Consider the following 72,089-nt stretch of genomic DNA (forward strand, 5'->3'; position numbering starts at 1 on the left):
GAATCTCTGGTGCCAATCAGATACAGGGAAATCTCTGTCACTGCCCTGAAAAATAAAAACATCAAACAGGGCCGCTGCTCAGGAGGAATATTGATCTGGTATAAAGAAGAGCTCCACCAGTACATCAAACCAGTGAAGAGAGGAGGCAGCCACATATGGATCAGAATCAGCAGCTCCATCCTCACCTCTCAGTCCGATGTCTACCTCTGCACCACCTATATACCACCGCCAGAGTCCCCCAACTTCAATTCAGACAGCTTTGAGATCTTACAAGAAGAAGCCACCCATTATCAGGTCTTGGGCAAAGTTCTCATCTTTGGAGACCTCAATGCAAGAACAGGGAGAGAAAAAGACTTTCTGACCACAGATGGAAACATCTACATATTTGGGGCAGAGAATGACAGTCACGACTCAGAACACTCAGAGAGAAACAGCTATGACAGTACAGTCAACAAAAGTGGCAAAAAGCTTCTGAACTTATGTAAAAGTTTAGGTCCTTTTTTTTCTTAATGGACGTACAAAGGGAGACTCACTGGGAAGATATACATTAAACTCCCATGTAGGAAGGAGTGTAGTAGACTACGCCATTACAGATACGGACCCGGCAAATATTAGCGCATTCATAGTCACCACACAAACGCACCTGTCAGACCACAGCCAACTCCTCCTGTACATGAAATCTACAGAGAAACCATCCACACAAAAGCCACAGTAGAGCAGCCTCTACAACTGACTTCCATCCTATAAATGGTCCAAGACATCAGAAATAAAATATAAAGAGGCTCCCAACAGACCCGAAATACAGGAGATGCTCCACAACTTCTACAGCTACAAGTACAAGTCAAACCCAGAAGGAGTGAACCAAGCTGCAAAAGATCTCAACAAAATATTCTACACCATGGCCAAATTGTTCGACCTCAAACAAGTCAACTACAAGAGGCCAAAAGAAAAGCAGATCAATGGTTGGTTTGACAAAAAGTGTAAAGCCGTTAGAAAGACCCTGAGAACAGCCTCAAACAATAAACACAGAGACCCCAACAACCCAGACCTGAGGGAAGCAAATGACACCATACAAAGGCAGTACAAAACAATTCTCAGGAGGAAGAAGCAGAGCTACATCTCTACCAAACTTAGCCAACTCCAAGATGCCCTCCAAGACAACTCCTTCTGGGAAATATGGAACCACATGGACATGAAGAGCAAGAAAAAGAATGACACCCATATCCAAAATGGCAACATCTGGCTCCAGTACTTCAGAGACCTCTACAAAGACATCCCAAAAGAAGGACTAAGGGGTGCTTCACACACAGCGAGCTCGCTGCCGAGATCGCTGCTGAGTCACGCTTTTTGTGACGCAGCAGTGACCTCATTAGCGATCTCGCTGTGTGTGACACTGAGCAGCGATCTGGCCCCTGCTGCGAGATCGCTGCTCGTTACACACAGCCCTGGTTCGTTTTCTTCAAAGGCGCTCTCCCGCTGTGACACACAGATCGCTGTGTGTGACAGCGAGAGAGCGACAAATGAAGCGAGCAGGGAGCAGGAGCCGGCGTCTGGCAGCTGCGGAGGCTGGTAATTAAGATAAACATCGGGTAACCAAGGTGGTTACCCGATATTTACCTTAATTACCAGCCTCCGCAGCTCTCACGCTGCCTGTGCTGCCGGCTCCGGCTCTCTGCACATGTAGCTGCTGTACACATCGGGTTAATTAACCCGATGTGTACTGTAGCTAGGAGAGCAAGGAGCCAGCGCTCAGTGTGCGCGGCTCCCTGCTCCCTGCACACACAGCTAAGCGGTGTGCGCTGGTAACTAATTTAAACATCGGGTAACCATACCCGATGTTTACCTTAGTTACCAGTGTCCTCAGCTTCCAGACGCCGGCTCCGTGCAAGCGCAGCGTCGCTTGCACGTCGCTGCTGGCTGGGGGCTGTTCACTGGTCGCTGGTGAGATCTGCCTGTTTGACAGCTCACCAGCGACCATGTAGCGATGCAGCAGCGATCCTGACCAGGTCAGATCGCTGGCCGGATCGATGCTGCATCGCTAAAGTGTGAAGGTACCCTAAGCCAAGAGCAGGAAAACATAACATCAAAACTAAAGGCAATGGAGGAGAAAATCAAAAATCTCCAAAACCCACTGGACACACCAATTACATTACAGGAAGTTGCAGAGAAAATCACTTCCATAAAGTGTAAAAAATCTCTGCAGTGTGAGTGTGAACAGTAGAAGAACAGCCTATTTCCAGCAGAGCCGAGGAGTCAGACAGAGTTGCAGCCTAAGTCCAACGTTCTTCAATATCTACATCAATGAGCTGGCTACTGCTCTGGAATCTTCACCTGTTCCAGGTCTCACACTCCATGACGCCGAGGTGAAATTCTTGCTCTATGCAGATGACTTACTGCTGCTGTCACCAACCGAGAAAGGCCTCCAAGACAACATACAAATCTTGGAGAAATTCAGCTCCACATGGGCACTACCGATCAACCTAAAGAAAACCGACATCATGGGTGTTCCAGAAGAGGAAAAGGAGACTTGACCAGCATCCTCCATTTGTCCTAAACAACTGCACTCTTACAGGAACAGACAAATACACCTACTTGGGCCTGGAAATTCACCAGTCAGGGAGCTTCAAACAAGCCATAGAGACCCTGAAAAACAAGGCCTCCAAGACCTTCTATGCCATCCGAAGGAAACTATCATCTGAAGCCTCCAGTGAGGGTCTGGCTAAAAATCTTCAATTCCATCATCGTCCCAATCCTCCTGTATAGCAGTGAAGTCTGGGGCCCTCACACTTACCCAGATTGGTCAAGGTAGGATTCCAGTCCAACAGAAATATTCCACCTGGAATTTTGTAAGCACCTTCTCCAGGTCCATCGAAGCACTTCCAACAGCGCCTGTCGGGCTGAGCTGGGCAGATTCCCTCTACACCCAGTGGTTCTAAAGAGGGCACTATCATTTCGGGCTCACGTACAGAGTAGCAATCCAAGCTCCCATCACCACAAAGCTCTGATATATATACGTGGCCCAGATAAACCAGAACCCCTGGCACAGCTCTCCCAAATCGAACTGGACAAAATAACCAATCACAGCAGCCTGACAAGAACCAGAATCAGGAAGATGGTAGAGGAGGGCCAGGAGAGGTATGTCAGTGACTGGAGGACTAACATCAACACCTCACAGAAACTGACCACGTACCAGAGACTACAGAGAGACTACAGACTGGCCCCATATCTGGAAAATATCCCGGATCCTAGAGACCGCAGGACCCTGAGCCGATATAGACTCAGTGCCCACAGTCTAACCATCAAATCCGGCCAACACAAGCAGAGCTACAAGCCCAGGGAGGACAGACTGTGCCAACACTGTGACCTGGAGGCCCTGGAGGATGAAACCCACTTCCTGCTACACTGCACCAAGTACTCAGCAGTGAGGGACACTCACTTCAGGAGACTCTCCCATCTCTTCCCGGATTTCAGCTCCATGAAGGAGGAAGAGAAAACATATATCCTGCTGGGGGAAGAAGAGAGCGGAGTGGAGATAGCAGCGCAGTATGTGAGCGAATATCAGAGACTTCGAGAAAGAGAACTATGATAAGCCATGGACTTCCATAGCCCCCATCCCAGATGTGGCCCCACAGTCCCCACCCTGGATGTGCCCCATCCGACCTTCCTACAGTCCCCACCATGGATGTGACCCATCCACCCTTACTACAGTCCCCACCCTGGATATGCCCCATATACCCATCATCCCCACAGTCCCAGTCCCTATTGTATACTTGCTTTGGCAAAACTAATTTGTATTTTGTCCTGCCAATACAGCCTATTTGATTTGATTTGATAGATAGATAGATGGATAAATAGATAATGGATAGATAGAAAGATGGACAGATGAATAGATAGATAGTTAGATAGATAGAAAGATGGATAGATGAATAGATAGATAGATAATGGCTAGATAGAAAGATGGATAGATGAATAGATAGATAATAGATAGATAATGGATAGATAGAAAGATGGACAGATGAATAGATAGATAATGATAGATAGAAAGATGGACAGATGAATAGATAGAAAGATGGATAGAGGAATAGATAGATAATGGATAGATAGAAAGATGGACAGATGAATAGATAGATAGATAATGGATAGATAGAAAGATGGATAGATGAATAGATAGATAATGGATAGACAGAAAGATGGACAGATGAATAGATAGATAATGGATAGATAGATAGAAAGATGGACAGATGAATAGATAGATAGATAATGGATAGATATATAGATAGAAAGATGGACAGATGAATAGATAAATAATGGATAGATAGAAAGATGGACAGATGAATAGATAGATAGATAATGAATAGATAGATAGAAAGATGGATAGATGAATAGATAGATAGATAGATAGATAATGGATAGATAGAAAGATGGATAGATGAATAGATAGATAGATAATTGATAATCAATAGATAGAGTCCCTGTGAGGACACACTGCAGTTCTCGCGTTCACATTACCGACTGTGAGAAATGACCTGTAGTTACCCCTGCAGCATCGCTCACTGAACGAGTCTGCATTGTACTGTGTCAGACGCGGTTGAAGCAGTCTGTAAGCATCGTGGGACCTGTGTGGATTACGCTGGAGCTGTGTGTTTGGGGGGGTTAATAAAGTGGTGAAAGAGGGAGCTTTTTGTTATTTTATTTAAAATAAAGGATTTTTCGGTGTGTGTGTTTATTCACTTTACTTACGGGATAATCATGTAAGCTGTCTCATAGACGCATACGTTTTTACAGCATTTTGGTGCGTTTTTCTGCAGGTTGGTCCCTGCGTTTTTTAATGCTTTAACAGCAATAAATAATATAAATAATAGATAGATAATTGATAGATAGAAAGATGGATAGATTAATAGATAGATAGTGGATAGATAGATAGAAAGATGGATAGATTAATAGATAATGGATAGATGGATAGAAAGATGGACAGATAAATAGATAGATAGATAATGGATAGATAGAAAGATGGACAGATGAATAGATAGAAAGATGGATAGATGAATAGATAGATAATGGATAGATAGAAAGATGGACAGATGAATAGATAGATTGAAAGATAGATGAATAGATAATGGATAGAAAGATGGACAGATGAATAGATAGATGAATAGATAGATCAATAGATAGATAATGAATAGATAGATAGATAGAAAGATGGATAGATGAATAGATAGATAATGGATAGATAGAAAGATGGATAGATGAATGGATAGATAGAAAGATGGATAGATAGATTGATAGATAGATGGATAGATAGATTGATAGATAGATGAATTCATAATCAATAGAGTCCCTGTGAGGACACAGTGCAGTTCTCGCGAGCGGTAATGTGTTCACATTACCGACCATGAGAAATGACCTGCAGTTACCCCTGCAGCATCGCTCACTGCACGAGGCTGCATTGTACTGTGTTAGACGTGGCTGCAGCAGTCTGCAAGCGTCATGGGACCTGTGTGGATTACGCCGGAGCTGTGTGCTTGGGGGAGTTAATAAAGTGGTGAAAGAAGGGGCTTTTTTGTTATTTTATTTAAAATAAAGGATTTTTCATTGTGTGTGTTTATTCCCTTTACTTACGGGTTAATCATGTAAGCGGTCTCATAGACGCTGCCATGATTAAGCTAGGACCTAGTGGCAGCGATGCACTGCCTTTAACTCATTATTACCTCGATTTCCACCACATCATGGCAATCGAAAAGAGCCGGTAACACGCCGGGACTGTCGCATAATGGATGCGACATTCTCGGGGCAGCGGCGAGCTGATATTTTTGGCTGCGGGAGGAAGGGGCATTAACCCTGACCCTCACCCTCCCCAGCCTGAGAATACCGGGCCGCCGCTGTGTGTTTACCTTGGCTGGACGGTAAAAATACGGCGGAGACCACGTTTTTTTTTTTCGTTTTTTATTTTTGATATGTACGTTTGATTTCTATGTGTATTCTATATGTCTGTGTCTGTGTGTGAGTGTGATCTGTGTGTCTTTACTCTTTGCTTAGCTTCCTCTCCCTGTCATAATGACATCACTTCCCTGAAAAACGCAGGGCAGTGATGAACATTATGTCCCGAAAAACGTGATATAACGTGGGAATAACGCAGGAAAATGCAATGAAACGCACAGAATTTGCTACCTGCATTATTCCCTGCGTGATTTCATGATTACATTACAGTCAATGGAGTGAATAACGCAGTTAGCTGCAGAAAAGAAGTGACATGCACTTTCTTTTTCTCAAGAAACTCTACTGAAAGAATTTTCTTGAGAAAAAAAACGAAGTGTGCTCACTAGAGATGAGCGAACCGGCCTCGGTTCGGCTCGAGTTCGGTTCGCCGAACGGAGGTCTCGTTCGAGTTCGGTTCGGCGAACCGGTTCGGCGAACCACTCGAACCGCATAGGAAACAATGGCAGGCAATCACAAACACATAAAAACACCTAGAAAACACCCTCAAAGGTGTCCAAAAGGTGACAAACAACTCACAACACAACAGAAACACATGGGAAAGTGACAAGGACATATACTCATGCGAAAACAAAAGAGCTAGACGAGGAAACAGAGGAGGAGACACAGATATAGGCATGGCACGCCCTTCTAAAATCATGTAAAACACTGCAAGGTGACTCCAAGTGGAGTCTCCCTTTTTTCCAAAAATTGGGCCACACACACACCCACCCCTTCAGTGGCAGCACTTGTGCCCCAGTTGTACACTTCACAGCTAGATTTGCATCAAGCACATTCAAAAATACGCCATACTTAACCGTCCCCAGGATGACACCGGGGTAGGTAGCTAAGTCTTTGCTGAACCATGACTTGTTCATCTTGGCTCATTTTAAAAAACACAGCAAGCAAGGGTTACTCCAAGCGGAGTCTCCCTTTTTTTCAAAAATTGGGCCACACACACACCCACCCCTTCAGTGGCAGCACTTGTGCCCCAGTTGTACACTTCACAGCTAGATTTGCATCAAGCACATTCAAAAATATGCCATACTTAACCGTCCCCAGGATGACACCGGGGTAGGTAGCAAAGTCTTTCCTGATCCCAGCTCTGTTCATCTTGGCTCCTTTTAAAAAACACAGCAAGCAAAGGTTACTCCAAGCGGAGTCTCCCTTTTTTTCCAAAAATTGGGCCACACAGACACTCACCCCTTCAGTGGCAGCACTTGTGCCCTAGTTGCAAACAGGATGTTTTGATTTGCATCAAGCACATTCCAAATCCACAAGCATTTACTCTCCCCAGGATGACACAGGGGTAGTAAATCCCTTGTGGATCCATGACTTGTTCATTTTGATGAACGTTAGTCTGTCCACATTGTCACTGGACAGCGTGCGCTTATCTGTCAGCACACACCCAGCAGCACTGAAGACACGTTCAGAGACAACGCTGGCAGCTGGACACGACAAAATCTCCAAGGCATAAGTGGAGAGCTCTGGCCATTTTTCAAGATTTGAAGCCCAAAATGAGCAAGGCTCCATTTGCAAAGTCATGGCATTGATGTTCATTTGGAGATACTCCTGTATCATCCTCTCCAGCCGTTGACTATGTGTCAGACTTGATGTCTCTGGTGGCCTTGCAAAGGAGGGTCTAAAAAAATTATGAAAAATTGCTGTTACCAGCACCAGTTACAGTGCTACTGGTATGGGTAGATTGTTGAAGATGATGAGACCGTCCCATGTTTGTCAAGTTACAATTGGGAGATTCACTCCCTGCACCTGCACGGTTGTTTGGTGGAAAAGCCGAGCAAAGATCGAGTAACAGCTTCTGCTGATACTCCTGCATACGTGCGTCCCTTTCTATGGAAGGAATTATGTCACAAAATTTGGACTTGTACCGGGGATCTAATAGTGTGGCAACCCAGTAGTCATCATCACTTCTAATTTTGACAATACGAGGGTCATGTTGGAGGTAGTGCAGCAAGAAGGCACTCATGTGTCTTGCGCAGCCATGCGGACCAAGTCCACGCTGTGTTTGTGGCATAAAGGTGCTAACCGTTCTTCCTTCCTCTGACATCTCCCCCCAACCTCTTTCAACTGAAATTTGACCAAGGTCTCCCTCATCCGCTGAGTCTTCCATGTCCATGGACAGTTCGTCCTCCATTTCTTTATGTTCTCCTGCACCTTCCTCAACATTTTGCCTGCTACCATGCGCCCTTGTTGATCCCTGTCCCCCATGGTCCCATGCCTGCCGCGTTGGTGATGATGAACGTCTGGACCTTGGTGATGTTGTTGTGTCTAGCGCATATGAATCCTCCTGTAGTTCCTCCCCTTCCTGTTGTCCCACCCCCTGACTCCGAATAGTGTTTAGCGTGTGCTCCAGCATGTAAATGACTGGAATTGTCATGCTGATAATGGCATTGTCAGCGCTAAACATATTCGTCGCCATGTCGAAACTGTGCAGAAGGGTGCATAGGTCCTTGATCTGAGACCACTCCATCAGGGTGATCTGCCCCTCCTCTGCATCTCGTTGGCCCAGGCTATACGTCATGACGTATTGCACCAGGGCTCGGCGGTGCTGCCACAGTTGCTGTAACATGTGGAGAGTCGAATTCCAGCGTGTCGGCACATCGCATTTCAGGCGATGAACCGGCAGGCCGAAAGACTTCTGGAGCGATGCAAGTCACTCAGCAGCGGTGGTTGAACGGCGGAAGTGAGCAGACAGTTTTCGTGCCCTGTTCAGAAGGCCATCTAGGCCGGGATAGTGTGTTAAAAATTGCTGGACAACAAGGTTCAACACATGAGCCATACAAGGCACGTGTGTCACCTTACCAAGGCGAAGGGCAGCACCCAGGTTAGCAGCATTGTCGCACACGGCCTTACCAGGCTGCAGGTTGAGTGGAGACAACCATTTATTAAACTCAGTCTCCAGAGCTGCCCACAACTCAGCCGCTGTGTGACTCTTATTTCCAAGACATTTCAAGCTAAAGACCGCCTGATGCCGTTGCGCTCTGCTGCCAGCATAGTAATGAGGGGTGCGTGATTCCTTCTGCGCAGTTAGAATGCTGGTGGCCTGACCAGGCAGGCTTGGGGTGGAGGTGGAGGACCCAGATGAGGTGGAGGAGGCAGAAGCAGTGGCGGAACTTGGACAGACAGAGGATTGACACACAAGTCGTGGGGACGGCAAGACTTGTGCAGCAGACCCTTCACCATCTATCACCATAGTTACCCAGTGGCCAGTCAGCGACATGTAACGTCCCTGTCCATGCTTACTGGTCCAAGTATCGGTGGTGAAATGCACCCGTTCACACACAGAGTTTCTCAAGGAAGCGGTGATGTTGTGTGCGACATGCTGGTGTCGCGCAGGCACACCTTTCTTAGAGAAGTAGTGGTGACTGGGCATCTGGTACTGGGGCACAGCGACAGACATAAGGTCTCTAAAATCCTGTGTGTCCACCAGGCGGAAAGGCAGCATTTCGGTAGCCAAGAGCTTACAGAGGGATAAAGTCAACCTCTTAGCTTTGTCATGGGTCACAGGAAATGGCCTTTTATTTCTCCACATCTGAGGGACAGAGATCTGGCTGCTGTGTGTAGACGGTGTTGAGTAGGGTGTCCCTGGAAAAATGCAGGTTTGTGAGGAAAGTGCAGGCGTAGACATGATGTTGCCTTCATCCAACGTTGGTGCTATCGATGTCTGAGAGAGCTGTACACACGCACTTGTTTCCCCTTCCAAACCAACTGACGACCTACCAAGCAAACTGCCTGTTGCCGTTACAGTGGTGGAAGTTGTGCGTGGAAAACCAGGTGTGACAGCTGTCCCCACAGTCCTAGAAGATGAAGAGCGCGCGGATGCACTGGAAGGGGCAGGCGGTGGATGGATCGCTCCGCTAGGCCGCATTGCAGCATGGTGAGCTTCCCACTGGGACATATGATATTTATTCATGTGACGATTCATGGAAGAAGTTGTCAAACTGCTGAGGTTTTGCCCTCTACTAACAGAATCACGACAAATTTTACAGATCACATAATTTGGGAGATCTTTTGCCATGTCAAAAAAGGACCAGGCTAGGCAAGGCTTAGAGGGCATGCGACCTGCTGATCCACCCCGACTAGTGCTCAGAGGCAGAGTGGTGGCTGAGGATGCAGTTGTAGACGTGCTACCAGTGCTCCGACTCTGTCCAGGAAGGCGCAAGGTAACTTCGTCGTCGGTTGCATCCTCCTCCACCGCCTCAGTTGACCTCCTCGAGTGCCTGACTGTGGGTTGACAGTAGGTGGGATCTAGAACTTCCTCATCAATTGTTGTGTTTGCACTCCCCTCACCCTCAGACCGAGCCTCTTCTTGCCCTGACAGAATATTTAAGTTGTCATCCCAATCTGGAATCTGCATCTCATCGTCATCAGTATGTTCCTCATTGTCTATAACAACAGGTGTTACGGTTTGTGAAAAAGGGTCAACATTATGCTCAGAAACTTGGTCCTCACGGCCTGAATCAGAGTCACAAAGGTTCTGGGCATCACTGCAGACCATTTCCTGGTCTGTACTCACTGTAGCTTGGGAGCAGACTTCTGATTCCGAGGCTATAGTGTGACTGAACAGCTCTGCAGACTCAGCCATCTCAGTTCCACCATACTGTGCATGGCGGATGGAGACTTCAGAGCTGGGAGAAAGCAAGTGTGATTGGGCTGACAACTCAGAGGACTGGTGTTTTTTGGATGCGGTAGTTGAGGTGGCGGAGAGGGCACTTGTTGGACCACTTGAGAACCATTCAAGCATTTTCCATTTTTGCCCCTCATCTACCTTTGTTCCAGGTGTTCGTGTCCGTAAAAAAGGGAGCACATCGGATTGTCCACGGTAAGTAGTAGACATCTTACTTTTGATGGAAGATGGTCTATCTTCAGCAGATGTTAATGGAGCTTTGCCACCTTCTCCACGGACAAACACTTTTTTTCCTTTTCCAACAGACCTCTTCCCCTTTCCACCAGCATCTGTCATTTTGCCACTCATTTTGATTGCGACAAGATTGTGCACTTAAAATGTGATAGTAAAAATTGAGAGGTGAGGTAGATTGCAGTGGTGGTCTAGCTTTATTAACAGCAGAATAAACAACAATAATTATTCCTGACAATGAAACTATGGCCCTTAAACTGGCAGCATAGTTTGCTAGTATAATAGCTTTGTAACAACGAGCTTGGATGTTCAATGTAGAGGTGCTGCAAATATCTTTGCACTTGTGGGACACTAGTGAAGTCCAACAGCCACTTTTAGGATGCCACTAAGTTTACTCAGTGTTTGCTAGTATAATGGCTTAGTAACAATGAGTTTGAGTGTGCAATGCAGAGGTGCTGCACATAGATTTGCACCAGTGGGACACTAATGGAACTCCAACTGCCACTTTTAGGATGCCACTAAGCTTCCTCAGTGTTTGCTAGTATAATGGCTTAGTAACAATGAGTTTGAGTGTGCAATGCAGAGGTGCTGCAAATAGATTTGCACAAGTGGGACACTAATGGAAGTCCAACAGCCACTTTTAGGATGCCACTAAGTTTACTCAGTGTTTGCTAGTATAATAGCTTAGTAACAATGAGCTTGAGTGTTCAATGCAGAGGTGCTGCACATAGATTTGCACCAGTGGGACACTAATGGAACTCCAACTGCCACTTTTAGGATGCCACTAAGTTTCCTCAGTGTTTGCTAGTATAATAGCTTAGTAACAATGAGTTTGAGTGTGCAATGCAGTGGTGCTGCAAATAGCTTTGCAGCAGTGGGACACTAATGTAAATCTAACAGCCACTTTTAGGATCCCACTAAGTTTCCTCAATGTTTGGTATTATAATGGCTTTGTAACAATGAGCTTGAGTGTTCAATGCAGAGGTGCTGCAAATATCTTTGCACCAGTGGGACACTAATGAAGTCCAACAGCCACTTTTAGGATGCCACTAAGTTTACTCAGTGTTTGCTAGTATAATGGCTTAGTAACAATGAGTTTGAGTGTACAATGCAGAGGTGCTGCACATAGATTTGCAGCAGTGGGACACTAATGGAAGTCCAACTGCCACTTTTAGGATGCCACTAAGTTTCCTCAGTGTTTGCTAGTATAATGACTTAGTAACAATGAGTTTGAGTGTGCAATGCAGAGGTGCTGCAAATAGATTTGCACTAGTGGGACACTAATGGAAGTTTAACAGCCACTTTTAGGATGCCACTAAGTTTCCTCAGTGTTTGCTAGTATAATAGCTTAGTAACAATGAGTTTGAGTGTGCAATGCAGAGGGCTGCAAATATCTTTGCACTAGTGGGACACTAACGAAGTCCAACAGCCACTTTTAGGATGCCACTAAGTTTCCTCAGTGTTTGGTATTATAATGGCTTAGTAACAATGAGTTTGAGTGTGCAATGCAGAGGTGCTGCACATAGATTTGCACCAGTGGGACACTAATGGAAGTCCAACTGCCACTTTTAGGATGCCACTAAGTTTCCTCAGTGTTTGCTAGTATAATGGCTTAGTAAAAATGAGTTTGAGTGTGCAATGAAGAGGTGCTGCAAATAGATTTGCACTAGTGGGACACTAATGGAAGTCCAACAGCCACTTTTAGGATGCCACTAAGTTTACTCAGTGTTTGCTAGTATAATAGCTTAGTAACAATGAGTTTGAATGTGCAATGCAGAGGTGCTGCACATAGATTTGCACCAGTGGCACACTAATGGAAGTCCAACTGCCACTTTTAGGATGCCACTAAGTTTCCTCAGTGTTTGCTAGTATAATGGCTTAGCAACAATGAGTTTGAGTGTGCAATGCAGAGGTGCTGCAAATAGATTTACACTGGTGGGACACTAACGAAGTCCAACAGCAACTTTTAGGATGCCACTAAGTTTCCTCAGTGTTTGCTAGTATAATAGCTTAGTAACAATGAGTTTGAATGTGCAATGCAGTGGTGCTGCAAATAGCTTTGCACCAGTGGGACACTAATGGAAGTCCAACAGCCACTTTTAGGATGCCACTAAGTTTCCTCAGTGTTTGGTATTATAATGGCTTTGTAACAATGTGTTTGAGTGTTCAATGCAGAGGTGCTGCAAATATCTTTGCACTAGTGGGACACTAATGAAGTCCAAGAGCCACTTTTAGGATGCCACTAAGTTTACTCAGTGTTTGCTAGTATAATGGCTTAGTAACAATGAGTTTGAGTGTGCAATGCAGAGGTGCTGCACATAGATTTGCACTAGTGGGACACTAATGGAAGTCTAACAGCCACTTTTAGGATGCCACTAAGTTTCCTCAGTGTTTGCTAGTATAATAGCTTAGTAACAATGAGTTTGAATGTGCAATGCAGTGGTGCTGCAAATAGCTTTGCACCAGTGGGACACTAATGGAAGTCCAACAGCCACTTTTAGGATGCCACTAAGTTTCCTCAGTGTTTGGTATTATAATGGCTTTGTAACAATGAGTTTGAGTGTTTAATGCAGAGGTGCTGCAAATATCTTTGCACTAGTGGGACACTAATGAAGTCCAACAGCCACTTTTAGGATGCCACTAAGTTTCCTCATTGTTTGCTAGTATAATAGCTTAGTAACAATGAGTTTGAGTGTTCAATGCAGAGGTGCTGCAAATATCTTTGCACTAGTGGGACACCAATGAAGTCCAACAGCCACTTTTAGGATGCCACTAAGTTTACTCAGTGTTTGCTAGTATAATAGCTTAGTAACAATAAGTTTGAGTGTGCAATACAGAGGTGCTGCAAATATCTTTGCATTAGTGGGACACTAGTGAAGTCCAACAGCCACTTTTAGGATGCCACTAAGTTTACTCAGTGTTTGCAAGTATAATGGCTTAGCAACAATGAGTTTGAGTGTGCAATGCAGAGGTGCTGCACATAGATTTGCACTAGTGGGACACTAATGGAAGTCTAACAGCCACTTTAGGATGCCACTAAGTTTCCTCAGTGTTTGCTAGTATAATAGCTTAGTAACAATGAGTTTGAATGTGCAATGCAGTGGTGCTGCAAATAGCTTTGCACCAGTGGGACACTAATGGAAGTCCAACAGCCACTTTTAGGATGCCACTAAGTTTCCTCAGTGTTTGGTATTATAATGGCTTTGTAACAATGAGTTTGAGTGTTTAATGCAGAGGTGCTGCAAATATCTTTGCACTAGTGGGACACTAATGAAGTCCAACAGCCACTTTTAGGATGCCACTAAGTTTACTCAGTGTTTGCTAGTATAATGGCTTACTAACAGTGAGTTTGAGTGTGCAATGCAGAGGTGCTGCACATAGATTTGCACCAGTGGCACACTAATGGAAGTCCAACTGCCACTTTTAGGATGCCACTAAGTTTCCTCAGTGTTTGCTAGTATAATGGCTTAGTAACAATGAGTTTGAGTGTGCAATGCAGAGGTGCTGCAAATAGATTTACACTGGTGGGACACTAACGAAGTCCAACAGCCACTTTTAGGATGCCACTAAGTTTCCTCAGTGTTTGGTATTATAATGGCTTTATAACAATGAGCTTGAGTGTTCAATGCAGAGGTGCTGCAAATATCTTTGCACTAGTGGGACACTAATGAAGTCCAACAGCCACTTTTAGGATGCCACTAAGTTTCCTCAGTGTTTGCTAGTATAATAGCTTAGTAACAATGAGTTTGAGTGTGCAATGCAGAGGTGCTGCAAATATCTTTGCACTAGTAGGACACTAATGAAGTCCAACAGCAACTTTTAGGATGCCACTAAGTTTCCTCAGTGTTTGGTATTATAATGCCTTTGTAACAATGAGCGTGAGTGTTCAATGCAGAGGTGCTGCAAATATCTTTGCACTAGTGGGACACTAATGAAGTCCAACAGCCACTTTTAGGATGCCACTAAGTTTACTCAGTGTTTGCTAGTATAATAGCTTAGTAACAATGAGTTTGAATGTGCAATGCAGTGGTGCTGCAAATAGCTTTGCACCAGTGGGACACTAATGGAAGTCCAACAGCCACTTTTAGGATGCCACTAAGTTTCCTCAGTGTTTGGTATTATAATGGCTTTGTAACAATGTGTTTGAGTGTTCAATGCAGAGGTGCTGCAAATATCTTTGCACTAGTGGGACACTAATGAAGTCCAACAGCCACTTTTAGGATGCCACTAAGTTTACTCAGTGTTTGCTAGTATAATGGCTTAGTAACAATGAGTTTGAGTGTGCAATGCAGAGGTGCTGCACATAGATTTGCACTAGTGGGACACTAATGGAAGTCTAACAGCCACTTTTAGGATGCCACTAAGTTTCCTCAGTGTTTGCTAGTATAATAGCTTAGTAACAATGAGTTTGAATGTGCAATGCAGTGGTGCTGCAAATAGCTTTGCACCAGTGGGACACTAATGGAAGTCCAACAGCCACTTTTAGGATGCCACTAAGTTTCCTCAGTGTTTGGTATTATAATGGCTTTGTAACAATGAGTTTGAGTGTTTAATGCAGAGGTGCTGCAAATATCTTTGCACTAGTGGGACACTAATGAAGTCCAACAGCCACTTTTAGGATGCCACTAAGTTTCCTCAGTGGTTGCTAGTATAATAGCTTAGTAACAATGAATTTGAGTGTGCAATGCAGAGGTGCTGCAAATATCTTTGCACTAGTAGGACACTAATGAAGTCCAACAGCAACTTTTAGGATGCCACTAAGTTTCCTCAGTGTTTGGTATTATAATGGCTTTGTAACAATGAGCGTGAGTGTTCAATGCAGAGGTGCTGCAAATATCTTTGCACTAGTGGGACACTAATGAAGTCCAACAGCCACTTTTAGGATGCCACTAAGTTTACTCAGTGTTTGCTAGTATAATAGCTTAGTAACAATGAGTTTGAGTGTGCAATACAGAGGTGCTGCAAATATCTTTGCATTAGTGGGACACTAGTGAAGTCCAACAGCCACTTTTAGGATGCCACTAAGTTTACTCAGTGTTTGCAAGTATAATGGCTTAGTAACAATAACTTTGAGTGTGCAATGCAGAGGTGCTGCACATAGATTTGCACCAGTGGGACACTAATGGAAGTCCAACTGCCACTTTTAGGATGCCACTAAGTTTCCTCAGTGTTTGCTAGTAAAATAGCTTAGTAACAATGAGTTTGAGTGTGCAATGCAGTGGTGCTGCAACTAGCTTTGCATCAGTGGGACACTATTGGAAGTCCAACAGCCACTTTTAGGATGCCACTAAGTTTCCTCAGTGTTTGTTATTATAATGGCTTTGTAACAATGAGCTTGAGTGTTCAATGCAGAGGTGCTGCAAATATCTTTGCACTAGTGGGACACTAATGAAGTCCAACAGCCACTTTTATGATGCCACTAAGTTTCCTCAGTGTTTGGTATTATAATGGCTTTGTAACAATGAGCTTGAGTGTTCAATGCAGAGGTGCTGCAAATATCTTTGCACTAGTGGGACACTAATGAAGTCCAACAGCCACTTTTAGGATGCCACTAAGTTTCCTCAGTGTTTGGTATTATAATGGCTTTGTAACAATGAGCTTGAGTGTTCAATGCAGAGGTGCTGCAAATTATTTTGCACTAGTGGGACACTAATGAAGTCCAACAGCCACTTTTAGGATCCCACTAAGTTTCCTCAGTGTTTGCTAGTATAATAGCTTAGTAACAATGAGTTTGAGTGTGCAATGCAGTGGTGCTGCAACTAGCTTTGCATCAGTGGGACACTATTGGAAGTCCAACAGCCACTTTTAGGATGCCACTAAGTTTCCTCAGTGTTTGTTATTATAATGGCTTTGTAACAATGAGCTTGAGTGTTCAATGCAGAGGTGCTGCAAATATCTTTGCACTAGTGGGACACTAATGAAGTCCAACAGCCACTTTTATGATGCCACTAAGTTTCCTCAGTGTTTGGTATTATAATGGCTTTGTAACAATGAGCTTGAGTGTTCAATGCAGAGGTGCTGCAAATATCTTTGCACTAGTGGGACACTAATGAAGTCCAACAGCCACTTTTAGGATGCCACTAAGTTTCCTCAGTGTTTGGTATTATAATGGCTTTGTAACAATGAGCTTGAGTGTTGAATGCAGAGGTGCTGCAAATATCTTTGCACTAGTGGGACACTAATGGAACTCCAACTGCCACTTTTAGGATGCCACTAAGTTTCCTCAGTGTTTGCAGTATAATAGCTTAGTAACAATGAGTTTGAGTGTGCAATGCAGTGGTGCTGCAAAAAGCTTTGCACCAGTGGGACACTAATGGAAGTTCAACAGCCACTTTTAGGATGCCACTAAGTTTCCTCAGTGTTTGGTATTATAATGGCTTTGTAACAATGAGCTTGAGTGTTCAATGCAGAGGTGCTGCAAATATTTTTGCACTAGTGGGACACTAATGAAGTCCAACAGCCACTTTTATGATGCCACTAAGTTTCCTCAGTGTTTGGTATTATAATGGCTTTGTAACAATGAGCTTGAGTGTTCAATGCAGAGGTGCTGCAAATATCTTTGCACTAGTGGGACACTAATGAAGTCCAACAGCCACTTTTAGGATGCCACTAAGTTTCCTCAGTGTTTGGTATTATAATGGCTTTGTAACAATGAGCTTGAGTGTTCAATGCAGAGGTGCTGGAAATTATTTTGCACTAGTGGGACACTAATGAAGTCCAACAGCCACTTTTAGGATCCCACTAAGTTTACTCAGTGTTTGCTAGTATAATAGCTTAGTAACAATGAGTTTGAGTGTGCAATGCAGTGGTGCTGCAAAAAGCTTTGCACCAGTGGGACACTAATGGAAGTTCAACAGCCACTTTTAGGATGCCACTAAGTTTCCTCAGTGTTTGGTATTATAATGGCATAATAAAAATGAGTTTGAGTGTGCAATGCAGAGGTGCTTCACATAGATTTGCACCAGTGGACACTAATGGAAGTACAACTGCCACTTTTAGGATGCCACTAAGCTTCCTCAGTGTTTGCTAGTATAATAGCTTAGTAACAATGAGTTTGAGTGTGCAATGCAGTGGTGGTGCAAACAGCTTTGCACCAGTGGGACACTAATGGAAGTCCAACAGCCACTTTTAGGATGCCACTAAGTTTCCTCAGTGTTTGGTATTATAATGGCTTTGTAACAATGAGCTTGAGTGTTCAATGCAGAGGTGCTGCAAATATCTTTGCACTAGTGGGACACTAATGAAGTCCAACAGCCACTTTTAGGATGCCACTAAGTTTACTCAGTGTTTGCTAGTATAATGGCTTAGTAACAATGAGTTTCAGTGTGCAATGCAGAGGTGCTGCACATAGATTTGCACCAGTGGGACACTAATGGAACTCCAACTGCCACTTTTAGGATGCCACTAAGTTTCCTCAGTGTTTGCTAGTATAATAGCTTAGTAACAATGAGTTTGAGTGTGCAATGCAGTGGTGCTGCAAATAGCTTTGCAGCAGTGGGACACTAATGTAAATCTAACAGCCAATTTTAGGATCCCACTAAGTTTCCTCATTGTTTGGTATTATAATGGCTTTGTAACAATGAGCTTGAGTGTTCAATGCAGAGGTGCTGCAAATATTTTTGCACTAGTGGGACACTAATGAAGTCCAACAGCCACTTTTAGGAAGCCACTAAGTTTCCTCAGTTTTTGGTATTATAATAGCTTAGTAACAATGAGTTTGAGTGTGCAATGCAGTGGTGCTGCAAAAAGCTTTGCACCAGTGGGACACTAATGGAAGTTCAACAGTTACTTTTAGGATGCCACTAAGTTTCCTCAGTGTTTGGTATTATAATGGCTTTGTAACAATGAGTTTGAGTGTGCAATGCAGAGGTGCTGCAAATATCTTTGCATTAGTAGGACACTAATGAAGTCCAACAGCCACTTTTAGGATGCCACTAAGTTTACTCAGTGTTTGCTAGTATAATGGCATAATAAAAATGAGTTTGAGTGTGCAATGCAGTGGTGCTGCAAAAAGCTTTGCACCAGTGGGACACTAATGGAAGTTCAACAGTTACTTTTAGGATGCCACTAAGTTTACTCAGTGTTTGCTAGTATAATGGCTTAGTAACAATGAGTTTGAGTGTGCAATACAGAGGTGCTGCACATAGATTTGCACCAGTGGACACTAATGGAACTCCAACTGCCACTTTTAGGATGCCACTAAGTTTCCTCAGTGTTTGCTAGTATAATAGCTTAGTAACAATGAGTTTGAGTGTGCAATGCAGTGGTGGTGCAAATAGCTTTGCACCAGTGGGACACTAATGGAAGTCCAACAGCCACTTTTAGGATGCCACTAAGTTTCCTCAGTGTTTGGTATTATAATGGCTTTGTAACAATGAGCTTGAGTGTTCAATGCAGAGGTGCTGCAAATATTTTTGCACTAGTGGGACACTAATGAAGTCCAACAGCCACTTTTAGGATGCCACTAAGTTTCCTCAGTTTTTGGTATTATAATAGCTTAGTAACAATGAGTTTGAGTGTGCAATGCAGTGGTGCTGCAAAAAGCTTTGCACCAGTGGGACACTAATGGAAGTTCAACAGTTACTTTTAGGATGCCACTAAGTTTCCTCAGTGTTTGGTATTATAATGGCTTTGTAACAATGAGTTTGAGTGTGCAATGCAGAGGTGCTGCAAATATCTTTGCACTAGTGGGACACTAATGAAGTCCAACAGCCACTTTTAGGATGCCACTAAATTTACTCAGTGTTTGCTAGTATAATGGCATAATAAAAATGAGTTTGAGTGTGCAATGCAGAGGTGCTGCACATAGATTTGTACCAGTGGACACTAATGGAAGTACAACTGCCACTTTTAGGATGCCACTAAGCTTCCTCAGTGTTTGCTAGTATAATAGCTTAGTTAGAATGAGTTTGAGTGTGCAATGCAGTGGTGCTGCAAATAGCATTGCACCAGTGGGACACTAATGGAAGTCCAACAGCCACTTTTAGGATGCCACTAAGTTTCCTCAGTGTTTGGTATTATAATGGCTTTGTAACAATGAGCTTGAGTGTTCAATGCAGAGGTGCTGCAAATATCTTTGCACTAGTGGGATACTAATGAAGTCCAACAGCCACTTTTGGGATGCCACTAAGTTTCCTCAGTGTTTGGTATTATAATGGCTTAGTAACAATGAGTTTGAGTGTGCAATGCAGAGGTGCTGCAAATAGATTTGCACAAGTGGGACACTAATGGAAGTCCAACAGCCACTTTTAGGATGCCACTAAGTTTACTCAGTGTTTGCTAGTATAATAGCTTAGAAACAATGAGTTTGAGTGTGCAATGCAGAGGTGCTGCAAATATCTTTGCACTAGTGGGACACTAATGAAGTCCAACAGCCACTTTTAGGATCCCACTAAGTTTCCTCAGTGTTTGCTAGTATAATAGCTTAGTAACAATGAGTTTGAGTGTGCAATGCATTGGTGCTGCAAAAAGCTTTGCACCAGTGGGACACTAATGGAAGTCCAACAGCCACTTTTAGGATGCCACTAAGTTTCTTCAGTGTTTGGTATTATAATGGCTTTGTAACAATGAGTTTGAGTGTGCAATGCAGAGGTGCTGCAAATATCTTTGCACTAGTAGGACACTAATGAAGTCCAACAGCCACTTTTAGGATGCCACTAAGTTTACTCAGTGTTTGCTAGTATAATGGCATAATAAAAATGAGTTTGAGTGTGCAATGCAGTGGTGCTGCAAAAAGCTTTGCACCAGTGGGACACTAATGGAAGTTCAACAGTTACTTTTAGGATGCCACTAAGTTTACTCAGTGTTTGCTAGTATAATGGCTTAGTAACAATGAGTTTGAGTGTGCAATACAGAGGTGCTGCACATAGATTTGCACCAGTGGACACTAATGGAACTCCAACTGCCATTTTTAGGATGCCACTAAGTTTCCTCAGTGTTTGCTAGTATAATAGCTTAGTAACAATGAGTTTGAGTGTGCAATGCAGTGGTGGTGCAAATAGCTTTGCACCAGTGGGACACTAATGGAAGTCCAACAGCCACTTTTAGGATGCCACTAAGTTTCCTCAGTGTTTGGTATTATAATGGCTTTGTAACAATGAGCTTGAGTGTTCAATGCAGAGGTGCTGCAAATATCTTTGCACTAGTGGGATACTAATAAAGTCCAACAGCCACTTTTAGGATGCCACTAAGTTTCCTCAGTGTGTGGTATTATAATGGCTTTGTAACAATGAGCTTGAGTGTTCAATGCAGAGGTGCTGAAAATATCTTTGCACTAGTGGGACACTAATGAAGTCCAACAGCCACTTTTAGGATGCCACTAAGTTTACTCAGTGTTTGCTAGTATAATGGCTTAGTAACAATGAGTTTGAGTGTGCAATGCAGAGGTGCTGCACATAGATTTGCACCAGTGGGACACTAATGGAACTCCAACTGCCACTTTTAGGATGCCACTAAGTTTCCTCAGTGTTTGCTAGTATAATAGCTTAGTAACAATGAGTTTGAGTGTGCAATGCAGTGGTGCTGCAAGAAGCTTTGCACCAGTGGGACACTAATGGAAGTTCAACAGCCATATTTAGGATGCCACTAAGTTTCCTCAGCGTTTGGTATTATAATGGCATAATAAAAATGAGTTTGAGTGTGCAATGCAGAGGTGCTGCACATAGATTTACACCAGTGGACACTAATGGAAGTACAACTGCCACTTTTAGGATGCCACTAAGCTTCCTCAGTGTTTGCTATTATAATAGCTTAGTAACAATGAGTTTGAGTGTGCAATGCAGTGGTGGTGCAAATAGCTTTGCACCAGTGGGACACTAATGGAAGTCCAACAGCCACTTTTAGGATGCCACTAAGTTTCCTCAGTGTTTGGTATTATAATGGCTTTGTAACAATGAGCTTGAGTGTTCAATGCAGAGGTGCTGCAAATATCTTTGCACTAGTGGGATACTAATGAAGTCCAACAGCCACTTTTAGGATGCCACTAAGTTTCCTCATGTGTTTGGTATTATAATGGCTTTGTAACAATGAGCTTGAGTGTTCAATGCAGAGGTGCTGCAAATATCTTTGCACTAGTGGGACACTAATGAAGTCCAACAGCCACTTTTAGGATGCCACTAAGTTTACTCAGTGTTTGCTAGTATAATAGCTTAGTAACAATGAGTTTGAGTGTACAATGCAGAGGTGCTGCAAATATCTTTGCACTAGTGGGACACTAATGAAGTCCAACAGCCACTTTTAGGATGCCACTAAGTTTACTCAGTGTTTGCTAGTATAATGGCTTAGTAACAATGAGTTTGAGTGTGCAATTCAGAGGTGCTGCACATAGATTTGCACCAGTGGGACACTAATGGAAGTCCAACTGCCACTTTTAGGATGCCACTAAGTTTACTCAGTGTTTGCTATTATAATAGCTTAGTAACAATGAGCTTGAGTGTTCAATGCAGAGGTGCTGCACATAGATTTGCACCAGTGGGACACTAATGGAACTCCAACTGCCACTTTTAGGATGCCACTAAGTTTCCTCAGTGTTTGCTAGTATAATAGCTTAGTAACAATGAGTTTGAGTGTGCAATGCAGTGGTGCTGCAAATAGCTTTGCAGCAGTGGGACACTAATGTAAATCTAACAGCCACTTTTAGGATCCCACTAAGTTTCCTCAATGTTTGGTATTATAATGGCTTTGTAACAATGAGCTTGAGTGTTCAATGCAAAGGTGCTGCAAATATCTTTGCACCAGTGGGACACTAATGGAAGTCCAACAGCCACTTTTAGGATGCCTCTAAGTTTCCTCAGTGTTTGGTATTATAATGGCTTTGTAACAATGAGTTTGAGTGTTCAATGCAGAGGTGCTGCAAATATCTTTGCACTAGTGGGACACTAATGAAGTCCAACTGCCACTTTTAGGATGCCACTAAGTTTACTCAGTGTTTGGTATTATAATGGCTTAGTAACAATGAGTTTGAGTGTTCAATGCAGAGGTGCTGCAAATATCTTTGCACTAGTGGGACACTAATGAAGTCCAACTGCCACTTTTAGGATGCCACTAAGTTTACTCAGTGTTTGGTATTATAATGGCTTAGTAACAATGAGTTTGAGTGTGCAATGCAGAGGTGCTGCACATAGATTTGCACCAGTGGGACATTAATGGAAGTCCAACTGCCACTTTTAGGATGCCACTAAGTTTCCTCAGTGTTTGGTATTATAATGGCTTTGTAACAATGAGTTTGAGTGTGCAATGCAGAGGTGCTGCAAATATCTTTGCACTAGTAGGACACTAATGAAGTCCAACAGCCACTTTTAGGATGCCACTAAGTTTACTCAGTGTTTGCTAGTATAATGGCATAATAAAAATGAGTTTGAGTGTGCAATGCAGTGGTGCTGCAAAAAGCTTTGCACCAGTGGGACACTAATGGAAGTTCAACAGTTACTTTTAGGATGCCACTAAGTTTACTCAGTGTTTGCTAGTATAATGGCTTAGTAACAATGAGTTTGAGTGTGCAATACAGAGGTGCTGCACATAGATTTGCACCAGTGGACACTAATGGAACTCCAACTGCCACTTTTAGGATGCCACTAAGTTTCCTCAGTGTTTGCTAGTATAATAGCTTAGTAACAATGAGTTTGAGTGTGCAATGCAGTGGTGGTGCAAATAGCTTTGCACCAGTGGGACACTAATGGAAGTCCAACAGCCAGTTTTAGGATGCCACTAAGTTTCCTCAGTGTTTGGTATTATAATGGCTTTGTAACAATGAGCTTGAGTGTTCAATGCAGAGGTGTTGCAAATATCTTTGCACTAGTGGGACACTAATGAAGTCCAACAGCCACTTTTAGGATGCCACTAAGTTTACTCAGTGTTTGCTAGTATAATGGCTTAGTAACAATGAGTTTGAGTGTGCAATGCAGAGGTGCTGCACATAGATTTGCACCAGTGGGACACTAATGGAACTCCAACTGCCACTTTTAGGATGCCACTAAGTTTCCTCAGTGTTTGCTAGTATAATAGCTTAGTAACAATGAGTTTGAGTGTGCAATGCAGTGGTGCTGCAAGAAGCTTTGCACCAGTGGGACACTAATGGAAGTTCAACAGCCATATTTAGGATGCCACTAAGTTTCCTCAGCGTTTGGTATTATAATGGCATAATAAAAATGAGTTTGAGTGTGCAATGCAGAGGTGCTGCACATAGATTTGCACCAGTGGACACTAATGGAAGTACAACTGCCACTTTTAGGATGCCACTAAGCTTCCTCAGTGTTTGCTAGTATAATAGCTTAGTAACAATGAGTTTGAGTGTGCAATGCAGTGGTGGTGCAAATAGCTTTGCACCAGTGGGACACTAATGGAAGTCCAACAGCCACTTTTAGGATGCCACTAAGTTTCCTCAGTGTTTGGTATTATAATGGCTTTGTAACAATGAGCTTGAGTGTTCAATGCAGAGGTGCTGCAAATATCTTTGCACTAGTGGGATACTAATGAAGTCCAACAGCCACTTTTAGGATGCCACTAAGTTTCCTCATGTGTTTGGTATTATAATGGCTTTGTAACAATGAGCTTGAGTGTTCAATGCAGAGGTGCTGCAAATATCTTTGCACTAGTGGGACACTAATGAAGTCCAACAGCCACTTTTAGGATGCCACTAAGTTTACTCAGTGTTTGCTAGTATAATAGCTTAGTAACAATGAGTTTGAGTGTACAATGCAGAGGTGCTGCAAATATCTTTGCACTAGTGGGACACTAATGAAGTCCAACAGCCACTTTTAGGATGCCACTAAGTTTACTCAGTGTTTGCTAGTATAATGGCTTAGTAACAATGAGGTTGAGTGTGCAATGCAGAGGTGCTGCACATAGATTTGCACCAGTGGGACACTAATGGAAGTCCAACTGCCACTTTTAGGATGCCACTAAGTTTACTCAGTGTTTGCTATTATAATAGCTTAGTAACAATGAGCTTGAGTGTTCAATGCAGAGGTGCTGCACATAGATTTGCACCAGTGGGACACTAATGGAACTCCAACTGCCACTTTTAGGATGCCACTAAGTTTCCTCAGTGTTTGCTAGTATAATAGCTTAGTAACAATGAGTTTGAGTGTGCAATGCAGTGGTGCTGCAAATAGCTTTGCAGCAGTGGGACACTAATGTAAATCTAACAGCCACTTTTAGGATCCCACTAAGTTTCCTCAATGTTTGGTATTATAATGGCTTTGTAACAATGAGCTTGAGTGTTCAATGCAGAGGTGCTGCAAATATCTTTGCACCAGTGGGACACTAATGGAAGTCCAACAGCCACTTTTAGGATGCCACTAAGTTTCCTCAGTGTTTGGTATTATAATGGCTTTGTAACAATGAGTTTGAGTGTTCAATGCAGAGGTGCTGCAAATATCTTTGCACTAGTGGGACACTAATGAAGTCCAACTGCCACTTTTAGGATGCCACTAAGTTTACTCAGTGTTTGGTATTATAATGGCTTAGTAACAATGAGTTTGAGTGTTCAATGCAGAGGTGCTGCAAATATCTTTGCACTAGTGGGACACTAATGAAGTCCAACTGCCACTTTTAGGATGCCACTAAGTTTACTCAGTGTTTGGTATTATAATGGCTTAGTAACAATGAGTTTGAGTGTGCAATGCAGAGGTGCTGCACATAGATTTGCACCAGTGGGACACTAATGGAAGTCCAACTGCCACTTTTAGGATGCCACTAAGTTTCCTCAGTGTTTGCTAGTATAATGGCTTAGTAACAATGAGTTTGAGTGTGCAATGCAGAGGTGCTGCAAATAGATTTGCACTAGTGGGACACTAATGGAAGTCCAACAGCCACTTTTAGGATGCCACTAAGTTTACTCAGTGTTTGCTAGTATAATAGCTTAGTAACAATGAGTTTGAATGTGCAATGCAGTGGTGCTGCAAATAGCTTTGCATCAGTGGGACACTAATGAAAGTCCAACAGCCACTTTTACGATGCCACTAAGTTTCCTCAGTGTTTGGTATTATAATGGCTTTGTAACAATGTGTTTGAGTGTTCAATGCAGAGGTGCTGCAAATATCTTTGCACTAGTGGGACACTAATGAAGTCCAACAGCCACTTTTAGGATGCCCCTAAGTTTACTCAGTGTTTGCTAGTATAATGGCTTAGTAACAATGAGTTTGAGGGTGCAATGCAGAGGGGCTGCACATAGATTTGCACTAGTGGGACACTAATGGAAGTCTAACAGCCACTTTTAGGATGCCACTAAGTTTCCTCAGTGTTTGCTAGTATAATAGCTTAGTAACAATGAGTTTGAATGTGCAATGCAGTGGTGCTGCAAATAGCTTTGCACCAGTGGGACACTAATGGAAGTCCAACAGCCACTTTTAGGATGCCACTAAGTTTCCTCAGTGTTTGGTATTATAATGGCTTTGTAACAATGAGTTTGAGTGTTTAATGCAGAGGTGCTGCAAATATCTTTGCACTAGTGGGACACTAATGAAGTCCAACAGCCACTTTTAGGATGCCACTAAGTTTACTCAGTGTTTGCTAATATAATGGCTTAGTAACAATGAGTTTGAGTGTGCAATGCAGAGGTGCTGCACATAGATTTGCACCAGTGGCACACTAATGGAAGTCCAACTGCCACTTTTAGGATGCCACTAAGTTTCCTCAGTGTTTGCTAGTATAATGGCTTAGTAACAATGAGTTTGAGTGTGCAATGCAGAGGTGCTGCAAATAGATTTACACTGGTGGGACACTAACGAAGTCCAACAGCCACTTTTAGGATGCCACTAAGTTTCCTCAGTGTTTGGTATTATAATGGCTTTGTAACAATGAGCTTGAGTGTTCAATGCAGAGGTGCTGCAAATATCTTTGCACTAGTGGGACACTAATGAAGTCCAACAGCCACTTTTAGGATGCCACTAAGTTTCCTCAGTGTTTGCTAGTATAATAGCTTAGTAACAATGAGTTTGAGTGTGCAATGCAGAGGTGCTGCAAATATCTTTGCACTAGTAGGACACTAATGAAGTCCAACAGCAACTTTTAGGATGCCACTAAGTTTCCTCAGTGTTTGGTATTATAATGGCTTTGTAACAATGAGCGTGAGTGTTCAATGCAGAGGTGCTGCAAATATCTTTGCACTAGTGGGACGCTAATTAAGTCCAACAGCCACTTTTAGGATGCCACTAAGTTTACTCAGTGTTTGCTAGTATAATAGCTTAGTAACAATGAGTTTGAGTGTGCAATACAGAGGTGCTGCAAATATCTTTGCATTAGTGGGACACTAGTGAAGTCCAACAGCCACTTTTAGGATGCCACTAAGTTTACTCAGTGTTTGCAAGTATAATGGCTTAGTAACAATGAGTTTGAGTGTGCAATGCAGAGGTGCTGCACATAGATTTGCACCAGTGGGACACTAATGGAAGTCCAACTGCCACTTTTAGGATGCCACTAAGTTTCCTCAGTGTTTGCTAGTAAAATAGCTTAGTAACAATGAGTTTGAGTGTGCAATGCAGTGGTGCTGCAACTAGCTTTGCATCAGTGGGACACTATTGGAAGTCCAACAGCCACTTTTAGGATGCCCCTAAGTTTCCTCAGTGTTTGGTATTATAATGGCTTTGTAACAATGAGCTTGAGTGTGCAATGCAGAGGTGCTGCAAATATCTTTGCACTAGTGGGACACTAATGAAGTCCAACAGCCACTTTTAGGATGCCACTAAGTTTCCTCAGTGTTTGGTATTATAATGGCTTTGTAACAATGAGCTTGAGTGTGCAATGCAGAGGTGCTGCAAATATCTTTGCACTAGTGGGACCCTAATGAAGTCCAACAGCCACTTTCAGGATGCCACTAAGTTTCTTCAGTGTTTGCTAGTATAATAGCTTGGTAGCAATGAGTTTGAGTGTGCAATGCAGAGGTGCTGCAAATATCTTTGCACTAGTGGGACACTAATGAAGTCCAACAGCCACTTTTAGGATGCCACTAAGTATCCTCAGTGTTTGGTATTATAATGGCTTTGTAACAATGAGCTTGAGTGTTGAATGCAGAGGTGCTGCAAATATCTTTGCACTAGTGGGACACTAATGAAGTCCAACAGCCACTTTTAGGATGCCACTAAGTTTACTCAGTGATTGCTAGTATAATGGCTTAGTAACAATGAGTTTCAGTGTGCAATGCAGAGGTGCTGCACATAGATTTGTACCAGTGGGACACTAATGGAAGTCCAACTGCCACTTTTAGGATGCCACTAAGTTTCCTCAGTGTTTGCTAGTATAATAGCTTAGTAACAATGAGCTTGAGTGTTCAATGCAGAGGTGCTGCAAATATCTTTGCACTAGTGGGACACTAATGAAGTCCAGCAGCCACTTTTAGGATGCCACTAAGTTTACTCAGTGATTGCTAGTATAATGGCTTAGTAACAATGAGTTTCAGTGTGCAATGCAGAGGTGCTGCACATAGATTTGTACCAGTGGGACACTAATGGAAGTCCAACTGCCACTTTTAGGATGCCACTAAGTTTCCTCAGTGTTTGCTAGTATAATAGCTTAGTAACAATGAGCTTGAGTGTTCAATGCAGAGGTGCTGCAAATATCTTTGCACTAGTGGGACACTAATGAAGTCCAGCAGCCACTTTTAGGATGCCACTAAGTTTCCTCAGTGTTTGGTATTATAATGGCTTTGTAACAATGAGCTTGAGTGTGCAATGCAGAGGTGCTGGAAATATCTTTGCACTAGTGGGACACTAATGCAGTCCAACTGCCACTTTTAGGATGCCACTAAGTTTCCTCAGTGTTTGCTAGTATAATAGCTTAGTAACAATGAGTTTGAGTGTGCAATGCAGTGGTGCTGCAAATAGCTTTGCACTAGTGGGACACTAATGAAGTCCAACAGCCACTTTTAGGATCCCACTAAGTTTACTCAGTGTTTGCTAGTATAATGGCTTAGTAACAATGAGTTTGAGTGTGCAATGCAGTGGTGCTGCAAATAGCTTTGCACTAGTGGGACACTAATGAAGTCCAACAGCCACTTTTAGGATGCCACTAAGTTTCCTCAGTGTTTGGTATTATAATGGCTTTGTAACAATGAGCTTGAGTGTTCAATGCAGAGTTGCTGCAAATATCTTTGCACTAGTGGGACACTAATGAAGTCCAACAACCACTTTTAGGATGCCACTAAGTTTACTCAGTGTTTGCTAGTACAATGGCTTAGTAACAATGAGTTTGAGTGTGCAATGCAGAGGTGCTGCAAATATCTTTGCACTAGTGGGACACTAATGGAAGTCCAACAGCCACTTTTAGGATGCCACTAAGTTTACTCAGTGTTTGCTAGTATAATGGCTTAGTAACAATGAGTTTGAATGTGCAATGCAGTGGTGCTGCAAATAGCTTTGCACTAGTGGGACACTAATGAAGTCCAACAGCCACTTTTATTATGCCACTAAGTTTACTCAGTGTTTGCTAGTATAATGGCTTAGTAACAATGAGTTTGAAATTCAGTGGTGCTGCAAATAGCTTTGCACCAGTGGGACACTAATGGAAGTCCAACAGCCACTTTTAGGATGCCACTAAGTTTCCTCAGTGTTTGGTATTATAATGGCTTTGTAACAATGAGCTTGAGTGTTCAATGCAGAGGTGCTGCAAATATCTTTGCACTAGTGGGACAATACAGAAGTCCAACAGCCACGTTTAGGATGCCACTAAGTTCACTCAGTGTTTGCTAGTATAATGACTTAGTAACAATGAGTTTGAGTGTGCAATGCAGGCATACGTGCTGCAAACATCTTTGCACTAGTGGGACAATACAGAAGTCCAACAGCCACGTTTAGGATGCCACTAAGTTCACTCAGTGTTTGCTAGTATAATGGCTTAGTAACAATGAGTTTGAGTGTGCAATGCAGGCAGACGTGCTGCAAATATCTTTGCACTAGTGGGACAATACAGAAGTTCAACAGCCACTTTTAGGATGCCACTAAGTTCACTCAGTGTTTGCTAGTATAATGGCTTAGTAACAATGAGTTTGAGTGTGCAATGCAGGCAGACGTGCTGCAAATATCTTTGCACTAGTGGGACAATACAAAAGTCCAACAACCACGTTTAGGATGCCGCTAAGTTCACTCAGTGTTTTTTACTAAGCCATTATACTAGCAAACACTGAGTGAACTTAGCGTCATCCTAAACGTGGCTGTTGGACTTCTGTATTGTCCCACTAGTGCAAAGATATTTGCAGCACCTCTGCATTGCACACTCAAACTCATTGTTACTAAGCCATTATACTAGCAATGAGTTTGAGTGTGCAATGCAGGCAGACGTGCTGCAAATAGATTTGCACTAGTGGGACAATACAGAAGTCCAACAGCCACGTTTAGGATGCCACTAAGTTTACTCAGTGTTTGCTAGTATAATGGCTTAGTAACAATGAGTTTGAGTGTGCAATGCAGGCAGACGTGCTGCAAATATCTTTGCACTAGTGGGACAATACAGAAGTCCAACAGCCACTTTTAGGATGCCACTAAGTTCACTCAGTGTTTGCTAGCATAATGGCTTAGTAACAATGAGCTTGAGTGTGCAAAGGGCAGGAGGGTACAGTGGCAGGGTTGTGGGTCTGGGTAGAGGAAAGGAAGCCTGCCTTTCTATCCCTCCTAATGGGGAAATGCAGCGAGGAAATCCCTGGCCTTAGCTACACAGACGCTGTCATCTTGTGTAGCTGTTAAACTCTGTTTTCACGGCCCTGACTGTCACCTATGGCTCTGACCCTGCCGGTATTAGCCCTTAAAAGGACTGATAGAAACTTCTATCCCTATTCTGTACAGCGCTGTGTATAGAGCGTACACAGCAGTATCGGAGATAGGAGCTGCGCCAGCGGTGACTGACACCAAGGACGCAGAAGGCAGATAATGGCGTGCTGGAGGAAAATGTCCGTTTTTATAATGCAGGGACATGTGACATGGACATCCTATCACACATGCCATTGCTTCTCTGGCTAAAAGTCCACTTAGCTGTGTGTGTGTCTGGGATTGGCTGACATGCTGGCCCGCCCCACTACACGCGCGCGCGCGCTTAGGGAAGGAAGACAAGGAAAAAAAAAAAAAGGCGATCGCCATTATCCATACAGCAGTGATCTGAATGCGCTGTTCCCGCACACTATACACTGACATTTCATAATAGTGTGAGTCACAGAGTGACTTACACTATTACAGCGGAAAGCCAGCTAGTAATTAGCTGGTCTTTTTGCTGCTAGAACCGTTCTCGAACGTATCTAGAACTATCGAGCTTTAGCAAAAAGCTCGAGTTCTAGTTTGATCTAGAACAGCCACCAAAATCACTCGAGCCGCGAACTGGAGAACCTCGAACCGCGAACCGTGCTCAACTCCACTAGTGGGATACTAATGAAGTCCAACAGCCACTTTTAGGATGCCACTAAGTTTACTCAGTGTTTGCTAGTATAATGGCTTAGTAACAATGAGTTTGAGTGTGCAATGCAGAGGTGCTGCACATAGATTTGCACCAGTGGGACACTAATGGAAGTCCAACAGCCACTTTTAGGATGCCAGTAAGTTTACTCAGTGTTTGCTAGTATAATAGCTTAGTAACAATGAGTTTGAGTGTGCAATGCAGAGGTGCTGCACATAGATTTGCACCAGTGGGACACTAATGGAAGTCCAACAGCCACTTTTAGGATGCCACTAAGTTTCCTCAGTGTTTGCTAGTATAATGGCTTAGTAACAATGAGCTTGAGTGTGCAAAGGGCAGGAGGGTACAGTTGCAGGGTTGTGGGTATGGGTCGAGGAAAGGAAGCATCCCTTTCTATCCCTCCTAATGGGGAAATGCAGCGAGGAAATCCCTGACCTTAGCTACACAGACGCTGTCATCTTGTGTAGCTGTTAAAATCTGTTTTCACGGACCTGACTGTCACCTATGGCTCTGACCCTGCTGGTATTAGCCCTTACAAAGACTAATAGAAACTTCTATCCCTATTCTGTATAGCGCTGTGTATAGAGCGTACACAGCAGTATCGGAGACAGGAGCTACGCCAGCGGTGACTGACACCCAGACGCAGAAGAGATAATGGCGTCCAGATGGGCAGATGCCTGTATTTATAATGCAGGGACATGGACATCCTATCACACATGCCGTTGCTTCTCTGGCTAAAAGTCCACTTAGCTGTCTGTGTGTCTGGGATTGGCTGACATGTTGGCCCGCCCCACTACACGCGCGCGCTTAGGGAAGGAAGACAAGGAAAAAAAAAAAAATGGCGATCGCCATTATCCATACAGCAGTGATCTGAATGCGCTGTTCCCGCACACTATACACTGACATTTCATAATAGTGTGAGTCACAGAGTGACTTACACTATTACAGCGGAAAGCCAGCTAGTAATTAGCTGGTCTTTTTGCTGCTAGAACCGTTCTCGAACGTATCTAGAACTATCGAGCTTTAGCAAAAAGCTCGAGTTCTAGTTCGATCTAGAACAGCCCCCAAAATCACTCGAACCACGAACTGGAGAACCACGAACCGCGAACCGCGCTCAACTCTAGTGCTCACAGCTAATTTTTTTCCCATAGGTTTTGCTGGGGAATGTCTGCAGAAAGGTTACAACCATTTTCTCAAGAATTTTCTGCAGGAAAAACGCACAAAAACGCAGTGTGCGCAGAGGGCCTAAACCATATTTTTGCGGTTTTGGAAGCTCTTCGACCCCCTTACAGTGCTCGCCAAAAGTATTGGCACCCCTGCGATTCTGTCAGATAATACTCAGTTTCTTCTTGAAAATGATTGCAATCACAAATTCTTTGGTATTATTATCTTCATTTATTTTGCTTGCAATGAAAAAACACAAAAGAGAATGAAACAAAAATCAAATCATTGATCATTTCACACAAAACTCCAAAAATGGGCCAGACAAAAGTATTGGCACCCTTAGCCTAATACTTGGTTGCACAACCTTTAGCCAAAATAACTGCGAACAACCGCTTCCGGTAACCATCAATGAGTTTCTTACAATGCTCTGCAGGAATTTTAGACCATTCTTCTTTGGCAAACTGCTCCAGGTCCCTGAGATTTGAAGGGTGCCTTCTCCAAACTGCCATTTTGAGATCTCTCCACAGGTGTTCTATGGGATTCAGGTCTGGACTCATTGCTGGCCACTTTAGTAGTCTCCAGTGATTTCTATCAAACCATTTTCTAGTGCTTTTTGAAGTGTGATTTGGGTCATTGTCCTGCTGGAAGACCCATAACCTCTGAGGAAGACCCAGCTTTCTCACACTGGGTCCTACATTATGCTGCAAAATTTGTTGGTAGTCTTCAGACTTCATAATGCCATGCACACGGTCAAGCAGTCCAGTGCCAGAGGCAGCAAAGCAACCCCAAAACATCAGGGAACCTCCGCCATGTTTGACTGTAGAGACCGTGTTCTTTTCTTTGAATGCCTCTTTTTTTTTCCTGTAAACTCTATGTTGATGGATTTTCCCAAAAAGCTCTAATTTTGTCTCATCTGACCAGAGAACATTCTTCCAAAACGTTTTAGGCTCTCAGGTAAGTTTTGGCAAACTCCAGCCTGGCTTCTTTATGTCTCGGGGTAAGAAGTGGGGTCTTCCTGGGTATCCTACCATAGAGTCCCTTTTCATTCAGACGCCGATGGATAGTACGGGTTGACACTGTTGTACCCTCGGACTGCAGGGCAGCTTGAACTTGTTTGGATGTTAGTCGAGGTTCTTTATCCACCATCCGCACAATCTTACGTTGAAATCTCTCGTCAATTTTTCTTTTCCTTCCACATCTAGGGAGGTTAGCAAAAGTGCCATGGGCTTTACACTTCTTGATGACACTGCGCACCGAAGACACAGGAACTTTCAGATCTTTGGAGATGGACTTGTAGCCTTGAGATTACTCATGCTTCCTCACAATTTGGATTCTCAAGTCCTCAGACAGTTCTTTGGTCTTCTTTCTTTTCTCCATGGTCAATGTGGTACACACAAGGACACAGGACAGAGGTTGAGTCAACTTTAATCCATGTCAACTGGCTGCAAGTGTGATTTAGTTATTGCCAACACCTGTTAGGTGCCACAGGTAAGTTACAGGTGCTGTTAATTACACAAATTAGAGAAGCATCACATGATTTTTCAAACAGTGCCAATACTTTTGTCCACCCCCTTTATGTTTGGTGTGGAATTATATCCAATTTGGCTTTATGACAATTTTTTTTTTCTTCATTGAAGACAAATTAAATGAAGATAATAATACCAAAGAATTTGTGATTGCAATCATTTTCAGGAAGAAACTGAGTATTATCTGACAGAATTGCAGGGGTGCCAAAACTTTTGGCCAGCACTGTAAGTTGTTTGCTGTGCCTTACGTTTGGACTCCCATTTAATCCAATGGGGTTCGGAAAGGTTCCCTAAAGGTTAGTTCTGTTCGATAAAGTTTTGGCATTCCACGGGGAGTTGGCTTATCTCTAGTCATGTGTGAAATTAATTCCAAATTGCTTTTTTTCTCTTTTTTGTGTTGTTCCAATACACACAAAGCAAATAAAATAAAACAAAGAACGTGTATGTGCAATAATTTTCCGGGACAAATACTTCATTTTCTAGAACAATTTCAAGTGTGCCACCACTTTTAGTCATGACTGTATATATAGAAAAATGCTACACAGTAAGAAAGTAAGAATACTTTCAAAAACAGATGTTAATAGTTTACTTTGATCAATTAACACAATTCAAAGTGAATTACCAAGACAAATCTATAATCAGATCAATATTTGGGGTGACCACCCATTGCCTTCAAAACAAGCATCAAATCATCAATTCTTTTAGCTACAGTTAATTAGCTTGAAATACGGACACTGAGGTACAGATACTGTGAAGGAGGGGTGTGTTTATTGTGGTTGTTGCGGCTGTTGACAAGGTATTTGGGTTAGTACTGGCGGCTGTAGCTCCTTAGGCTATGGCATACGGTGTCAGTTTGCATGAGACTGTTGCTGCCATTTTTCAAGATAATCTAACACCTCATGGGGGTTATGTTGTGAGGGCCATGCTTCCACCAGAATTTGGATGGCAACCCTGTCACACAGTCTGACAGGCTAAGGAATGTCCCGCAAATAGTATGCCATGTTCATTAACAGAGCGAGCTAGGTAGTTTAAAACGTCACTATCTACCTTGTGCCTCCTACTGATGGTAGGGAGTTCTTCCTGCGCCTGGCTTGTCCAGGGTTGGGTGCAGCATGAGGAGAATTATCCAATGGGAGCGTTAGACTGCTGCTCTGGCCGTGCTCCTCCTCATCAGGGCGATGTTCAGCTAATGCTGCTGGTATCGAGCACTGGTGCTGCCTCCTATACAAAATATATAAGATCCACGACGACATCAGATTTGGAGGTGGTGTAGCCCTCTGTTATGTTGAATTCAGTTCTGCAATGGGAAAAAAATGTGTCTTGTTTGCAGAGTGTTAACACATAAGTGTATTGTGTATAAATAAAAGATAAAAAGGTGCCCATACACATATAAAAAGGTGGCACCTTGGTTGTGCCATGAATAGTTGATAGTTTGCAGGTGACTTTAGCTCGCAAAGTGACAGTTGTGATCGGGCTTCATGTATGTTTAAATGTGTATGCACATACTTTTTTTTGCAATAAATGCTGGTTGTTAAGATAATTGAGTTAGATGTCAAGCAAAACATCTATTTACCGACACAATAGCAGATAAAAAGGCCTACTTATTTCCAGCTACACCTCTCGTGTGCGGACATCAAATATTGGCAAATGTGCATTCAGGAGGCATCCCTAGGTGTACAGTCCATGTACCTGAGTTCTCGAGTGTCCCACAGCTATGGCCTCTCTTGTACAATGGCAATTAGCATTTAAATATTGAGGTGTTCTGCCATGTTCCTGATCTCCATGAAGGCATGTTTCTCTTTTTATTGGTTGCGAGGACACTCCTGAAGGACAACTTCCTGTTATACAATTTCTTAGCTCATTAGAGATGCGTATGTATAAATTGCACCCTATACGGATGGTCTATGTGGCGTCCGATTTTTTTCTTGCACCCATAGACTTGTATTAGTGAGTCTGGTCCAATTCACGTGTCCACTCACCGTATGCTGCAATTTTTTTTTTCATGTGGAATACAGCTGAGAAAAAATACGCAGATATTCATAGTCTCATTGAATAACATTGGCCAAGTGCATTCCCCTTTTTTATTGACTTGCAGTTGTCCGATTTATACGCTCGTGTGTGCAAGCCCTAAAAGCTGAGAGTCCGTACTTTGAGACCATATTAATTATATAATTATCTTGGATATGTTTTGGTAAACAGCTAATATGACAAAACTTGTTTACTGTCCAAATATTTCTGGACCTAACTGTACACACAATATATGCACTCTAAAGCTCACGCATTTACACACTTCTGAATGCTTTTTACATGCACCATCATCTCTGAAGTAAATACACGCACACAGCTTTGCAACATATACACACAAACACACAGCTTTGTGATACAGGTAAAATATATATTTGTACCATGTTAGGCCTCCGTCACACGTTCGTGCCTCTGGTACGTGTTTGACAGTTTTCTCACGTACTGGAGACACGTACACACGTGGACCTAGGTATTCCTAATGGTTTGGATACACGTAAGTATTTTGGAATGGAACATGTGTCCGTTCCGTACTTACGTGTGTCCGTGTGTTTCTGACGCTGACATGTCCACGTTTTCCCCCGGCATCACGGGTGTCACACGGCCCGCACCCGTACCACACGGATGTAGTGTGGATGCGGTCCCGTGTGACACGCGCCGGAGAAAACACACGTGTCAGAGAAAAAAATAAATCTTTACTCACCTTCTCCAGCCCTCCTGTCTCTGCCGCTGCTGTCACTTGCTGCCGACCACCGCTCATTATGCTCATTTAATATTCACTTCACTGCAGCTGGCAGCAGCAGCAGCGTAGAGTCGGCAGGGCTGGAGACCAAAGATCAGTACCCTGGACAGCAGCAAGGACCACGTGAGTATGCAAATTACCGGTTCTCCGTGTGTTATCGCGGATAGCACACGGAGAACACACGTGGCCCACACGTACCGGAGACACATACTTACCAAACGCAACACGCTGGAAAAATACGTGTCTCGCGGCACGTGCGTGATTTTCACATGAGTGTAGCAGAGGCCTTAGCCAGTACTGGGTACCAGGTTCCTCTTGTAATCACCTACAAACCAAATCTAGACATGTTAAGAGAAGCAGCATGGAAACTACAACCATTATTACAAAAAGATGCCTGATTAAAATCTATTATTCTAGAACCCCCACTTCTGTGCTTTAGGTAGTCCCCAAATCTAATAAGCATTATTGTTAAAATTGCCTTGTCCTCTCCAACAGCAGGAACATTTCCCCGTAACCAGAAATAAATGTGAAACCTGTCCATTTATAATGACAACAGACAAGATAAAGTTTCCCAGCTCACATCAGGACAACAAGATCCCAGGTACCTTCAGCTGCACCACACCCAAGATGGTGTACTTTATTATAAGTACCAAATGTCCAACTTTTGTCTGTATGTAGAAGAGACAGGACAACAGCTCAGAACAAAGATGAATTTCTCATTGCCACACTGTAATGAAGAGCTGGTGGAATCACACAAGATCCCACTGCTGTTACCAATTTGTCAGAATCAACTGTACGCTAGCGCCCCATTATCGTCAGGTCACTTTCGGAATGGCCGGACTATAAATGAGGCTGGTCTCTGCTTTTATACCGTATATTGAAGGTCTCTTAGTGAAGGTAATGTATATATATCACCAAATCCCACTAATTGAATATATATACCTTGGTACCCTTGCTGGTAGCACCACAATATCCATAAGCAAAAATAATCTGCCACTATCAGCCTTTATGGGAAGATTGGAGACCCGTTTCAGATAGCATAAGGCTCTTCGAGTGGGGGGTTTGTATATAGAGCAAGAGGAAATAAGCTATTAAATTTTATATACTCTATTTAATCCAAAAGAATAGGCAGTGTTTATAAAAAAAATATACAAGATGTTACAAAAGGGAAACAATACAAATACTATATAGACAATTGCACAAAAAAAAAAGGGATAAACATGAAACTTACTAAACTCGTGCCACTGATATGACTCCCAGGTTTTTGGAGGGTGTTTTTGTACACATTGGCACAAATGACAAAGTTAGAGGTAGGTGGAAGGTCCTTAAAGATGATTTCAGGGAATAAGGTTGTAAGCTTAAAGCAAGGACCTCCAAGGTGGTATTTTCGGAAATACTACCTGTGCCACGAGCCACACCATAGAGGCAAAAGGTGATCAGGGAGATTAACAGGTGGCTCAGGAATTGGTGTAGGAAAGAGGGTTTTGGGTTCCTGGAGAATTGGGCTGACTTTTCAGTTGGCTACAGATTCTATGCTAGGGATGGGCTGCATCTTAATGGGGAGGGTGCAGCTGTGCTGGGGCAGAAGATGGCTAGAAGGTTGGAGGAGTGTTTAAACTAGGAATGGGGGGGCGAGGGTATTCACTTTATAGAAGGGGAATGTAGTGCAGATAGTGACCAGGGCACAAGTTGGGGGTGGTACAGGGGAAGGGTTAGGACAGTTAATACAGTAAGCAGGAATAAAGGTACAGAGTCATACGTAATGTGCATGTATACTAATGCCCGAAGCCTCACAAATAAGGTGGAGGAATTAGAATTAATATTGTTGGAAAAAAATTATGATGTAGTGGGGATATCAGAGACATGGCTGGATGAGAGCTATGACTGGTCTGTTAATTTACAGGGTTATAACCTATTCAGGAATGACCGTACAAATAAGCGAGGGGGAGGTGTGTGTCTATATGTAAAATCATCCTTAAAACCCATCCTGCGTGACAACATATGTGAGGGTACTGAGAATGTAGAGTCCCTATGGGTGGAGATAAGGGGGGGGAGAATGAATAATAAAATACTGATAGGGGTGTGTTATAAGACGCCGAATATTATGGAAGAGGTAGAGAATCTCCTCATAAAGCAAATTGATAAAGCAGCGAGTCTCGGAGAGGTAATTATTATGGGGCACTTTAACTATCCTGATATAAATTGGGGAACAGAAACTTGCAGTTCCAGCAAAGGAAATAGATTTTTGATAACAATAAAAGATAATTACCTTTCACAAATGGTACAAGACCCCACAAGAGGGGGAGCACTACTAGAGCACTACTAGACCTTGTACTAACCAATAGGCCAGACCGCATATCAAATATACAAGTTGGGGGTTACTTGGGGAATAGTGATCACAAAATAATAAGTTTTCATGTATTCTTTAATAAGATGTATAGTAGAGGGGCTACAAGGACACTAAACTTCAAAAAAGCAAATTTTAAACGGTTGAGAGATGATCTTAGTGCAATAAACTGGGATGATGTACTAAGTAATAAAAGTACACAAAGCAAATGGGAGACTTTTATGAGCATCCCGAATAGGGCTTGTGCAGAATATATACCCTATGGGAAGAAACATGCTAGAAATAGGAGGAAACCCCTATGGCTAAATAGAGCTGTAAGGGAAACAATAAAAGAAAAACAGAAAGCCTTAAAAGAATTAAAGAGGGTAGGTAGTGATGAGGCATTATATAATTATAAAAAATTAAATAAAATATATAAAAAGCAAATTAAGTTAGCTAAGTTTGAGACAGAGAGACTCATTGCGAGAGAAAGTAAAAATAATCCTAAAATATTCTTTAACTTCATAAACAGTAACAAACTGAAAAGCGATAGTGTTGGCCCCCTTAAAAATAGTCTTGGTGAAATGGTGGAGGGGGATGAGGGTAAAGCCAACCTGCTGAATGAGTTTTTTTCTACGTTTTTTATACAAGAAAATGCCATGGCAGATAACATAACCCAGCAGGAAGTACGCAGCCGCCTCGAAATCACTAAGGTTGACAAATCTCTGGGCCCGGATGGCATACACCCCAGAGTACTACAGGAATTGAGTTCTGTGATAGATAGACCACTATTTTTAATCTTCACAGATTCCTTAATAACAGGGTCGGTACCGCAGGACTGGCGCATAGCATATGTGGTGCCAATATTCAAAAAGGGGACAAAAACTGAGCCTGGGAAATTATAGGCCGGTAAGTTTAACCTCTACGGTTGGTAAAATCCTTGAGGGTTTCTTGAGAGATGCTATACTGGAGTATCTCAAGAAAAATAACCTTATGACAGAGTATCAACATGGGTTTATGAGGGATTGATCCTGTCAAACTAATTTGATCAGCTTCTATGAAGAGGTAAGTTCAAGCCTGGACCAGGGAAATGCAGTGGATGTTGTGTATATGGACTTTTCAAAAGCTTTTGATACGGTGCCACACAAAAGGTTGGTACCTAAAATGAGAATAATGGGGATAGGGGAAAATATGTGTAACTGGGTTAAAAACTGGCTCAGTGATAGCAAACAAAGGCTGGTTATTAATCGTACGTACTCGGACTGGATCTCAGTTTATAGTGGGGTACAACAGGGGTCAGTATTGGGCCCGCTTCTTTTCAACATAATAATAATAATAATAATCTTTATTTCTATAGCGCCAACATATTCCGCAGCGCTTTACAATTCAGGAGGATCATATACAAGTAACAGTTTTAGAAAATACAATATTTAGAGGAGAAAAAAAAAAAGAAAAAACACAACCCTGCTCGTGTGATCTTACAATATACAATGAGATGGGGGGAGCGGAAAGTGCTTATTTACAATGACAATCCAGCCATCTCACGGAAATGGGGGCTAGATAATGGCTTCCTGGACCAGTGGGCCAGAGGCTTGAGATGCCTTTGGGTGCCATGGAGTTTGATGTGGAGTTATGTTGTGAGAAGTTGTAGAGGAACTATGTGAATTGAATGTGATTAGGGAGTGAGATAGGCCGCCCTAAAAAGATGCGTCTTTAGGGTGCGTCTGAAGCTGAGTAAGTTGTGATTTGTCCTAACTTCTTGGGGTAGAGCGTTCCAGAGGGTTGGTGCAGCTCGGAAGAAGTCTTGGATTCGGGAGTGGGAGGTTCAAATTAGTGTGGATGTTAGTCGAAAGTCGCTTGCAGAGCGTAGAGAACGGGTGGGGTGATAGACAGAGAGGAGGGTGGAGATGTAGGGGGGTGCCGCACTGTAGAGAGCTTTGTGGGTGAGAACAAGCAATTTGAATTGGATCCTGTGATATATGGGCAGCCAGTGCAATGACTGGCACAGAGTAGAGGCATCCGAGTAGCGGTTAGCCAGATAAGTGACCCTGGGTGCTGCATTAAGGATGGACTGTAGAGGAGAGAGTCTAGCTAGGGGGAGACCAATTAATAGAGAGTTACAGTAGTCAGGCGAGAGTGGATCAGGGCCACGGTGAGGGTTTTTGTCATTTCCATTGTGAGAAAGGGGCGAATTCTAGAGATGTTCTCGAGGTGCAAACGGCAGGAGCGGGCAAGAAATTGTATGTGGGAGGTGAAGGAGAGATCGGTGTCAAGTATAACACCCAAACAGCGGGCCTGCGGCCTAGGACTTATCGTTGTGCCACACACAGAGACGGAGATGTCAGGTTTAGGAAGGTTGGAGGATGGAGGAAAAAGAAGAAGTTCAGTTTTGGAAAGGTTAAGTTTCAGATAGAGAGCAGACATGATATTGCAAACTCCTGTCAGGCAGTCACTTGTGTTCTGTAGTACAGCGGGGGGTGAGCTCAGGGGATGAGGTGTATAGCTGTGTGTTATCAGCATAAAGAAGCCTCACCTGCCCTGCGACCGTCACTCTGGCCGGAGACTCGCCTCCTTCCTAAGGGGGCGGGTCGTGCGGCGTCATAGCGATGTCACACGGCAGGCGGCCAATAGCGGCGGAGGGGCGGAGATGAGCGGGATGTAAACATCCCGCCCACTTCCTTCCTTCTCATTGCAGCCGGGAGGCAGGTAGGAGATGTTCCTCGCTCCTGCGGCTTTACACACAGCGATGTGTGCTGCTACAGGAACGAGGAACTACATCGTACCTGTCTCTGCACCGGCATTATGGAAATGTTGGAGAATACACCGATGATACGATAACGACGCTTTTGCGCTCGTTCATCGTATCAAAAAGGTTTTACACGTTACGATATCGCAAGTGACGCCGGATGTGCGTCACTTTCGATTTGACCCCACCGACATCGCACCTGCAATGTCGTAGTGTGCAAAGCCGCCCTTAGATTCTCCCTTCAACCTTAAAAACTATGATACTATGATACTATGATCTCCAAAGATACAAATGAGCAGCACCACAGCTTGTCTGTGTCCTCCAGAACTGAACCTCAGGTCACCCTCCCATCTATTACCTTGTATTGGGATGTCTTGTGGGATGTGCCCAGAGCTTCAGAAAAGTGGGAAATTCTAGTATCTTATCTTATCTTTGCCCCGGGACACACAGGTGAGGAATATTAGTGTCATTTTATTTCCTGATTTTTCCTTCATATAAATATCAAACACAACACATCTGGCATGATTTAATTGGCCAATACCTATTTGTTGGGATACTAGCAATCGCCCAGCAAAGCAAAACAGTGCTCTGCATTCTCCACTTCAGGATTCCAACAATATACTTTTCATATTTCTAATATTAACATGGCACCTGAAATCTGGGTTCATAGCTTTTTTAACTAGAAGAACAAAAATGTCTTTCTGTGCACATTTTCCCTACATCTACATACATCCCCACATGTCACAAATACCACAGTCCAGTAGCCAATCAGATAAGGTTGCCATAGCCACACTCATCTCTGTGCTAGCTCTGGTTTGGGTTGGGTATAGGGGACACATTTTTCATGACATTCACAATTAAAGGGAAGGTGTCGCGTTTTTTTATTTTTGTATTAAAAATAGTGATTATGATATCAAGTATTTTTAATACAAAATTAAAATCACTGCTTATTTAGTTTTTATTTAATTCTAATTTTACTGGAGGCACTGGGGGCTGCCATCCTGGATTTGCTGTGTGTGTAACGACAGCTACTCACTGCTTTATGGCAGCCCCTGTGCATAGAGTCTGATAGTCGGAATCCGACCCCTAGGCTTATTACAGCATGGCTCCCTGCTGTAATCTGGACGCGCCCCCTGGGCGGAGGAGGAGGAGGAGATCAGCGCCATCTTTCTGCAGCTCACAGCGGTCATGCTGTGTGCTGAACTTTTCCCCCTGTCACCCGTTCGGCCCGTGGGGAGTAGTGTACAGCGCCCCTCCCCCCCGCTGGTGATGTTACCGTCTCTGATAATACCCCCACGCTCTCCCCCCATGAACTGTCACCTGTCGGCCAGTGGGGAGTAGTGTACAGCGCCCCTCCCCCCCGCCGCCGATCTTACAGTCTCTGATAATACCCCCATGTTCTCACCCCATGGCCTGTCACCTGTCGGCCCTTGGAAAGTAGTGTACAGCGCCCCTCCCCCCCGCCACCGATGTTACCGTCTCGGACAATACCCCCACGCTCTCCCACCATGGCCTGTCACCTGTCGGCCTGTGTGTGAGTAGTGTATGGCCCCCCTCCCTCCCCGGCCGCAGCGGGCGTGCTTGTGTGTGTGGCAGAGCATTTTGTGTGTGTGCTGGCAGAGCTTTTTGTGTGTGTGCTTGTGTGTGTGGCAGAGCATTTTGTGTGTACTGGCAAAGCATTGTGTGTCCATGCGTGTGGCAGAGCATTTTGTGTGTGTGCTGGCAGAGCAATGTGTGTGCATGCTTGTGTGTGTGCTGGCAGAGCATTGTGTGTCCGTGCGTGTGGCAGAGCATTTTGTGTGTGTGCTGGCAGAGCAATATGTGTGTGCGTGCTTGTGTGTGTGCTGGCAGAGCATTGTGTGTCCGTGCGTGTGGCAGAGCATTTTGTGTGTTTGCTGGCAGAGCAATATGTGTGTGCGTGCTTGTGTGTGTTTGTGACAGAGCATTTTGTGTGTGTGTGTGACAGAGCATTGCATATGCGTGTGAGTGTCACAGAGCATTTTGTGTGTGTGTTGGCAGAGCAATGTGTGTGCGTACTTGTGTGTGTGTGTGTGTGTGTGTGTGGCAGAGCAGTTTGTGTGTGTGCTGGCAGAGCATTGTGTGTCCGTGCATGTGGCAGAGCATTTTGTGTGTGTGCTGGCAGAGCATTGTAGTGTGTGCTGGCAGAGCTTTTTGTGTGCGTGCTTGTGTGTGGCAGAGCATTGTGTGTCCGTGCGTGTGGCAGAGCATTCTGTTTGTGCTGGCAGAGCAATATGTGTGCTTGCTTGTGTGTGTGCTGGAAGAGCATTGTGTATGCGTGTGCGTGTCGCAGAGCATTTTGTGTGTGTGCTGGTGCTGGCAGAGCAATGTGTGTGCGTGCTTGTGTGTGTGTGGCAGAGCATTTTGTGTGCTGGCAGAGCATTGTGTGTGCGTGCATGTGGCAGAGCATTGTGTGTGCATGCGTGGCAGAGCATTGTGGGTGAGCGTGCAGCAGAGCATTGCAGGTGTGTGGCAGAGAATTTCGGGTGGTCGTGGATGCAGAGCATTGCACTGTCATGCTGCTCGGTCACAAACACTGTATATACACAGTGTTCACACGGTATATAGTATACACACACGCTGGCTCCGCCTCCTTCATGCTGCTCGGTCACACACAGTATATACACAGTGTACACACGGTATATAGTATATACATACAGTACATGGTAACTAGTATATACACGCTGGCTCCGCCTCCTTCATGCTGTTCGGTCACACACACAATATATACACACTGTACACACGGTATATAGTATATACACATAGTATATGGTATGTAGTATATACACACACTGGCTCCACCTCCTTCATGCTGTTCGGTCACACACACAATATATACACACTGTACACACACGGTATATAGTATATACACACAGTACATGGTATATAGTATATACACATGCTGGCTCCACCTCCTTCATGCTGCTCAGTCACACACGCAGTATATACACATCGTTCATACGGTATATAGTGTATACACACAGTATATAGTATATACATACATACCTCCCAACTTTTAAAGAAGGGAAAGAGGGACAAAGTTTGTGGCGCGCTCAATTTTTAGGCCACGCCCCCCTAACCACACCCATTTCACAAACAGTCACGCCCATATCCACTCCCCATCCACACCCATTCAGCAAACTGAATTAAAACCCATTATTCAATCTCGTATTCTTTGCTTTCCCCGGCCACCGGCGCCCATGATTGGTTGCAGTCAGACGCGCCCCCACGCTGAGTGACAGCTGTCTCACTGTAACCAATCACAGCCGCCGGTGGGCGGGTCTATATTGTGCAGTAAAATAAATTTTAAAAAAACGGCGTACGGTTCCCCCCCAATTTTGATACCAGCCAAGATAAAGCCACACGGCTAAAGGCTGGTATTCTCAGGATGGGGAGCTCCACGTTATGGGGAACCCCCCAGCCTAAAAATATCAGCCAGCAGCTGCCTGGAATTGCCGCATCCATAAGATGCGACAGTCCCGTGACTCTACCAAGCTCATCCCGAATTGCCCTGGTGCGGTGGCAATTGGGATAATAAGGGGTTAATCATGGCAGGAGTCTATGAGACACCCCCAATGATTAACCTGTCAGTGAAAGTAAATAAACACACACACCCAAAAAAATCCTTTATTTGGAATAAAAGACAAAAAAAAAAAAAACACCCTCTTTCAGCATATTATTAAAATCCCCAAATACCCCTCCAGGTCCGGCGTAATCCACAGAGGTCCCGCGACGCTCTCAGCTCTGCTACATGAAGCTCACAGGAGTGGTAGTAGAACACCGCCTCTCTCTATCAGCTCCACGCAGCAACTGAAGGGAGTCGCTCTGTCAGCGGTGACGTAACTGAGGTAATGCCGGATTGTGTGCGGTGATGATGCGTGCTGGCTAGTGCCGGCGTGTGCGGTTATAATGCGTGCGGTAGTGCAGGGGTGTGCGGTGATGATGCGTGCGTAGTGCCTGCGTTTGCGGTGATGATGCGTGCTGGGTAGTGCTGGCGTGTGCGGTGATGATGCGTGCGGTAGTGCCTGCGTGTGCGGTGATGGTGCGTGCAGGGTAGTGTCTACGTGTGCGGCAATGGTGGGGGTCTCTCTCGGTCAGCATAAAATAAATAAATAAATGGATCCGTTTTTTACCAGATCCGTCGCATCAGTTTTTTCACAATCTGAGACGGATCCGTTGCATCAGGCACAAACCGGATTGTGCCTGATTGGAAAAAACTGATGTGTGAACTTAGGCTGCTTTCACACCTCCGGTTTTTCCTGTGCGGCACAATCCGGCGCTTTGCAGAAAAAACGCAACCGTTTTTTTTTTGCCGCCGGTTGCGTTTTTTTTGCATAGACTTACATTAGTGCCGCATTGTGCCGCATGGGCTTGCGTTCCGTCCGGTTTTTGCCGCATGCGGCGGCCGGATGGAACGCTGCCTGGCATGTTTTTTTGTCTGGCAAAATAAAACGCATCGCGCCGCATCCGGCCGATGCGGCGCGATTTGCAATGCATGCCTATGGACGCCGAATGTGGCGTCCTGCGGCAAAAACCGCATCCGGCCGCCACATGCGTTTTTTTCCACTGCGCATGCTCTGTAGCCTGCCGCAAGCGGCAAAAAACGGACGGGCTGCATGTAAAAAACGTATGCAAAGGATGTGGTTTTGTCACCGCATCCGTTGCATAGGTTTTAGAGCCGGATTGGCCGTCTCTGCTAAAGCTGGATGTGTGAAAGCAGCCTTAGCCTAAGATGCAGCAGCTCTGCCAGGCAGGGGATCATGTGGTCGGTAGCTGATAGAAGCATTGGCAATGCTTCTATCTTTGCATATTACCGGCCAGTGCTGTCTGTGCACCTACAGGAAAGGACACAAGTGGTAAGTGCACACTGTCTTCTCCCCAATGTCATGATCTACCATGGTGTGCCTGCAGCATTGAGAAGCAAACACTGCACACACGATAGATCAGGACACAAACACACGGGAGTCAGAGAAACAGCTAGAGGAGCACAGGCTCCGGGCCGGGGAGGGGAATCAGCGCTGGGGACATTCATTACCTTAGCAGCAGCACAGAGACTAGTTTTGGATAGCGTGCTCCGCTCTGTAATGCTGATATCACGTGTTAGGATGGTAGGAGGGAAAAGCATCGAGGCGGGGACAGAGTGGGTGGGCGGAGCCACGGGATACAGACCTCCCGCCCGTGGCAACGGGACAAACTCTGCAAAGCGTGATAGTCCCGCTGTATCCGGGACGGTTGGGAGGTATGTACACACAGTACATGGTATATAGTATATACACATGCTGGCTCCGCTGCCCTCATGCTGGGTGCTGTCACACACACAGTATAATACACAGTGTACACACACACACTGCGTGCATCCGTGTGGCAGGGCATTGCGGGTGTGCATGCGGCAGAGCATTGCTGGACCGGAGCGTGCAGAGCGTTATGTGGGGAGCACTATGCAGCTGTCCTTGGTGACACTTTAGACATTTGTGGTCACCAAGAAAATGGCTCTGCATTGTGTCCCTACATGTCATTCTCTCTTATCTGTTGTAAACACTCAGATTAGAAGGGGGAGTGGGGTGCGACGTACCTCAGTCGTGTCGCTCAACCTAATGTTAACAGGAATTGGTGGAGATTGCCTCTCTCCCACAGGAATGGAGTATGCTCCGGTTTATTATTTTTTAACCTGCTCTTATGGCGACATCACTTAATATCAGGGATGCGAATAAGAGGTGTGCTATATTTACTCATTTGCAAAAGTTTTTCCCGGCTATTCTATGTTTATCTAAGACCCACATGGTAAGAGATAATGTTCATTGGCTGAGGGAGGGTTGGATCGCGCATGAATATCATTCCACATACTCGACCCATGCACGGGGTGTCAGTGTGTTGGTGCACAAATCCATGCCAGTAAAATATATCTTTGTACCGTGTTAGCCAGTAGAGATAAAAAAATTGTAATCCATGCCATTCACATGTACAAAATCAGTGGTTGACCCTGGGGGCAGATTTGTTTGTTTACTTTGCACGCTGTATGGTATACAATTTATTCTGGTTGCGGTATACATCACTCCACCGTACTCAGTCAAACCAGTAAAAAGAAACTTGTCTGTTTTAGACTCCTTCCCCCCAGCGCCGACTCTTTTGATAGGAGATTTTAACACATATTTACTTCTTTATCTAGATAAGCTACATTCGAGGAACATATCAGAGGACGCAGCCTCAACTTCATTTGCTAGAATGCTGACAGAGCTGGGTTTGGTAGACCTTTGGCGCGTCCAAAGCCCCACATCCAAACAGTTTTCCTGCTACTTTAGCTCCCACCACACTATGTCACAGATAGACCTGGCTATTGGGAACACAATTATGACCTCATATGTAACGGTGGCCTATCTACCTAGAAGCGTATCTGATCACTCACCACTCCATGTTACACTTTCATGGGGAAACCCCCTCACCCTGTCTAGGCCTATCTGGAAACTTAATCCCTTCTGGATCCCGCTTATAGGGGGATCTTTACATGATACTATTTTAGAATATTTCCAACTTAATGAGTGCTCCGCACCATCACATATAGTCTGGGACTCTATGAAAGCCGTGGTGAGGGGCATCTATATCAGAGAAATATGCATACGTAAAAACCAAAACAGACGCTACACCCAAAGTCTGATTCAGGAAGTATCTGTTGCGGAGGCTGCGGTGGTGCTCAACCCGACAGAGGAAACTAAAAACACTCTAGAGAAGGCACAAACGTCACTCAAAGAAAATCTCATGTCGGTAGCAGCAAATAAACGTTACTTCCTCAAGCAGAAATATTTCATAGAGGGGGAGGAGTAGGGCACCTACTAGCCACGGTCATTAGGGCGCAGGAAGGATCTTCATGTATAAATAGGCTGAAGATGGAGTCGGGTGATCTTGTAACGGAAAGTGAGGATATAGTGAGGGAGATAAAGTGGTATTACATGCGACTATACACATCAGACTGTGACCTCACGGAGACTGAGATTGAGCAATACTTGGATGCTCTCTCTCCACACACTGACCGACGAAGAAAGGAATTTGTTGGATCGAAACATCCTGTTGGAACGGATGGCCTGCCTGGCAAGTTTTATAAAACTTATGCACCCTTACTGCTACCTAAACTACTTAAAGTATTTGAAGAGGCTGAAAGGCAGAGGGTCCTCCTGCCCTCTATGAGGGAAGCCTTAATAGTCTTAATATTAAAACCCGGAAAAAAAACAGAGATCCCGTATTCGTACCGCCCAATCTCTCTACTACCAACAGATGTTAAATTACTGGCCAAGGTGCTCGCCAATAGGATGTCCCGAGTCATCTCATCTATTATACAGAATGATCAAACAGGATTTATTCCATGTAGAGCGACATCTATGAATCTTAGAAAATTATACTTAGGGATTCAGCATAGTTCTGAGAAGCCAGGGGAAAGGGCAATTTTGTCCTTAGACGCCGCTAAGGCGTTCGATAGCTTAGAATGGGGGTATTTGTGGGCGGTGCTTCGGAAAATGGGTTTTGGACACAGATTTATAAATTGAGTGAAGCTGCTATATGACTCACTGGTGGCGAAGGTTAGGGCTAAGGGCAGGGTCTCTGAGTCTTTTCCTCTCGGAAGAGATACTAGACAGGGGTGCCCGCTCTCACCCTTGATATTTGATACTGCAGTGGAGCCTTTGGCAGTTGCAATACGGACGTCCAGGGAGATAACGAGATTTAGGTGTGGAGCAGTGGAGCAGAAAATATCATTATATGCGGATGACCGACTTTTATATTTAGACAGGGTACATTCCTCGATTTTGCCGGCAATGGATATCATTCAAGAATTTGGGCGGAGGTCTGGCCTTCGTATTAATTGGTCCAAATCGGCTTTAATGCCGATAGACCCTCTCCTGGTGGATTTCTCGGACTTACAGATACCGGTTCCTGTGGTCCAAGAGTTTAAGTATCTGGGAGTAACTGTTAGCCCAAATCCGAAGGATTTCCAGGCCCTAAATCTGGAACCCCTGTTGCAGCGGTTCAGAGCAAAGGTACACACCTGGTGTCGCTTGCCGCTATCAAATATCGGTAGATCCAACTTAATCAAAATAGTAATGATGCCACAATTACTATATCGTATACATAATTCTCCAGTGTGGATACGTAGGGAATTTTTTGCAAAAATTAATACATTATTCCGGGAACTTATCTGGAAGTAAAAACAGGCTAGGATTTGACTGGAACTGCTACAGCGGGGAAAGGAGGAGGGAGGACTGGCGGTACCAAACCTATATATATACACACTCTATAGCCTCCCAGATGCAACATCTTAGGTGTTGGGGCAAAGAAGGAGCATATGATAATAGTGGTGATATAGTGAGAGAGGGATCGGTATGGAAATATCCGGGTTGCCAGTTGGATGTGAGACAAAAACAGATAAATGGGGCACGATATCCCACGTTGGCTATGATATTTCGGGTATGGGACAGAGGTAAGTTTCTTTTGAAGATAAATGGGCCTACGGAGTTCTGGCCACTGTGGCGGAACGCGGATTTGCCAGAAATTAAAAAATTAGTGGGGTTCAGAGGATGGGAAGATAAAGGGATCCATTTAGTGTCACAAGTACTACAAAATAATATTCTTAAGAGTTTTGAGCAATTGAGAACAGAGTTTCACCTCCCGCATGTCTTCTTTTATCAGTATTTACAGCTGAGGCACGCACTGGAAAGACAGGGGAGGAGAAATCCGGTGACAGTGACACATAATCAAACATTACATATGCTACTTACATCTGAGTCCTCTAAAGGTCTTATTTTTGAACTATACAAAAGATTACTACCTGCCCATCTGGAGACATACCCACTGACTGTTAAAAGTAAAAGGGAACGGGACGTTGGTCCCCTGATGGAAGACCAGTGGTCCGACATTCTAGAACAGGTCCCTAAACTGGCGGTCTCTGAGTGCCAAAGGCTTTCTCAAATATCCATCCATCATCCACAGGGTATATAAAACTCCCAGCCTATTATTCAGGATGGGACTTAGACCAAATGCACAATGTGTTAGGTGTGGACAGGATGATGCCCATTTGATGCATGTTATGTGGGAGTGTGGACACATTGGTGATTTCTGGAAACAAACCCTGGGACTCATAGACCAAATATATCATATCACAATACAGCAATCACCTCGTTTATGTTTGTTGAGTCTGTGGGAGGGAGGAGTAGACCCGGACTCTCCAACAGCCCTGGGAATAGCACGTATCCTGTATCAAGTAAGGAAGATACTGGCATACCATTGGTTAGATCCTCTACCACCAACATTACCAGAGCTTAAAAATAAATTAAATAACGTCATTAGATTGGAAAGGGGAGTTTATTTAAAGAGAAAAACACTGAGAAAGTTTTACAAAATCTGGCAGCCATGGATGGAGTCGCCGGGTCTCCCCTCTGGGGCACTAGTGCAGGATTCAATGTTGGACTAGTTACTGTTGTGCTTACAGTGAATGGAACGTTTGGGGAATAAAAGTTAAAACTAGTGTTTTACGTGGCGAAGTGGACTTTGAGCGGTGCTATGGGAGGGGGCCGGAAGGGTGTGATTGATGATTAAACGGGGAGAGAGAGGCAAGCAGGTATGGAAATATGATGCAGAGCGACACGGCTAATGGAGGACACTTTTCTATTAGACTGAAGTATTATTGCATAATTTAAACTTTTGTTTATCTGTGGAGCCATGTTGTTTGTAGGCTCAATTTATATAACTGATCTAAGAATCCTTTTTTCTTTTTTTTATACTTCAAAGTGGAGAGGGAGAAGGGGTTAAACCCGCGCAATCCGCCAGTAATCCAGAAGGAGATGTTGATAAATTAAACAATCTTTTATTCCATGGGTCTATGCGTTTCAAGGTCTAAGACCTCTTCTTCAGGACCAGTAAATCAAGTGTTGATTTACTGGTCCTGAAGAAGAGGTCTTAGACCTTGAAACGCGTAGACCCATGGAATAAAAGATTGTTTAATTTATCAACATCTCCTTCTGGATTACTGGCGGATTGCGCGGGTTTAACCCCTTCTCCCTCTCCACTTTGAAGTCTGAAACACGTGGGGCCGCAGCAGCTGCCATTATCTCATGCTATCTGTGGTGGTTGTGACCTCTCACAACCTCAAACGGTGAGTGCATTTACCATTTGCTAACCGTGTGTTTAATCTGGTAAAACCCTATCAGCGCTTCTCTTTTCTAGCTTATTCTTTTTTTTATATACAGAGGAAGAACCTGATTTATAGACAACATATGTTTTTTCAATGTACGCTTTTACTAGTTATATAAGATGCAATATATTTTTTCTGTATTGATCCTTAGGCGGGCTTTGCACACTACGATATCGCAGGTGCGATGTCGGTGGGGTCAAATTGAAAATTATGCACATCCGGCGTCGCAGGCGATATCGTAGTGTGTAAAGCCTTTTTGATATGATTCACGAGCGCAAAAGCGTCGTAATCATATCATCGGTATAGCGTCGGTCATTTCCATAATTTGGAAATGACCGATGCTACGATGTTGTTCCTCGCTCCTGCGGCAGCACACATTGCTGTGTGTGAAGTCGCAGGAGCGAGGAACATCTCCTACCTGCGTCCTGCGGCTCACGCCAGCTATGCGGAAGGAAGGAGGTGGGCGGGATGTTTACATCCTGCTCATCTCCGCCCCTCCACTCCTATTGGTCGCCTGCCGTGGGACGTCGCTATGACGCCACACGACCCGCCCCCTTAATAAGGAGGCGGGTCGGCGGCCAGAGCGACGTCGCAAGACAGGTGAGTGCATGTGAAGCTGGCGTAGCGATAATATTCGCTACGCCAGCTATCACAATGATACCGCACCTGCGACGGGGGCGGGGACTATCGCACTCGGCATCACAGCATCGGCTTGCGATGTCGCAGCGTGCAAAGTACCCCTTAGTTGTTTAATAAAAAAGATCTGATTTAAAAAGATTAGGAGGGGATAGGTGTGCCATCACACACAGGAGTGCAGACTCCACCCACTTTTACTGCAGCTGTAATGTGAGATAATTTTACAGTGGGATTTCTGTAGGATTTCAGCAGCTGCTCCCCCTAGTGTTTAACAGTGGAAAATATCAAACTTTTAAAATTTTTTTTTATATTTTGCTGAATTAAAAACAAAATAATATTTAAGCAAAACATTAAAACATTAATACTTTACATTTTTTCAGTTATTGGAAAAAAAAATTTTGGTACAACATCTTCCCTTTAAAGTAAAAAAGGATAGATCTACCTGTGGCCAAACATTTTTGTAACCCTGATCACATCATTATTGACATGAATTTCCTGCTATTGAAAGGAAACTTCAAATCCCAGAGAGATAGAAGGGTCTGGGAATATAAACTTAAAATGACCTTTGACACATTTAGAGCAGGAATGAATGAGTCACATGGATTTACAAATGCATCTCAATAAATTAGAATATCCTCATCAAGTTAATTTACTTCAGTAATTAAATAGAAAAAGGGAAACATAAATTATATAGAGTCATTACAAACAGAGGGATCTATTTCACGTGTTTATTTCTGTTAATGTTGATGATTATGGCTTACAACCAATGAAAACCCAAAAGTCATTATCTGAGAAAATTAGATTATATAAGACCAACTGAAAAAATTATTTTAAACTGAGAAATGTTGGCTACTGAAAACGATGTACAGTAAATGCACTCAATACTTGGTCGGGGCTACTTTTGCATCAATTACTGCATCAATGCAGCGTGGCATGGAGGCGATCAGCCTGTGGCACTGCTGAGATGTTAAGAAAGCCCAGGTTGCTTTGTTAGCAGCCTTCAGCTCGTCTGCATTGTTGGGTCTGGTGTCTCTCATCTTCCTCTTGACAATGCCCCATAGATTCTGTATGGGGTTTAAGTCAGGCGAGTTTGCTGGCTAATCAAGCCCAGTGATACTGTGGTTATTAAACCAGGTATTGGTACTTTTGGCAGTGTGGGCAGGGGCCAAGCCCTGCTGGAAAATGAAATTTCCATCCCCATAAAGCTTATCGGCAGAGGGAAGCATGAAGTGCTCTAAAATTTCCTGTTGGACGGCTACGTTAATTTTGGTCTTGATAAAACACAGTGGACCTACACCAGCAGATGACATGGCTCCCAAACCATCACCGATTGTGGAAACTTCACACTAGACCTCAAGCAGCTTGGATTGTGTGCCTCTACACTCTTCCTCCAGACTCTGTGACCTTGATTTCCAAATGAAATGCAAAATTTACTTTTATCTGAAAACATCACCATTGGACCACTGAGCAACAGTCCAGTTCTTTTTCTCCTTGGCCCAGGTAAGACGCTTCAGGCATTGTCTATTGGTCATGAGTGGCATGACTCAAGGAATGTGACACGTGTAGCCCATGTCCTGGATAACTCTGTTTATGGTGGCTCTTGAAGCACTGACTTTAGCAGCAGTCCACTCCTTGTGAATCTCCCCCAAATTTTTGAATGGCCTTTTCTTAACAATCCTTTCAAGGCTGCGGTTATCCTGGTTACTTGTGCACCTTTTTCTACCACACTTTTTCCTTCCACTCAACTTTCCATTAATATGCTTGGATACATCACTCAGTGAACAGCCAGCTTCTTTAGCAATGACTTTATCTGGCTTCCCCTCCTTGTGTAGTGAGTCAATGACTGCCTTCTGGACATCTGTCAAGTCAGCAGTCTTCCCCATGATTGTGTAGCCTACTGAACTAGTCTATGGCACCATTTTAAATACTTAGTAAGCCTTTGCGGGTGTTTTGTGTTAATTATTCTAATTCCTGAGATGACTTTTAGGCTTTCATTGGTTGTAAGCCATAATCATCAACATTAACCAAAATAAACACTTGAAATTGATCACTCTGTTTGTAATGACTCTATATATTTGTTTCCCTTTTGTATTGTCTTTTTACATCAATTAAGAAATCTGCTCCTCAGACCATTTGGGGGCATCACAACTCTGGACCAGACCTCAATCAGAGGACAATAACACTTTCACAATGCTTAACTACGACTGCTCCAATATTTACTGCCACAACAGTTTGTCCACTTCCCATACTGATAGTTCTGCTTTATGTCACTTGTCTTATTTACTGGACTATTCTATGTCCTGTTGTGTATAAATATGTGGCTCTTCAGATTTTGTGTTACCATATTTTTTGGACTATAAGACGCACTTTTTTTCCCCCAAATGTGGGGGGAAAGTGGTGGGTGCGTCTTATAGTCTGAATGTGGCTGGGGGGAATGAGGGTGCTGCGGTGGAGTGGGTCATCAGTGGCATGATCAGGCTATAGCAGCCTGCCGTGACCACAAGGGCCCGCTCATTTCATATGCACGCCCATCCTCCCATCCATCATCCCTCAGCACTGATGCCGGTGCTGACAGGTGGGCGGGATGATGGGCAGGGGGTGCGCGCATAATTAACAGCCGGCCTGCGTGATCACCCCTGGCAACTACAGCCTGGAGTGATCATGTGCGGCTGTATTCACTGCCCCCCGCGCATCATCATCAGCGTGGGGGGCAGTGAATAAGTATATTCACCTGTCACCGTTTGTCTGCAGCATCGCGATCTCCTCCTGTCTGCCGGCCAGCTGATCTGTCTAGAGAGCGGTGAGCTCAGTGATGACGTCATCGCTGTGTGCAGTGCTACTAGTCTCCACACAGGTCAGCTGACAGGCAGACAGGAGGACGGGCGATGCTGCAGACAATGGTGACGGCTCCACACAGGTCAGCGGTGCTGCTGCCAGCACTGATAGGAGGAGGAGCGATGCTGCATGGAGTGAGGAAAGGTGAGTATAAACGTTTATTTTTTTTGTGTGCCACATAATACAGGCCATATAGCAAGATGGTGGTATATAGCAGCATGCAGCAATATAGCAAGATGGGGGTATATAGCAGGATACGGCCATATACCAGGATGGATGGGGGTATATAGCAGGATGGATGGCGGTATATAGAAGGATGGACGGGGGTATATATCAGTATGGATGGGGGTATATAGCAGGATGGGGGCATATTCCAGGATGGCAGTATATAGCAGGATTGGGGTATATAGCAGGATGAGGGCATATACCAGGATGGCAGTATATAGCCTGGTGGCAGTATATAGCAGGATGAGTGTATAAAGCAGGATGGCAGTATATAGCAGGATGGGAGTATATAGCAGGATGGGAGTATATAGCAGGATGGGGGTATATAGCAGGATGGGGGTATATAGCAGGATGGGGGCATATAGCAGGATGGCGCTATGTAGCAGGATGGGGGCTATACCATGATGGCGGTATATAGCAGGATGGGAATATATACCAGGATGGGGTACATATATACAAGGATGGGGATCATATACAAGGCAGAAGGATCATTACCCGGATGGGGTACCCTAGTAGAGAATTTGGGGACATTACCATTGCAGATCCTCGCCCCATAACAGTGTGTCATGACCACATTTTTTGCTTAAAATTTTATTTTCTATTTTCCTCCTCTAAAACCAGGGTAAGTCTTATGGTCTGGTACGTCTTATAGTCCGAAAAATACGGTATATCATGCCGGAAGAAGAGACCTGAGTAGTCTTGAAAGCTTGTTATTTATTACTATCTTTTCAGTTAGCCATTAAAAGGCATCAACCACTAAGGACTTTGCTTTTTTTTTTTTTCACAGCTCTGTGATACACACAACTTTTAGTACATACTGGAGAAACAATGGATGTATTGCCGCACTACCACCAATGCAAAGAAGTGTTGATTAATATTTAGTATTTTATTTTACAGGTCGACACATTTATGGGATCAAGTACCCTTCCTCAGGACCATGGAAATCAACAACAGTGTCAAAGAATACAGCTGAACAAACATATATACAGTTAGGTCCAGAAATATTTGGACAGTGACACAAGTTTTGTTATTTTAGCGGTTTACAAAAACATGTTCAGAAATACAATTATATATATAATATGGGTTGAAAGGGCACACTCCCAGCTGCAATATGAGAGTTTTCACATCCAAATCGGAGAAAGGGTTTAGAAATCATAGCTCTGTAATCCATAGCCTCCTCTTTTTCAAGGGACCAAAAGTAATTGGACAAGGGACTCTAAGGGCTGCAATTAACTCTGAAGGCGTGTCCCTCGTTAACCTGTAATCAATGAAGTAGTTAAAAGGTCTGGGGTTGATTACAGGTGTGTGGTTTTGCATTTGGAAGCTGTTGCTGTGACCAGACAACATGCGGTCTAAGGAACTCTCAATTGAGGTGAAGCAGAACATCCTGAGGCTGAAAAAAAAGAAAATATCCATCAGAGAGATAGCAGACATGCTTGGAGTAGCAAAATCAACAGTCGGGTACATTCTGAGAAAAAAGGAATTGACTGGTGAGCTTGGGAACTCAAAAAGGCCTGGGCGTCCACGGATGACAAAAGTGGTGGATGATCGCCGCATACTTTCTTTGGTGAAGAAGAACCCGTTCACAACATCAACTGAAGTCCAGAACACTCTCAGTGAAGTAGGTGTATCTGTGTCTAAGTCAACAGTAAAGAGAAGACTCCATGAAAGTAAATACAAAGGGTTCACATCTAGATGCAAACCATTCATCAATTCCAAAAATAGACAGGCCAGAGTTAAATTTGCTGAAAAACACCTCATGAAGCCAGCTCAGTTCTGGAAAAGTATTCTATGGACAGATGAGACAAAGATCAACCTGTACCAGAATGATGGGAAGAAAAAAGTTTGGAGAAGAAAGGGAACGGCACATGATCCAAGGCACACCACATCCTCTGTAAAACATGGTGGAGGCAACGTGATGGCATGGGCATGCATGGCTTTCAATGGCACTGGGTCACTTGTGTTTATTGATGACATAACAGCAGACAAGAGTAGCCGGATGAATTCTGAAGTGTACCGGGATATACTTTCAGCCCAGATTCAGCCAAATGCCGCAAAGTTGATCGGATGGCGCTTCATAGTACAGATGGACAATGACCCCAAGCATACAGCCAAAGCTACCCAGGAGTTCATGAGTGCAAAAAAGTGGAACATTCTGCAATGGCCAGATCTTAACCCAATTGAGCATGCATTTCACTTGCTCAAATCCAGACTTAAGACGGAAAGACCCACAAACAAGCAAGACCTGAAGGCTGCGGCTGTAAAGGCCTGGCAAAGCATTAAGAAGGAGGAAACCCAGCGTTTGGTGATGTCCATGGGTTCCAGACTTAAGGCAGTGATTGCCTCCAAAGGATTCGCAACAAAATATTGAAAATAAAAATATTTTGTTTGGGTTTGGTTTATTTGTCCAATTACTTTTGACCTCCTAAAATGTGGAGTGTTTGTAAAGAAATGTGTACAATTCCTACAATTTCTATCAGATATTTTTGTTCAAACCTTCAAATTAAACGTTACAATCTGCACTTGCATTCTGTTGTAGAGGTTTAATTTCAAATCCAATGTGGTGGCATGCAGAGCCCAACTCGCGAAAATTGTGTCACTGTCCAAATATTTCTGGACCTAACTGTACCTGCTGACAGATATAAAGCCCGCCCACTGAGGAATACAAAAAAATTAGCGGGCAGCAATGTGAAATCAATTCAAATTCATTAAATAAAACATTATCTCACGTCCAAGAATATTTTCAAATACATTAAAAGATGTTCACTCTTTAAATGATATATTGTACAATCTTGAATAAGCAATAAAAAAAAAAAATAAATAAAAAAATATACATATTCCTTATAGTTAACAACCACATGTCCTAAGAAATTAGCATATAGCACTCCAAAATAGCATAATTTAGACACAACTTGGACATCAGTAGATGACCAATTGAAGAAGTGACAAAAATTGTAATAAAATAACAATCTTTATTTATACTCATTAAAACACTTACAATTTTAGCAAAAAGGTACCAAATAGATATAGAGACACAGACAGGAAATTAATTAAGTCCCAATAAATAATCAAAAAATTGTATCTGGGACATACACACAAAAGACACCAAGTGAATATGTGTTAAACTTGAGCAAAACAACCATTCATTTTGGACAGGTGCGATTCTGTGGTTCCGTTCTGCGCTAATACTCATGCAAGGTAAAATAATTAATCTTTACTGATGAGTACCCCATCCAAAATTTCATGTCCATGTAAATAAAATAAAAAGGGGTGTACAGATATGAGGCTCCTCACACAGTAAAAGAGGCACATATGCCTATAGATACAATGCATGAGAAGCACAAAGAGAAAGCAGAGAAAGGCACGAGTCATTCAATAATCATAGTATGGAAGAGGCAAACAGGAAAGTATAATAACCACACAGATTACATCACCTGGGGGCTGGTGACCTGCCGTGACCCTCACACTCCGACACGTGTTTCGCAGTAGCTTTTTCGAGGAGCGTGTCAGAGGTGAGGGGCGGGCTGGTTTAATAAAACAGAGTGGCCAATGAGAGGAATAAACTCCAATCATGTGTTCTGATCAGAGCAGGAAGCAAAATCGTCCAATGAATGGCACATAGCAACAGTTGCCACCACTGATGAATGAATGAAGCCTCCAGCACGTCGTGATCACGTGACTGTGATGTCACGACCCATGTGATAGTGAGTCATGGAAACCACGGAACACTATATGACGCGACGTGAGGAAGCAATCCCATATAAACGGGCACTAAACCACAACATCACTGGCAAAAAATTACAGAGATAAACGAAATACTACAGCAATATTTGTTACAGTTATTTGAGGCCATATATACAAATATAATAAACTAGAAGGTGGCCCGATTCTAACGCATCGGGTATTCTAGAATTTACGTATTGTGTAGTTAATGTATGATTTTTGTTTATATATATATATATATTATATTTATATATATATATATATATATATATATATAGATGTTGTTGTGTGTAGTTGCCAGTGTTTGTGTAGGGCGCTGTAAATGTTCTGGGTGTTGTCTGGGTGTGGGGGGGTGCGAGAGCGGTGTTGTATGTGTGTGGTGCTGTGTGTGTTGCGTTGTTTGTGGAGCGCTGTGTGTCTGCAGCGTTTTGTGTGTGTGGTGCTGTGTGTGTTGCGCGGTTTGTGTGGGTGTGGAGTGCGTGTGTGTGTTTTGGGGGGGAGGTATGTTTTGTGCAGTGTGTGTGTTGCGCGGTATGTGGGTATATTTATGTATGCTGCGGTGTTTGTGTGTTGGGTGTTGTGTGTGTGCGGCGTTGTCTGTGTGTGTGTGTGGGTGTCTGTGTAGGGCGGTGTTTGTGGTTCCCAGTGTGTGTGTGGTGTGTTGTGCGGTGCGCGTGTGGTAGTGTGTGTGTGTGTGTTTTGGGGGGAGGTGTGCACCCCTCATCGTGCTCCATCCCCCATGCTGCGCACCCCTCATCGTGCTCCATCCCCCATGCTGCGCACCTCCCATCGAGTTCCATCCCCCATGCTGCGCACCCCTCATCATGCTCCATCCCCCATCGTGCTTCATCCCCCATGCTGCGCACCCCCCATCGTGTTCTATCCCCATGCTGCGCACCCCCATCATGCTCCATCCGACATGCTGCGCACCCCCCATCGTGCTCCATCCCCCATGCTGCGCATTCCCCATCGTGCTCCATCCCCCATGCTGCACACCCCCCATCGTGCTCCATCCCCCATGCTGCACACCCCCCATCGTGCTCCATCCTCCATGCTGCACACCCCCATCGTGCTCCATCCTCCATGCTGCGCACCCCCCATCGTGCTCCATCCCCCATGCTGCGCACCCCTCATCGTGCTCCATCCCCCATGCTGCGCACCCCCCATCATGCTCCATCCCCCATGCTGCACACCCCCCATCGTGCTCCATCCCCTATGCTGCGCACCCCCATCGTGCTACATCTCCCATGCTGCGCACCCCCCATCGTGCTCCATCCTCCATGCTGCACACCCCCCATCGTGCTCCATCCTCCATGCTGCACACCCCCATCGTGCTCCATCCGCCATGCTGGGGCCGCCGGGGGTGGATCCGAGCGTGGCAACGTGTGCCAGGGGTGGGGCTGAGTGGGCGAGGCGTCAGCGTACGCCGGCTCCCTGCACATGTGTACCGGGAGCCGGTGTACGCTGGTAACCATGATACACATCGGGTAACTAAGGGAAGCGCTTCCTATAGTTACGCGATGTGTAGCATGGTTACCAGTGTACACCGGCTCCGTCACGATCCCAGCATCGCAATGTTATGTCCGCCGGGGGCGGGGCCGAGTGTGCCAACATGTGGCGGGGGCGAGCGGGCGAGGCATCAGCGTATGCCGGCTCCCTGCACATGTGTACCGGGAGCCGGTGTACGCTGGAGCGGGGCTGAGCGGGCGAGGCGTAAGCGTATGCCGGCTCCCTGCACATGTGTACCGGGAGCCAGTGTACGCTGGTAACCATGATACACATCGGGTAACTAAGGGAAGCGCTTCCTATAGTTACGTGATGTGTATCATGGTTACCAGCGTACACCGGCTCCGTCACGATCCCAGCATCGCAAGGTTATGTCCGCCGGGGGCGGGGCCGAGTGTGCCAACGTGTGGCGGGGGCAAGCGGGCGAGGCATCAGCGTATGCCGGCTCCCTGCACATGTGTACCGGGAGCCGGTGTACGCTGGAGCGGGCGATGCGTGCGGAGGGCCGGGGCAAGCGGCTAATCCATGCGGGGGGCGGGGCCAGGCCAAGGCGAGCGGCCAATCCGTGGGGGGGGGGCCAGGCCGAGCCCAGCGGCCAATCTGACAGTTGTCACTGTAACGACACTGTCACGGTGACACAATGTCACGGTAAACACAATTTTGGAGCAAGACAAACAGACAGACAGAATAAGGCAATTATATATATAGATATGATCATATATTATATCATTGTATATAATCACACATAAGGATTTATAACGGTAATCTGCACCAAACATAACAGTTCCCTGCGAATAAAATCATACAGTAGCACTAAGAGGTTTACAAGCAAACTACATGATATATCATAAAAAGGATAATACAATAATTTTGATATTCAAAGGTTGATTCCTTATTATGGCCATCAGAAAAAACGTCATAAATGGATATCCTCATAGATGTAAAGATGGTACACTCCATAGATGGTGATAAATCGAACAATGGTGACTTAATATACTGAAAAAAAACAAAAAATTAAGATCATATAAAACACAACCCACCACAACCACCAGACTAAAACTAGGTATGCCCATACAAAGATGCATCAAAGAGCTAGACTAAAAGTCAATATAGGTCCAGAACAAAAGTCCCAGAGAAACGCTAGTGTCTTATAAAAAAGCTGAAAACCCCATATTTTCGTTAAGGCCATTAGGGGTCAAGGTACCCAACCTATATATCCACTACTCTCAACTTGGGCAAGAAGCCTACCAAGGTCACCCCCTCTAGAACCCATAGAGACCAAATCAATACCCTTTCCCTTCAACAGGGTGGAATTACAACCATGATATTTTTTGAAGTGTCTGGGAATAGTTTTTAGCAGACTCTCATCAGTAATACTTTTGGCCTTATCTATATCCAAACAATGTTCACGGATTCTGATTTTTAACTCCCTTGTTGTCAGACCGATGTATACTTTCTTACATGGGCACTCAATCCTGTAAATAACCCCTTTTGAGGAGCACGTGATTCAATGTCTAATGTCAAACTCACGTGATCCATCAAAATTATGAAATTTCTTGGCTTTAACAAGATTGGCACATGCCTTGCATAAACCGCAAGGGAAAAAGCCCACTGGTGCCGGCTGACTAAAATTACCAACCCGAGATGGTTCATAGTGGCTATGTACCAATACATCTTTCAAGTTTTTGGCACGTTTAGCCACCATGGACGGTCGTGGTGGGAGAATTTTCTTCAAAACAGAATCCGTCAACAAAATGTTCCAATGTTTTTGGATAATTGCCTTCATTTTATCCCACTTATTGTTATAGGTGGTGATGAGGCGCACTGTTTGATCATTTTTTGGTTTCACGGTGTTGGAAACCTGGTTTAAAGGGGGCTTTACATGCTACGATATCGTTAATGTTTTATCGTCGGGGTCACATTGTTAGTGACGCACATCCGGCGTCATTAACGATATTGCAGCGTGTGACACTTACCAGCGACCTTAAGCGACCTCAAAAATGGTGAAAATCGTTCACCATGGAGAGGTCGTCCCAAAACCAAAAATCGGTAATGGTTGATTATCGATGTTGTTCCTGGTTCCTGCGGCAGCACACATCACTGTGACACCGCAGGAGCGAGTTACATCTCCTCACCTACCGCCGGCCGCAATGCGGAAGGAAGAAGGTGGGCGGGATGTTACGTCCCGCTCATCTCCGCCCCTCCGCTCTGATTGGCCGGCCGCTTAGTGACGTCGCTGTGATGCCAAACGTCCCTCCCCCTTGAGGGAGGAATTGTTCGGCAGTCACAGCGACGACGACGACCAGGTAAGTGCGTGTGACGCTGCCGTAGCGATAATGTTCGCTGTGGCAGCGATCACACGATATCGCACACACGACGGGGGCGGGTGCTTACACGCTCAATATCGCTAGCAATTGCTAGCGATATTGTAGCGTGTAAAGCCCGCTTTAGTCTGGTGGTTGTGGTGGGTTGTGTTTTAGATCTTATTTTTTTGTTTTTTTCAGTATATTAAGTCACCATTGTTCGGATTATAACCATCTATGGAGTGTACCATCTTTACATCTATGTGGATATCCATTTATGACGGTTTTTCTGATGGCCATAAGAAGGAATCAACCTTTGAATATCTAAATTATTGTATTATCCTTTTTATGATATATCATGTAGTTTGCTTATAAACCTATTAGTGCTACTGTATGATTTTATTCGCAGTGTACTGTTATGTTTGGTGCGGATTACTGTTATAAATTCTTATGTGTGATTATATACGATGATATTATATGATCATATTTATTATATTTGTATATATGGCCTCAAATAACTGTAACAAATATTGCTGTAGTATTTCGTTTATCTCTGTAATGTTTTGCCAGTGATGTTGTGGTTTAGTGCCCGTTTATATGGGATTGCTTACATTAGGCGTTAGACAGTTAAAACATGTTACTTAATTTCTTACTGGTTTTCTCTTTAAGTATAGCAAAGGGTCCAGTGCGCTTGACTGCAGTGCCGACTGCTGGCTTCCTCACGTCGCGTCATATAGCGTTCCGTGGTTTCCATGACTCACTATCACGTGGGTCGTGACATCACGGTCACGTGATCGCGACGTGCTGGAGGCTTCATTCATTCAGCGGTGGTGGAAACTGTTGCTATGCGCCGTTCATTGGACGATTTTGCTTCCTGCTCTGATCAGAACACGTGATCGGAGTTTATTCCTCTCATTGGCCACAAACCAGCCCGCCCCTCACCTCTGACACGCTCCTCGAAAAAGCTACTGCGAAACACGTGTCGGAGTGTGAGGGTCACGGCAGGTCACCAGCCCCCAGGTGATGTAATCTGTGTGGTTATTATACTTTCCTGTTTGCCTCTTCCATACTATGATTATTGAATGACTTGTGCCTTTCTCTGCTTTCTCTTTGTGCTTCTCATGCATTGTATCTATAGGCATATGTGCCTCTTTTACTGTGTGAGGAACCTCATATCCGTACACCCCTTTTTATTTTATTTATATGGGCATGAAATTTTGGATGGGGTACTCATCAGTAAAGATTAATTATTTTACCTTGCATGAGTATTAGCGCAGAATGGAACCACAGAATCGCACCGGTCCAAAATGAATGGTTGTTTTGCTCAGGTTTAACACATATTCACTTAGTGTCTTTGGTGTGTATGTCCCAGATACAATTTTTTGATTATTTATTGGCACTTAATTTCCTGCCTGTGTCTCTCTATCTATTCGGTACCTTTTGCTAAAATTTTAAGTGTTTTAATCTGTATAAATAAAGATTGTTATTTTATTACAATTTGTGTCACTCCTTAAATTGGTCATCTACTGATGCCCAAGTTGTGTCTAAAATATTTCTAAGGGTACGCTCACTCAATTGTAAAAACCTAAAAAATGAGAAAAAAAATATTCACAGATAAAATAACAATTAAGTAAATCCAGTTTGGTTTAAAAATATATCAATTAAATAAAAACAATTTATGTTATATATGATTATAAAAGAACAACTAGATGATCGGTAAAATTGGCCAGAAGATCTTGGATATTAATGAAAGTTCTCAAATATAGTCTGGGAATCTCATTACTGCCCTATATGAAGGTTGATGACTAGAATTCAACAGCTCTGATGTATAAAATGTTACCGATTATCTAGTTGTTCTTTTATACTCATATAGAACATAAAAAATGCACCAAAAACGCAATAAAAGATGCTTTGTGTGAACATAGCCTTAGTCTTCTACTGAATTATAGGAAACCGCTCCAGAATATAAGGCCATGTGCGCACGCTGTGGATTTACCGCGGATTTGCTACAGAAAATGTTTCTAACATTTCTGCAGTCATTCCCTAGGAAAACCTCTGAGTATAAAAAAATGCTGTGCGCACACTGCATTTTTTTTAGACCTGCGGATTTACCTGTGGAGTTTCCGCTGTGGAATTAATGTGCATGTCACTTCTTTTCTGCAGGTACCTGCGGTTTTTGCCATAGATAATGGTAAAAGACCGTAGGGACCAACCCGCGGAAAAACTGCGGCAAACTGCGCCAATAACGCGGGTGCGGTTTTGTTGCAGGTGCGGTATTCTGCCAGAGGGTGCGGATTTTCTTAACAAAAGTCCATTTTCTAGTGCGCAACGACGTATTTAACGATATATCGCCGGGGTCACGGATTCCGTGACGCACATCCGGCATAGTTAGCGACGTCATTGTGTGTGACACCAACGAGCGGCCGTTAACTATGGAAAATACTCACCAAATTGTCCATCATTGGCACGTCGTTCATTTTCAAAAAATCGCTGATTGTTGAGGACGCAGGTTGTTCGTCGTTCCCGAGGCAGCACACATCCCTATGTGTGACACCTCGGGAATGATGAACTACAGCTTGCCTGCGGCCGCCGGCAATGAGGAAGGAAGGAGGTGGGCGGGATGTTACGACCGCTCATCTCCGCCTCTCCGCTTCTATTGGGCGGCCGCTTAGTGATGCTGCTGTGACGCAGCACGAATCGCCCCCTTAGAAAGGAGGCGGTTCGCCGGCCACAGCGACATCGCTAGGCAGGTAAGTCCATGTGACGACTCCTAATGATATTGTGCGCCACGGGCAGTGATTTGCCCGTGACGCACAAACGACGGGGGTGGGTATGCTCGCTAGCGATATTGCTAGTGATATCGCTGCGTGTATAGCCCACTTAAGACACACACCAATAAACCTAGATTTTTTTGTTACTAAACAAAGCTTCTTACAGTCCAAAAAATACAGTACTGTAGATAAAACAATTAGGAATCTTTAAATATTTTCATTACATATTTTTCAAGTTATACAAAATAGTATTAAGCATATTATTAATTCCATTAATGTGCTGTATATGCAAGACTAAAAAAATTATATGGAGTCTCAAACACCGTGTTTTCTCTCTCATCAGTTCAGATAGACCCTATGAAAAGGTGTAGACCCTACAGTACGAGTCAAAAGATTGTACACATCTGTACATACATTGTTTTTGTTTGTTTCTACACATTATAGATTCAGAATGAAGGTAGAAAAATCATTAAAGAACATATACTGTATGAAAACAAGGTGTAAAGAAACAGGTGAAAAATCAAAATAGGTGTTAAACTTCAGTCTGATCACAGCTTGGCATTCTCTTAACCTCTTCACCCTCCAGTGATTTTCTGGTTTTCGCTCCCTTTCTTCCGAGAGCCGTAACTTTTTTATTTTTCTGTCAATCTTGCCATATGAAGGATTGTTTTTTGTGAGTTGTACTTTTGAATGAAACCATTAGTTTTACCATATAGCATACTAAAAAACAGGAAAAAAACATAAAGTATGGTGAAATTGCAAAAAAAGTGCAATTGCATGATGCTTTTGGTGATAGTTTAGTAAAACTGATGTCGGTATGATGCCTCAGGTCAGTATGAGTTCATAGATACCAAACATGTGTACTTTTACTTTTATCTAAGGGGTTCAAAAAATTCTGAAGTTTGTCCAAAAAATAGAATTGTGCTTTTGTCCCCTTTTTCTGAGACTAGCGTTCTCATTTTTCGGGATCTGAGGCTCAGTAATGGCTTATATTTTGCATCTTGAGTTGACATTTCAATTATATCATTTTTGTGAAGATGCTACATTTTGATCACCTGTTATTGCATTTTAACCCCTTCAGCTCCCAGCCTGTTTTCACCTTCATGACCAGGCCATTTTTGCAATTTTGACCAGTGGCACTTTATGAGGTTATAACTCTGGAACGCTTCAACGGATCTTGGTGAGACTATTTTTTCGTGACATATTGGGCTTCATGCTGGTGGTAAATTTATGACAACATTTTTTGAATTTATTTGTGAAAAAAATCGGAAATTTGGCAAAACTTTGAACCAAAACTGAGAATTATGCAATTTTCAAAGTTTGAATTTTTAAGCTCTTAAACCAGCGAGACATATGGCACAAAATAATTAATAAATAACATTTCCCATATGTCTACTTTACATCAGCACAATTTTGGTAAAAAAAAAATAATTTCTAAGGAAGTTATAGGGTTTAAAAATTTATGAGCAATTTCTCATTTTTACCACAAAATTTACAAAGCCACTTTTTTTTAGGGATCACATTACATTTGGAGTGATTTTGAGAAGTCTACATGACACAAAATACCCAAAAGTGACACCATTCCAAATACTGCACCCCTCATGCTACTCAAAACCACATTCAAGACGGTTATTAACCCTTCAGGTGCTTCACAGGAACTAAAGCAATGTGGAAGGAAAAAAATGAACATTTTTACTTTTTGCAACAAAAATGTTAATTTAGCCTCAAATATTGCATTTTCACAAGGGTAGCAGGATTAAATGGACCCCAAAATTTGTAGGGCAATTTCTTCTGAGCATGCAGATACCTCATATGTGGCGAAAAACCACTGTTTGGGCACACGGTGGGACTCGGAAGGGAAGGAGCATCATTTGACTTTTTTGAACAGAAAAGTAGCTGGAATCGTTAGCCGCACAATGTTGCATTTGGAGAGCCCCCGATGTGCCGAAACAGTGGAACTTTGACTTTTCTTAACAGACAAATCGTTAGCCGCATCATGTTGCATTTTGAGATCTCCTGATGTGCCGAAACATGTGACCCCTTTTTGGAAGCTAGACCCCCCATACAATAAAAAATAATCAGGACGCACTCACGGATGTGCTGCAAAAAGAAGGGGGACTAGGTGAGATGGAAAAAAGAAGTCCTGTCCAAAGTCGAGTACGGCTGCAGGACGCTTGCGGATCAGGTACCTAATTATTCAAGTTTTGTCTTTTTTTCTTTTTTTTTATTTGGGGTGCACAAAAATAAAAAACAAAAAAAAAAAACAGCCAATCACGTAGCTGTTCAGCGCTTGGCGGCAAGCAGGCGGGGGGTGAAGAGGGAGTGGGGTGGGAGGTGGGATTGGGGATAGTTAGAAAAGAGCCACGAACAATACTTACGGAATGTATCAGAACAGCAGCAGGATCACAGGAAAGATGGAGGCAAATCAATGAGGAAGCAGATGGGGGCCAGCAGCAGATGAAGGGGAGCAGCAGATGGGTGGAGCAGTGGTAGATGTGAGAGGGTGGCGGCGGCAGGAAGAGGGTGGTGGCAGCTGAGCCAGGGCGCAGCGGATGGAGGAGCGGTGAAGGATGGGAGAGGGCACAGCAGATGGAGGAGCAGTGGAGGATGGGAGAGGGTGCAGCAGATGGAAGAGCGGCAGAGGATGGGAGAGGGCACAACGGATGCAGGAGCGGCGGAGGATGGGAGAGAGCGCAGCGGATGGAGAAGCAGTGGAGGATGAGAGAGGGCGCAACAGATGCAGGAGTGGCGGAGGATGGGGGGGGTTTGGAAGGGGAGTGGGAGGTGAGATTGGGGATAGCTACCTTACAGGATGGATCTAGGCAGCAGGATCACAGCAGATGGAGGAGGCAGCAGGATCACAGCAGATGGAGGAGGCAACACATCAGGGAGGGTGAGAGGTGCGAGAGGGGGCAGCAGATCGGGGAGGGGGGAAGCAGCTTATGGGGGAGGGCGGTGGCGGATGGAGGGGGGGCAGAAGATGGAGGGGGGGTGGCAGCGGATTAGGGGCAATGGCGGTGGATCGGGGGAACATGGGCAGTGGCTTAATGATGGGGCACACGCAGGGATCGCTTTCCTCAGCTTCCACGGACGGAGTGAAACTAAGGGGGGCAGCCACCTACACATCACCAGCCCCAGCTCCACGGTGATTGGAGAGATTGGTCACAAGGCTGGTCTCTTCAATCAGAGCTGGGGAAGGGTGAGACAGAGGTCACCCAGCTCCAGCCAATGATCAGTGCTTTAGCTGCACTGATCATGACTGGATTTCAATGTTTCAACCATTTTCAATGGTTGAAACATTACAGTTGCTGTGATTGGCTGAGCGGCGTTCGTCAGCCAGTCACAGCCTCTGTAGGTTCGGGGAGGAGAAACCACCCTGTTGTGAATACATTTTCCAGTTTGGGGCTCCCTCTTGTGGTCAGTGCTGGCGGTGCAGTTGACTTGTTGAATGGGAGCCAGACACCTGTGGAGGATTGAATTTTTAAGCTCTTAAACCAGCGAGACATATGGCACAAAATAATTAATAAATAACATTTCCCATATGTCTACTTTACATCAGCACAATTTTGGTAAAAAAAAATAATTTCTAAGGAAGTTATAGGGTTTAAAAATTTATGAGCAATTTCTCATTTTTACCACAAAATTTACAAAGCCACTTTTTTTTAGGGATCACATTACATTTGGAGTGATTTTGAGAAGTCTACATGACACAAAATACCCAAAAGTGACACCATTCCAAAAACTGCACCCCTCATGCTACTCAAAACCACATTCAAGACGGTTATTAACCCTTCAGGTGCTTCACAGGAACTAAAGCAATGTGGAAGGAAAAAAATGAACATTTTTACTTTTTGCAACAAAAATGTTAATTTAGCCTCAAATATTGCATTTTCACAAGGGTAGCAGGATTAAATGGACCCCAAAATTTGTAGGGCAATTTCTTCTGAGCATGCAGATACCTCATATGTGGCGAAAAACCACTGTTTGGGCACACGGTGGGACTCGGAAGGGAAGGAGCATCATTTGACTTTTTTGAACAGAAAAGTAGCTGGAATCGTTAGCCGCACAATGTTGCATTTGGAGAGCCCCCGATGTGCCGAAACAGTGGAACTTTGACTTTTCTTAACAGACAAATCGTTAGCCGCATCATGTTGCATTTTGAGATCTCCTGATGTGCCGAAACATGTGACCCCTTTTTGGAAGCTAGACCCCCCATACAATAAAAAATAATCAGGACGCACTCACGGATGTGCTGCAAAAAGAAGGGGGACTAGGTGAGATGGAAAAAAGAAGTCCTGTCCAAAGTCGAGTACGGCTGCAGGACGCTTGCGGATCAGGTACCTAATTATTCAAGTTTTGTCTTTTTTTCTTTTTTTTTATTTGGGGTGCACAAAAATAAAAAACAAAAAAAAAAACCAGCCAATCACGTAGCTGTTCAGTGCTTGGCGGCAAGCAGGCGGGGTGGGGGGTGAAGAGGGAGTGGGGTGGGAGGTGGGATTGGGGATAGTTAGAAAAGAGCCACGAACAATACTTACGGAATGTATCAGAACAGCAGCAGGATCACAGGAAAGATGGAGGCAAATCAATGAGGAAGCAGATGGGGGCCAGCAGCAGATGAAGGAGAGCAGCAGATGGGTGGAGCAGTGGTAGATGTGAGAGGGTGGCGGCGGCAGGAAGAGGGTGGTGGCAGCTGAGCCAGGGCGCAGCGGATGGAGGAGCGGTGAAGGATGGGAGAGGGCACAGCAGATGGAGGAGCAGTGGAGGATGGGAGAGGGTGCAGCAGATGGAAGAGCGGCAGAGGATGGGAGAGGGCACAACGGATGCAGGAGCGGCGGAGGATGGGAGAGAGCGCAGCGGATGGAGAAGCAGTGGAGGATGAGAGAGGGCGCAACAGATGCAGGAGTGGCGGAGGATGGGGGGGTTTGGAAGGGGAGTGGGAGGTGAGATTGGGGATAGCTACCTTACAGGATGGATCTAGGCAGCAGGATCACAGCAGATGGAGGAGGCAGCAGGATCACAGCAGATTGAGGAGGCAACACATCAGGGAGGGTGAGAGGTGCGAGAGGGGGCAGCAGATCGGGGAGGGGGGAAGCAGCTTATGGGAGAGGGCGGTGGCGGATGGAGGGGGGGCAGAAGATGGAGGAGGGTGGCAGCGGATTAGGGGCAATGGCGGTGGATCGGGGGAACATGGGCAGTGGCTTAATGATGGGGCACACGCAGGGATCGCTTTCCTCAGCTTCCACGGACGGAGTGAAACTAAGGGGGGCAGCCACCTACACATCACCAGCCCCAGCTCCACGGTGATTGGAGAGATTGGTCACAAGGCTGGTCTCTTCAATCAGAGCTGGGGAAGGGTGAGACAGAGGTCACCCAGCTCCAGCCAATGATCAGTGCTTTAGCTGCACTGATCATGACTGGATTTCAATGTTTCAACCATTTTCAATGGTTGAAACATTACAGTTGCTGTGATTGGCTGAGCGGCGTTCGTCAGCCAGTCACAGCCTCTGTAGGTTCGGGGAGGAGAAACCACCCTGTTGTGAATACATTTTCCAGTTTGGGGCTCCCTCTTGTGGTCAGTGCTGGCGGTGCAGTTGACTTGTTGAATGGGAGCCAGACACCTGTGGAGGACTGGCAAGCAGGGCATTCAGATTTGGCCTATATAACTGAGTAGTTTTCGCCTATTCCTGGCCGGTGCTCAATGTATCTCCTGTGTGCTAAGGACATTCTGAAACCAGCCCTTCTCTCTACCAGAGCTCCTCTCAGATAAGTTAGTCTTTGTACCTCTGCTTATTGTTTCCACTTTCTTGTAGTTTTTCTGTTTTGATACTAATGCTTGATTCCTGATTTTGCCTGTGTGGAGTTCTTGGTGGAGTTGGATCATTCCCTGCTGGGAGTGTCCGTATACCTAGCTCCATGTTCTGCTATGTATTGTGTTTTGTCATGCTTGGTATCAAATTCAGTCCCTCATCTATATTAGTGGTTTTTGGATCCCAGTAACACCAGAGTACTGATTAAGTGGGGGAGAGCCTGTGTGGGCTCAGGGCTTTTTCCATATCAGGCGTGCTGAGATTTATTAGGGTTTTTATGGCTGCAGACAGTGCTCTTTCCTATCCTTTCCAATATAGATAGTTTGGGCCTCATCTTTGC

This window comes from Anomaloglossus baeobatrachus, chromosome 5 (assembly GCF_048569485.1).
Source record: "Anomaloglossus baeobatrachus isolate aAnoBae1 chromosome 5, aAnoBae1.hap1, whole genome shotgun sequence".
Taxonomy (NCBI): Eukaryota; Metazoa; Chordata; class Amphibia; order Anura; family Aromobatidae; genus Anomaloglossus; species Anomaloglossus baeobatrachus.